We start from the raw sequence: 72089 nt of genomic DNA, 5'->3' as shown, positions 1-72089 counted from the left end.
GCGTCCTCTGCACAGTGTGCATCTAAAGCTACCTGAAGACAATTGCTGTTGTTCTGCTCCTATTAATACCACAGGCAGGCAGTTACAGTATTTACAGTTAGTGTACTGCGTCCTCTGCACAGTGTGCACCTAAAGCTACCTGAAGACAATTGCTGGTGTTCTCATACTAATAATACTACAGGCAGGCAGTTGATCCTGCTAGCTGCAGTATCAGTGTATATACATCCCAGCTTTGTGCAGCTACATCTCACTGCAGGCCATTAGTATGTCTGGAAGGCCAACAAGGAGAGGCAGACAGTCACAAGCCAATAAAAGAGGGCAAGCAGGCTCTGTGTCTAGAGGCAACAGTGCTGGTCATGGAGACAGTGCATCCTCATCAGCACGTGGCCGTGGGACACACTTGTCCTTTTTTTCGGCCGCTGGCCGTGTTGAGCCACAACATGCGGAAGACTTGGTAGAGTGGATGACCAAGCCGTCCTCATCCTCCTCATCCTCTCTCACCCAGGCTCAGGGTACTTTGTCTGGCAAAGCAGCTGCCAACGCGGCCTTTTGCCTCGGCTCAATGGCATCAGTCACTCCTTCCCACCCCCACCATGTCCTCCTGAGGAGTCCCCCTAACTGTTTGACCACAGTGTTGGGTACATGCTCCAGGAGGATGCCCAGCGTTTTGAAGGCTCCGATGATGGTACCCAGCTAGAGGAAGGCAGTAACGTGAGCCCAGAGAGAGGGGGTGCCCAAGAAGGACAGCAATCTGGCAGTCATGTTTACCCAGCTGCAGCATACTGCCAGCTTTGCTCCAGTGATGAGGAGGGAGGGGATGATAAGGTCACTGACTCCATGTGGGTGCCTGATAGGAGAAAGGAGGAGGAGGAGGCACATCACCAACGAGGCAGGATGCCCTCCAGGGGCCAGCTTAAGGGCAGCACACCGACTGCATCACACCGCAGAGCTCCGCACGTGCAGGGCGCTGCTGTCTCTGCGCGTTATTCCAAAAGTTCTTTGGTGTGGGCCTTTTTTGAGACGAGTGCATCAGATCCCACCGCTGTTATTTGCAACATATGTCTCAAGCGTATCTCTCATGGCCAAAACATCTCCCGCTTGGGCACCACATGCTTGACCAGACATATGTTGACCTGCCATGCAGTTTGTTGGCATACCTAAAAGACCCACACCAAAGAACAAAGAGGACCTCTCCTTGCTCCTCATCAGCTGGGATCTTCAACCCCACTATACCTTCAGTCCTCTCTGAGACCTGCACTGAGAGGAATGAAGGTGTAGAATTAGGTGTGTCACAGCCAAGTACTTGGGGGCAATCTGCTATCGGTACACGGACGTCAGATTGTACCTGGCAAATTTCCCTGCCCCAGCTGCTGCACCACCGAAAGAAGTTCGCTCCCAGCCATCCACATGCCCAGCGGTTGAATGCTAGCTTTGCTAAATTGCTAGCACTTCAACTGCTGCCTTTTCAGTTGGTAGACTCTGCCCCCTTCCGTGAGTTTGTGGAATGTGCGGTTCCTCAGTGGCAGGTTCCCAAACGCCACTTTTTCTCTTGGAAGGCAATTCCGGCTCTCTACCGGCATGTGGAATACAATGTCTTGGCCTTGCTGGACAGGACGGTCAGCGGTAAGCTGCAGTATCAGTGTATATACATCCCAGCTTTGTGCAGCTACATCTCACTGCAGGCCATTAGTATGTCTGGAAGGCCAACAAGGAGAGGCAGACAGTCACAAGCCAATATAAGAGGGCAAGCAGGCTCTGTGTCTAGAGGCAACAGTGCTGGTCGTGGAGACAGTGCATCCTCATCAGCACGTGGCCGTGGGACACACTTATCCTTTTTTTCGGCAGCTGGCCGTGTTGAGCCACAACATGCGGAAGACTTGGTAGAGTGGATGACCAAGCCGTCCTCATCCTCCTCATCCTCTCTCACCCAGGCTCAGGGTACTTTAGCAAAGCAGCTGCCAACGCGGCCTTTTGCCTCGGCTCAATGGCATCAGTCACTCCTTCCCTAGCCCCACCATGTCCTCCTGAGGAGTCCCCCTAACTGTTTGACCACAGTGTTGGGTACATGCTCCAGGAGGATGCCCAGCGTTTTGAAGGCTCTGATGATGGTACCCAGCTAGAAGAAGGCAGTAACATGAGCCCAGAGAGAGGGGGTGCCCAAGAAGGACAGCAATCTGGCAGTCATGTTTCCCCAGCTGCAGCATACTGCCAGCTTTGCTCCAGTGATGAGAAGGGAGGGGATGATAAGGTCACTGACTCCACGTGGGTGCCTGATAGGAGAGAGGAGGAGGATCCCACCGCTGCTATTTGCAACATATGTCTCAAGCGTATCTCTCATGGTGAAACATCTCCCGCTTGGGCACCACATGCTTGACCAGACATATGTTGACCTGCCATGCAGTTCGTTGGCAAGCGTACCTAAAAGACCCACACCAAAGAACAAAGAGGACCTCTCCTTACTCCTAATCAGCTGGGATCTTCAACCCCACTATACCTTCAGTCCTCTCTGAGACCTGCACTGAGAGGAATGAAGGTGTAGAATTAGGTGTGTCACAGCCAAGTACTTGGGGGCAATCTGCTATCGGTACACGGACGTCAGATTGTACCAGGCAAATTTCCCTGCCCCAGCTGCTGCACTGCCGAAAGAAGTTCGCTCCCAGCCATCGACATGCCCAGCGGTTGAATGCTAGCTTAGCTAAATTGCTAGCACTTCAACTGCTGCCTTTTCAGTTGGTAGACTCTGCCCACTTACGTGAGTTTGTGGAATGTGCGGTTCCTCAGTGGCAGGTTCCCAAACGCCACTTTTTCTCACGGAAGGCAATTCCGGCTCTCTACCGGCATGTGGAAGGCAATGTCTTGGCCTTGCTGGACAGGACGGTCAGCGGTAAGGTGCATATTACCGCTGACCGTCCTGGTCCAGCAGGCATGGACAGGGACATTACCTATCTTTCACCGCGCACTGGGTGACTCTTCTGGCAGTTAGGAAGGATGCAGGACAAGGTGCAGTAGTGTTGGAGGTTGTTCTGCCACCACGTCTCCAAAATACTACTAGTGGTGATTCTCCCACACCTCTCTCCTCCACCCCCCCTCTTCTTCTTCCTCCATGGCCTCTTCCTGTGATTTGACTTCCGAACCAGCGGTGCTCCATAGGCGTTCAAGGGGCTACGCAAGCATGCAGCCCAAAAGATGCCATGCGGTGCTTGAGCTGGTGTGTTTGGGGGTTCTGTCAGCTCTGCAGGGGCAGGTTCAGAGGTGGTTGATGCCACGCCAGCTTAAGGCAGATATGGTGGTTTGCGACAATGGCACCAACCTCCTCTTCGCCCTCCGACAGGGACAACTGACTCATGTGCCCCATTTGGCTCAGGTCCTTAACTTGGTGGTGCATCGGTTCTTGGGCAGGTACCCGGGCTTACAGGATGTCCTGAGGCAGGCCAGGAAAGTCTGTGTGCATTTCCACCGGTCATATAATGCCAGTGCTCAGCTGGCTGACCTCCAAAAGGAATTTAACCTGCCCAAGAACCGCCTAATCTGTGACATGCTTTCTAGAATACACATATTTCTATTGTGTAGGATCTGGGGCTGCTGTCCCGTCATTCCCCTCTCCCCCTTTCCCCCTCTCCCCCTTTCCTTCTCCCCCTTTCCCTCTCCATCCCTCATTCATCTCAGACTCTAACCACACCCTCTTGAACCACGCCCATTTAAGCCATATGACAAAGCGCTCATGCGCGAAACGCGTCGTCAAGGCAACCATACAGCAGAGGCCCTAGCTAGAGCCTTTCACTGTGAGCCTTGATCCATCCATCCATTCATCCACCTTTTCTGTGAAGTCACCCCTTTAACCAGCAGTGGTTTTTCCTCAGCTTCATCATCTCCATATGACAAAGCGCTCATGCGCGAAACGCGTCGTCAAGGCAACCATACGGCAGAGGCCCTAGCTAGAGCCTTTCACTGTGAGCCTTGATCCATCCATCCATTCATCCACCTTTTCTGTGAAGTCGCCCCTTTAACCAGCAGTGGTTTTTCCTCAGCTTCATCATCTCCACCACCCTATCTGGGTTTGGCGTTTTCTGGACAAGTTTTCCCCTTTTGCTTCAATTTTTATTTTTTATTTTTCTAATTTTTCTATTGCCTATATGATTTTTGGTTGATTCCCAGGCCGGTCAGGCAGATGTGAGCTCCATCAGCCTGCCGCCAGTACCATCTCCCCCTTGTTTGGCTTCCCAGACCCAGTTCTGATCCCAGCGCAGTGTCACCACGTCTCACTGAAGAGGTTTCATCCCTGTGGAGACGCCTTCCGGCAGACCAGCGGCTTGTTTACATCCACCGACGTTCCAGCGGCTCCCCTGTGCTGACGTCATCCTTCACAGACACAAAGCTCTGGCCAGGCTGCTCTCCGTACGGCGGAGCTTTACACCTCCATGCCGCGGCCATCTCACCATCTGTCTGAGCCAGCGAGCCCCCCTGTATGATGCCAGTCTCCCCAACGAACGGGGCAGTTTTGAGCACTTCCATCTTGCTGTGAGTACTTTGGCTTACCCCCATTATCTCGCCTACTGTCACCTGCTTCGAGCCTGTGTTTTGTTTTCATCACTTTACCCAGTGGTTCCTGTGGGACATTTTTGGATGGATCTCCGGTGTTAGTCTCCTGCTGTTCAAGGCTGACTGTCCCCCTATTTAAGCACATGTTGATGTTTAGTGCAATACGTATCCAATTTCTATCATTGTGAGATTTTGGTTTTCAACATTTTAATACCGTGTTATTGTGTGTGCGTTTTTTTCTGCAACAGTGTGTTTTTTTCTACAACAGTGCTTCTTAACTTGGTTTTAATTAGCAGTTATTACTGTTACCTTAGATTATTATTTATTACTGGTCTATTATTGGTTTATTAAAATATTCAAATTTTTATGCCTGTTGCAGTTTGCTTTCAAAATATCCTGAGCGCTGGACTATATGTGTTTTTTCTTGTTATGATCTGTATCTACCAGCTACGGTTGGTCTGGCTGCACGGGTGATTTTTGATGGTTTCCTCTTCTTACTCTTTTGTATGTGCTATGCGATATGTATCCATAATGTCCCAGTAGATGGCATGGTTAATATACATATTATACATGTTATACAGCACGTGTTCTGTTTTAAGCTCTCCAGGTGGACCACCACTGGCGCTGGGTTATTACTCTGTGTTTTTATCTGTCGGAAAATATCCATGGATTTTGTTGTCGGAATGTCCGATCAATGTCCGACCGTGTGTATAGGGCATGAGGGGTTGCAGGGTTGTGGCACCAGTGCCTAAGGCCCAATTTTTCTGCCCCTGTTCAACAGGGACATGTAATTACAATTCTTGATCTAATATTTCACGGCAGAGCCCGTTTCTGCGCCCACCAAGAATAACTGTGAGGACTTACAGTGTTATGGCACCAGCACCACCACCACTACCACCACCAAAGGCCCAATTTTTCTGCCCCTGTTCAACAGGTGCATGTAATTACAATTCTTGATCTAATATTTCACAGCAGGGCCCGTTCCAGCTCCCACCAAGAGTAACTGTGAGGACTTACAGTGTTGTGGCAACACCACCACCAAAGGCCCAATTTTTCTGTCCCTTTTCAACAGGTGCATGTAATTACAATTCTTGATCTAATATTTCACAGCAGGGCCCGTTTCTGCGCCCACCAAGAGTAACTGTGAGGACTTACAGTGATGTTTCACCAGCACCACCACCACCAAAGGCCCAATTTTTCTGACCCTGTTCAACAGGGGCATGTAATTACAATTCTTCATCTAATATTTCACAGCAGAGCCCGTTCCTGCGCCTACCAAGAGTAACTGTGAGGGCTTACAGTGTTGTGGCAACACCAACACCTAAGACCGCAATTTCTGCAGAGTATATAGGGCAGGCCCCTGCTTTCAAACATCCAACTTACAAACGACTCCTACTTGCAAACAGAAGGAGACAACAGGAAGTCATATGAAATCTACCCCTAGGAAGGGAAATTCTCTCCTGTAAGAGTTAATATGGGAAAAACGTGTCTCCTCTCCACTGATGCTTTATCACCAATCCTTGTTTCACTAAAAACCCCAAGTTGTCAAAAAACATTTGTCATTGGGACAGAAAGTGAGGTAAAATCTTCTGAAGAGGTGCACAGACAGCAAAACAAATGTCACAGAGGTGATAACCCTTCCCTATTGTCACGGAACATCCCACACTCCGCTTGAGTGCTTCCGTCATATACCACTTCCTCCCAGTCTGTATACAGATATCAGATATTCCAACCTCTCTGAGCACAAAACAAGGCGACACTTGCTTGTTGCTACCATGAACTGTTTTTTTTAGAATCAAAATTACAAGACTTTATGTGCCATTGGAACCTCCTCTAACAATACAACTGTAACCTAATTAACATAATTAACATGAGCTAATTAACTAAAACATTTACCCAGACCAGATGACAGACTTGTGGGCACCGAGCTTCACACAGTAGTATAAACACAATAGCTGGAGCTAATTACAATTAACAATACAAACAACAATCCCCCCCCCCCTCCTCAGCCTATTCATCAACAGTTCGGCTCCTAGCCAGTCCTGGAAGCTAATGTGATCAGCTCACTCAATTAACAGGTTGAGTTCAGAATCAACCAAACCAATAATAGTCTCTACATACATCCTGGGAGATATTGTGGACAAATATTACTGTCCCATTTTAAGTAGTCCAAGATATATTTTCTCACTCACCCTGTGCCAGGATGGCACAGGGTGACTTAGACATAAGATGTATTCTGAGTTCCACGGGCCCTCCTGTCACATCTCTCCCCTTTCGGCAGAAGACTAACTCAGGAGGAGACCCCAGACGGGTTGACTCCGAAGTTAGTAAGTAGTTCCAGTCCTCTACTGCCTGTACCCACACAGTACCCCAAATAAATTGTTCCAAACAAAGCATTACTCACCCAGCCAACCTCTGCCTTTCTCATAGAACATATCTGCCGCTGGGGAGAGGCCTGGACTGGTCCTTCTCCCTGGAGTCCTTTCTGCCGCTGGAGAGAAGACAGGGTGTCTGGGCTCACTCTGTCATGCTGTTGGGGATCTGGGCCCACTGCCCAGCATCCCTGGGGTATACAGGTGGAGACTGAAGTCCCATCCACCTTCACAGGAAATCCATTCTCTGTTAGTCGAGGGCAGAGTCCAGCAGTCCTCGGCCCTGTTGCCAGCCCTTCTGCTGGAAACCCCACACCATCTGTTCCGGCTAACTGTTGGGGAGGGAGGCCGACTGCCCCGCCTCCCTGGGACTCTGTAGTTGTTGCCGGTGCTGGGCAGAGGTTGGTAACACTCTGCCCTGTTGCCAGCACTTCTGCTGGGGACTCCGCATCCTCCGCTCCGACTAACCGTTGGGGCAGGAGGCTGGCTTCCTTCACTCCCAAACTGTGTAGCTGCCATTGGGGAGGTGAGCCGGCTGCTTCCTTTTCCATTCCCTCATCTGGTTGCTTGGACGACATGTCTATGGTACTGTCTCCCAGGTGCACTGATCTATGCTGGGGAGGGAAGGCCGCTTCCTCCACCCTGACCAACTGTTGGGGAGGGACAACACACACCTCCTCTCCCTTCTCCCCCTGTATCTGCTGCTGGGAAGTGATTGCCACCTTCTCACCCTGGGCCTCTGAAACTGCCACAGGTGTGGGGCAGAGGTCTTGGACCCTCTGTTCAGTTGCCAGATCTTCAGCTGGAGAAGTTTGTTGTAACTCCACAGATACTGCTGTTGGTGCTGGGCAGAGCACAGTGAAGTTTGGCCCCAATCCCAACTCTTCTGCTGGGGGCTCACCCGACGGTTCTTCCTCAGCAGAAAAGTCTATCAAATCCCCTGTCTCTGCAACTGGTGTCTGGGGATGGAGGTTCACCATCTCCTGTCCACGGAATCCAGAAGATGCTATCAGTGCTGGGCAGAAGTTAGCAGAGCTCTGCCCGGTTGTCAGCACTTCAGGTTTGGGGATGGCAATTTCCAGATTTTCCGCTGCAGATTCTCTGGCATGCTGCTGGACAGGCACGTTCCTCAATCCAAGATCATCCCATGCAGAAACAGGATCATCAAGGTCAGTCAGCACTTGCTGCATCCGCCATAAGACCTCCGCCTCCCTAGCTGTGGGGGCAGGTTGGCAAAGCACACTATTGCTCTGCCACATTGCCGACTCTTCAGCCAGGATTTCTGGGTTGTCAGCTGGTATTTCCTGATAGTCCCAGGCAAAGGGAGCCCAGCCCTGGCACTGTGCAATGTCTAGCAGCCGTCTGTAGGCGATCTCTAGCTCCCATTCCTGAAGGGCCAGAAACTCCAAATCTTCCTGTGCCCAGTGCACTTCAGAAATGTTCAGTAGCCCTTCTCTGAAATCCATGATTTCATCCACCCGCCACTCCAAATCACTCCCAAAGTTAGGGTCCCCTGTCAGCGTCACATACAACAGTCGCAAGCCGCCGTAGCTTAAGCCTTCCGTTGGGCTGTCATCCGCTATCCAGGGACATGCTTGGGATACCTGCCACCGGAGGGCTCTGTAGCTCTCATCCAGCTTTATCTCTGCCCAGACCAGCCTGCTTAATTCAGCTGTCTGCTTCTTGTGTGGTTTTTCTCCCAAAAACCGCACCCGCAGTCCGTACTGTGACCAGTACCTTTCCTCGATGGAGGGGAGAACTTTTCCCTGGTGTCGCTGCTCACCGGCTAGCGCTTCCTTCCAGAGTTTTCAGTGAATAGAATCACACCATCCCAGCAGGACCTGTTCCGATACTGGTCCTCTGTGCTGTATCTGCATCTCTCGCAACCTCCTTCTGAATTCCTCATCCATGGCGGCTGGTATCTGTACCTCTCCTCTCCTGCTATCTGGACCTTGGATCCAGATGGAAGTTTGGATGTCCCAGACTGCAGGAAGCTTTCCCGCTGCTTGCCACCAATGTCACGGAACGTCTAACACTCTGCTTGAGTGCTTCCGTCATATACCACTTCCTCCCAGTCTGTATACAGATATCAGATATTCCAACCTCTCTGAGCACAAAACAAGGCGACACTTGCTTGTTGCTACCATGAACTGTTTTTTTTAGAATCAAAATTACAAGACTTTATATGCCGTTGGAACCTGCTCTAACAATACAACTGTAACCTAATTAACATAATTAACATGAGCTAATTAACTAAAAAAATTTACCCAGACCAGATGACAGACTTGTGGGCACCAAGCTTCACACAGTAGTATAAACACAATAGCTGGAGCTAATTACAATTAACAAAACAAACAACAATATCCCCCCCCTCCTCAGCCTATTCATCAATAGGGATGAGCTTCGAGTTCGAGTCGAACTCATGTTCGACTCGAACATTGGCTGTTCGCAAGTTCACCGAACAGCGAACAATTTGGGGTGTTCGCGGCAAATTCGAATGCCGCGGAACACCCTTTAAAAGTCTATGGGAGAAATCAAAAGTGCTAATTTTAAAGGCTAATATGCAAGTTATTGTCATAAAAAGTGTTTGGGGACCTGGGTCCTGCCCCAGGGGACATGGATCAATGCAAAAAAAAGTTTTAAAAACGGCCGTTTTTTCAGGAGCAGTGATTTTAATAATGCTTAAAGTCAATCAATAAAAGTGTGATATCCCTTTAAATTTCGTACCTGGGGGGTGTCTATAGTGTGCCTGTAAAGGGGCGCATGTTTCCTGTGTTTAGAACAGTCTGACAGCAAAATGACATTTTGAAGGAAAAAACTCATTTAAAACTACCCGCGGTTATTGCATTGCCGACAATACACATAGAAGTTCATTGATAAAAACGGCATGGGAATTCCCCAAAGGGGAACCCCGAACCAAAATTAAAAAAAAAAAATGACGTGGGAGTCCCCCTAAATTCCATACCAGGCCCTTCAGGTCTGGTATGGATATTAAGGGGAACCCCGGCCAAAATTAAAAAAAAAAAATGACGTGGGGTTCCCCCTAAATTCCATACCAGACCCTTCAGGTCTGGTATGGATTTTAAGGGGAACCCCGCGCCAAAAAAAAAAAAAAAACGGCGTGGGGTCCCCCCAAAAATCCATACCAGACCCTTATCCGAGCACGCAACCTGGCTGGCCGCAGGAAAAGAGGGGGGGACGAGAGTGCGGCCCCCCCTCCCTCCTGAACCGTACCAGGCCACATGCCCTCAACATTGGGAGGGTGCTTTGGGGTAGCCCCCCAAAACACCTTGTCCCCATGTTGATGAGGACAAGGGCCTCATCCCCACAACCCGGTGGTTGTGGGGGTCTGCGGGCGGGGGGCTTATCGGAATCTGGAAGCCCCCTTTAACAAGGTGACCCCCAGATCCCGGCCCCCCCCTGTGTGAAATGGTAAGGGGGTACATAAGTACCCCTACCATTTCACGAAAAAAGTGTCAAAAATGTTAAAAATGACAAGAGACAGTTTTTGACAATTCCTTTATTTAAATGCTTCTTCTTTCTTCTATCTTCCTTCATCTTCTGGTTCTTCTGGTTCTTCTGGCTCTTCTGGTTCTTCCTCCGGCGTTCTCGTCCAGCATCTCCTCCGCGGCGTCTTCTATCTTCTTCTCCTCGGGCCGCTCCGCACCCATGGCATGGGGGGGAGGCTCCCGCTCTTCTCTTCTTCTTTTCTTCTCTTCTTCTCTTCTTCATTTTCTTCTCCGGGCCGCTCCGCAATCCATGCTGGCATGGAGGGAGGCTCCCGCTGTGTGACGGCGCTCCTCGTCTGACAGTTCTTAAATAACGGGGGGGGGGCGGGGCCACCCGGTGACCCCGCCCCCCTCTGACGCACGGTGACTTGACGGGACTTCCCTGTGACGTCACGGGGAATGCCACAGGGAAGTCCCGTCAAGTCACCGTGCGTTAGAGGGGGGCGGGGTCACCGGGTGGCCCCGCCCCCCCGTTATTTAAGAACTGTCAGACGAGGAGCGCCGTCACACAGCGGGAGCCTCCCTCCATGCCAGCATGGATTGCGGAGCGGCCCGTTGAAGAAAATGAAGAAGAGAAGAAGAGAAGAAAAGAAGAAGAGAAGAGCGGGAGCCTCCCCCCCATGCCATGGGTGCGGAGCGGCCCGAGGAGAAGAAGACAGAAGACGCCGCGGAGGAGATGCTGGACGAGAACGCCGGAGGAAGAACCAGAAGAGCCAGAAGAACCAGAAGATGAAGGAAGATAGAAGAAAGAAGAAGCATTTAAATAAAGGAATTGTCAAAAACTGTCTCTTGTCATTTTTAACATTTTTGACACTTTTTTCGTGAAATGGTAGGGGTACTTATGTACCCCCTTACCATTTCACACAGGGGGGGGCCGGGATCTGGGGGTCACCTTGTTAAAGGGGGCTTCCAGATTCCGATAAGCCCCCCGCCCGCAGACCCCCACAACCACCGGCCAGGGTTGTGGGGATGAGGCCCTTGTCCTCATCAACATGGGGACAAGGTGTTTTGGGGGGCTACCCCAAAGCACCCTCCCAATGTTGAGGGCATGTGGCCTGGTACGGTTCAGGAGGGAGGGGGGGCCGCACTCTCGTCCCCCCCTCTTTTCCTGCGGCCTGCCAGGTTGCGTGCTCGGATAAGGGTCTGGTATGGATTTTTGGGGGGACCCCACGCCGTTTTTTTTTTTTTTTTTGGCGCGGGGTTCCCCTTAAAATCCATACCAGACCTGAAGGGTCTGGTATGGAATTTAGGGGGAACCCCACGTCATTTTTTTTTTTTAATTTTGGCCGGGGTTCCCCTTAATATCCATACCAGACCTGAAGGGCCTGGTATGGAATTTAGGAGGACTCCCACGTCATTTTTTTTTTTTAAATTTTGGTTCGGGGTTCCCCTTTGGGGAATTCCCATGCCGTTTTTATCAATGAACTTCTATGTGTATTGTCGGCAATGCAATAGCCGCGAGTAGTTTTAAATGAGTTTTTTCCTTCAAAATGTCATTTTGCTGTCAGACTGTTCTAAACACAGGAAACATGCGCCCCTTTACAGGCATACTATAGACACCCCCCAGGTACGAAATTTAAAGGGATATTACACTTTTATTGTTTGACTTTAAGCATTATTAAAATCACTGCTCCTGAAAAAACGGCCGTTTTTAAAACTTTTTTTGCATTGATCCATGTCCCCTGGGGCAGGACCCAGGTCCCCAAACACTTTTTATGACAATAACTTGCATATAAGCCTTTAAAATTAGCACTTTTGATTATTCATGTTCGTGTCCCATAGACTTTAACGGTGTTCGCGTGTTCGAACGAACATTTTTCCTGTTCGCATGTTCTGGTGCGAACCGAACAGGGGGGTGTTCGGCTCATCCCTATTCATCCACAGTTCGGCTCCTAGCCAGTCCTGGAGGCTAATGTGATCAGCTCACTCAATTAACAGGTTGAGTTCAGAATCAACCAAACCAATAATAGTCTCTACATACATCCTGGGAGATATTGTGGACAAATATTACTGTCCCATTTTAAGTAGTCCAAGATATATTTTCTCACTCCTGGCACAGGGTGACTTAGACATAAGATGTATTCTGAGTTCCACGGGCCCTCCCGTCACATCCCTCCCGTCACACCTATGTTTTCCAAAAAGCTTAAAAATAGATTTTTTGGCTGGAGCTACACTTTAAAAATGTACCAGTTCAAAATTACAAACAGATTCTACTTAACAACAAACCTACAGTCCCTGTCTTGTTTGCACCGCCTGTATACTGCTGTTCAGAGGGCCTGGGGCCCCACGCCTTTCCTTTTATTAATTTGGGCGCGGAGTTCCCCTTAATATCCATACAAGACCCAAAGGGCCTGGTAATGGACTGGGGGGGGTACCCATGCCGTTTGTCTCACTGATTTTCATTCATATTGCCGTACTGGACATTACATTAAAGCCGTAAGCAGTTTTAAATGACTTTTATTACTTTAAAAATGTAATCTTGTGCAGGGACTGTTCTAAGCACGGGAAACACGCGCCACTTTACAGGCATACTATAGACACCCCCCAGGTACGATATTTAAAGGAATATTTCACTTTTTTTCACTTTAAGCATCATTAAAATCATTGCTCCCGAAAAAAACGGCCGTTTTTAAAAACTTTTTTTTTTGCATTGATACATGTCCCCTGGGGCAGGACCCGGGTCCCCAAACCCTTTTTAGGACAATACCATGCAAATTAGCCTTTAAAATTAGCACTTTTGATTTTGAACGTTCGAGTCCCATAGACTTCAATGGGGTTCTAACGTTCGTGTGAATTTTTGGTCCGTTTGCAGGTTCTGGTGCGAACTGAACCGGGGGGTGTTCAGCTCATCCCTACTCTTTGGCATATGCTCCCATGTGTACCTCGACAAATCTTGCTCTTACACCTGGAAATATATATATACAGTCCATATAAGTCCATAAAAAGAAAAACACGAATTGACTAGGGATGAGCTTCAAGTTCGAGTCGACCCCATGTTCGACTCGAACATCGCCTGTTGGGCTGTTCGTGCCAAATTCGAGTGGCGCGTCACGGCCCATAATTCACTGTGGCATCGCAGTGCATTGCTGGCTGATGATTGGCCAAGCATGCACTATGACCCGCATACTTGGCCAATCACAGCGCCGTGTGTACAGAGAGCCGTAATTGGCCAAAGCCAGGGTGGCTTTGTCTAATTATGGCTCAGGGGGTTTAGTACATGCCCCACACTATATACGGCCGCCTGCGTGGAAGCCTTGTGTAGTGTGTTGCGGCGGCGGAGAGAGATAGATAGACAGAGAGACAGTGTCATTTGATTTAAGTTAGAGTAAGCAGGTCTAGTCAGTTAGCTGCACTTTAGTGTATTGTGTATATATATGCATCCCAGATGTTGTGTATATATATTTATATACACTGTATTCAGTTTAGCTAGATCTGTTCCTGTTATTCTCTTCCTAATATACTGACAGGCAGGTAGGTGTTTTTACAGTATTTACAGTTAGTGTACTGCACAGTTGCACCTACAGTATAGCTACCTGAAGACAAGTGCTTGTGTTCTTCTGACCCTACTAATAGCACAGGCAGGCTCTTGAAGTATTTACAGTTAGTGTACTGTGTACCCTGCACAGTTGCACCTACAGTATAGCTACCTGATGACAAGTGCTTGTGTTCTTCTTCTGATCCTACTAATAGCACAGGCAGGCTCTTGAAGTATTTACAGTTACTGTACTGTGTACCCTGCACAGTTGCACCTATAGCTACCTGAAGACAAGTGCTTGCGTGCTTCTTCTGTTCCTATTAATAGCACAGGCAGGCTCTTGAAGTATTTACAGTTAGTGTACTGTGTACCCTGCACAGTTGCACCTACAGTATAGCTACCTGAAGACAGGTACTTGTGTTCTTCTTCTGATCCTATTAATAGCACAGGCAGGCTCTTGAAGTATTTACAGTTAGTGTACTGTGTACCCTGCACAGTTGCACCTAAATGTATTCAGCCACATATCTTTAAAAAAAATGTCAATAAGCGTATATTTATTGGTTATAGCGTCTACAAACTAGGGTACATTTTCTGGAATTTACACAGCTTTTAGTTTATGACGGCCTATCTCATTTCTTGAGGTGCTAAAATGGCAGGGCAGTACAAACCCCCCCCAAATGACCCCATTTTGGAAAGTAGACACCCCAAGGAAATTGCTGAGAGGCATGTTGAGCCCATTGAATATTATTTTTTTTGTCCCAAGTGATTGAATAATGACAAAAAAAAAAATTACAAAAAGTTGTCACTAAATGATATATTGCTCACACAGGCCATAGGCATATGTAGAATTGCACCCCTAAATACATTCTGCTGATCCTCCTGAGTACGAGGATACCACATGTGTGGGACTTTTTGGGAGCCTAGCTGCGTACGGGGCCCCGAAAACCAAGCACCGCCTTCAGGATTTCTAAGGGCGTAAATTTTTGATTTCACTCCTCACTACCTATCACAGTTTTGAAGGCCATAAAATGCCATAAAATGGAAAGTAGACACCCCAAGCTATTTGCTGAGAGGCATGTTGAGTCCATGGAATATTTTATATTTTGCCACAAGTTGCGGGAAAAAAGACAAACTTTTTTTTTTTTTTGCACAAAGTTGTCACTAAATGATATATTGCTCAAACATTCCATGGGCATATGTGAAATTACATCACAAAATACATTCTGCTGCTTCTCCTGAGTATGGGGATACCACATGTGTGGGACTTTTCGGGAGCCTTGCTGTGTACGGGGCCCCGAAATCCAATCACTGCCTTCAGGATTTCTAAGGGCGTACATTTTTGATTTCACTCCTCACTACCTATCACAGTTTCGAAGGCCATAAAATGCCAAGATGGCACAACCCCCCCCCCCCAAATTACCCCATTTTGGAAAGTAGACACCCCAAGCTATTTGGTAAGAGGCATGGTGAGTATTTTGCAGCTCTCATTTGTTTTTGGAAATGAAGAAAGAAAAGAAAATTTTTTTTTTTTTCAAATTTCAAATTTCAAAAACTTTGTGACAAAAAGTAAGGTCTGCAAAATACTACTCACCATATCTCTTAGCAAATAGCTTGGGGTGTCTACTTTCTAAAATGGGGTCATTTGTGGGGGGTTTGTGCCATCTGGGCATTCTATGGCCACCGAAACTGTGATAGGCAGTGAGGAGTGAAATCAAAAATTTACACCCTTAGAAAGCCTGAAGGCGGTGCTTGGTTTTCGGGGTCCCATACGTGGCTAGGCTCCCAAAAAGTCTCACACATGTGGTATCCCCATACTCAGGAGAAGCAACAGAATATATTTTGGAGTGAAATTCCACATATGCCTATGTCATGTTTGAGCAATATATCATTTAGTGACAACTTTGTGCAAAAAAAAAAAAAAAATTGTCTTTTTCCCTCAACTTGTGTCACAATATAAAATATTCCATGGACTCGACATGCCTCTCAGCAAATAGCTTGGGATGTCTACTTTCCAAAATGGGGTCATTTGGGGGGGTTTTGAACTGTCCTGGCATTTTATGCACAACATTTAGAAGCTTATGTCACACATCACCCACTCTTCTAACCACTTGAAGACAAAGCCCTTTCTGACACTATTTGTATACATGAAAAAATTACTTTGAACCCCCAAACATTATATATTTTTTAAAGCAAAGGCCCTACAGATTAAAATGGTGGGTATTTCTTTTTTTTTTTCATACAGTATTTGCACAGCGATTTTTCAAACGCTTTTTTTGGGGAAAAAACACACTTTTTAAAATTTTAATGCACTAAAACACACTATATTGCTCAAATGTTTGATGAAATAAAAAAGATGATCTTAGGCCTAGTACATGGATAGCAAACACGACATGCTTTAAAATTGCGCACAAATGTGCAGTGGCGACAAACTACATACATTTTTAAAAGCCTTTAAAAGCCTTTACAGGTTACCACTATAGATTTACAGAGGAGGTCTACTGCTAAAATTAATGCCCTCGATCTGACCTTTGCGGTGATACCTCACATGCATGGTGCAATTGCTGTTTACATTTGATGCTAGAGTAACGCTTGTGTTCGCCTTTATTATTTTTTTTGCTTTTTTATCTTATTTTTAAACTCTTCCTTTCATTTTTTTTTTTTTAATAATTTTTATTGTTATGTCAGAGAATGTAAATATCCCCTATGATAGCAATAGGTAGTGACAGGTACTCTTTTTTGAAAAAAAAATGGGGTCTATTAAACCCTAGATCTCTCCTCTGCCTTCAAAGCATCTGACCACTCTAAGATCAGTGTGATAAAATGCTTTACCAATTTCCCAATGGCGCTGTTTACATATGGCGAAATCTAAGTCATGAAACACTCGTAGCTTCCGGTTTCTTAGGCCATAGAGATGATTGGAGCCATTCTGGTCTCTGATCAGCTCTATGGTCAGCTGGCTGAATCACTGGCTGCATTCTCAGGTTCCCTGCTGGGACAGGAGAGCCAGAGAAAAACATGGAAGATGGTGGGGGGGGGGGTCATTCCCTCCCACTGCTTGTAAAAGCAGTCTAGAGGCTAATTAGCTGCTAGGATTGCTTTTACATGAAAGCCGACTGCTGCCTGAAAAGAATGATACCAAGATGATACCTAAACCTGCAGGCATCATTCTGGTATAACCACTCAAAGTTCAGCAACATAACAGTATATTGCTGGTCCTTGTTGGGCATATATTGTAATATTTTTTTTATGCAGCCTGTGGGCTGAACGAAAAAAAGAGATTGATCGGTGGGTATGCCCACCATTAGTATACCTCCCTAGATCCACCCATTTCTAATGATGGGCATACATGCACCATTTATATATGCCGAAACATGGGGGCATCCGCCCCAAAAGTTAGGTGCAAATCGCTCCTCCGCCCCTTCTGCCCCCATGCTTCGGCATATATCATCTCCGACAGCGCTGGAGTCACAGCTTTATGTATCGTGGGAGCAAATGCTTTTACTGTCAAGATAAATAAATCGCTGCAGCTGAATGGCATACCTGAAAACAAAAAAATGGTTTACAATAAAACACAGTAAACAGTAAAGTATAAAAAATACATACCTGAAAAGCAAACAGGATAAAACATGATAACAATAAAACATTGCAGAATAGAATACAGTAAAAAAGAGCAGAACAATAGAGAGAGAATATAGAGAGAGAGAACAATAAAACAACAACTATTTTTGTTTTTTTATTTTATATTTTTTTTTAGTTTTTTTCCTTTTTTTTTTTTACACTTTTTTTGTAACTGTGACTTTTATAACTGTAACCGGTTCCAGGTTTGGGTCTCTCAAAATGCGATGGCATCTTGCGAGACCCTGTGAAAGTGTGCCTAGTCTGTGCAATGCTGTACCCTACGCTAATACTCAACTAGTGTATGGTAGCGTTCAAAACATTCACCAATGCAAAGACCAGGATTGTCAGGACAGGAGGGACAATAATAGCGGGTGTCACGCCTATATCCGCGCTTGCTGCAGACACGACATCTTTTTTGGGGGGTTCTTTGGGTAGGGGTACTCGGGAGGACATAAAGAAAATGCCTCACATGCAGCCTACTGCATTTGATTGGGGATGTGAATGGGGGAAGTACGGGTGCTGCAGAAGTGGTGGGTTCCCAATTAGGATTGGCGAATGCAGCAGGAAGGGCACTTTGGGCACGTCGGGCCTGTGTTTTTCTTCTTCTTGGTAGCAGCGGGACACTACTTGTGCTTGCCACCTCACCAGCTTGAACTGCACTTATGGGACTCGCCACATCACCAAGTGTTACTGCAGTGCTGGTTTGACTACGACCAGGGTGTACTAGGCTGCTGGTGCTTGCCAGTTCACCAGAAGGAATAGCGGCGCTAGTACTGCTCTGCTCCATACGAGGGACCTGCGGCTGTACCTCAACAACATACCTCAACAACAACAGAATAACATGGGGGAAGTACGGGTGCTGCAGAAGTGGTGGGTTCCCAATTAGGATTGGCGAATGCAGCAGGAAGGGCACTATGGGCACGACGGGCCTGTGTTTGTCTTCTTGGTGGCAGCGGGACACTACTTGTGCTTGCCACCTCACCAGCTTGAACTGCACTTATAGGACTCGCCACGTCACCAAGTATTACTGCAGTGCTGGCTTGACTACGACCGGGGTGTACTAGGCCGCTGTTGCTTGCCAGTTCACCAGAAGGAATAGCGGCACTAGTACTGCTCTGCTCCATACGAGGGACCTGCGGCTGCACCTCAACAACAGCAGAACAAGATTGGGTTCGGGTACGCCTGACCTTGGCAAGGACCACAACTCCGTCATCAGAGCTATCTGTCATGGAGCTGCTGTCGTCTACAGGATCGTATTCTGAGCCTAAATCTGACAGATGTGTGACTTCCTCTTCAATATCTGTCATTCTCAGAAACGCGTAGGCCTCTTCACTACTGTACCTTCGATTTGCCATTTTGGGCTCTAAATTTAGTGGTAGAGTAGTGAGACTCACAGGTAAAAAAGCTCCTGACCGTTAGCGACTGATTCAAATGCTACCAAAAAAACTGTTAGCAATTGCAGGGATCAGGCCTGACTCTGCGAATGCTGCGGTTATGTCTTTAGTGTTTTGTAAGTGACAGTGATCGATCGATACTGCACTTGGGTGGGCTGGGCTGGGCCGGGTGGAGGAGCAAAATGCAGGTGCACACAGGTAAAAAAGCTCCTGACTGTTAGTGACTGATTCAAACGCTACCAAAAAAACTGTTAGCAATTGCAGGGATCAGGCCTGACTCTGCGAATGCTGCGGTTATGTGTTTAGTGTTTTGTAAGTGACAGTGATCAATCGATACTGCACTTGGGTGGGCTGGGCCGGGCGGAGGGGCAAAACGCAGGTGCTAGTAGGTATCTGGGCTGATCCCACTAACACTGCGTTTTTGGGAACCCTAAACTGCTGGAGACGCTAGTATAGATCTGATCGGATCAGATATTGATCCGTTCAGATACTATACCACTTATGCAGGTGTATGCTGCGTGCGTGGGTGTTAGCGCTACTGGCACTAACATGACGCTGCCTGGGGCGACGCAGACCCTATCTGACCCTAAAACCTAACTTATATCACTGCCGGGCGATCAGGGGGTTAAACCTTTATTAGCTAATAAACGGCGGGTGCCCTGACACTATAAAAATAAACTAACTAACCAGCGTCACCCGTAACACTTATACAGTGATCACTGGTGAAAGGGTTAACTAGGGGGCAATCAAGGGTTTAAAACCTCTACTAGGTAGTATATAGGGGTCCCTGACGCTATAAAACGCTGATGGTGAACCTAAATACTTATCTCCCTAACTAGCGTCACCAGTGACACTAATACAGCGATCAGAAAAACGATCGCTTAGTGACACTGGCGACGGGGTTAAAACTTTATTAGGGGGGGTTAGTGGGGTACCCTAGACCTAAAGGGGGCCTAACACTAACTGCTCTACCACTTATAACTGCCACAAACTGACACCAATGCAATAATCTATTGGTGTCACTGTGACAGGGGGTACAGGGGGGTGATTGGGGGGTGATCGGGGGTGAAAAGTGTGCCTAGTGTGTTTTACTGTTAGTGTAGTGTTGGTGCACTTACTTGGATGTCTTCTCTCCTCGGCACCGGAGCGAAAAGGACCGACGCAAAGAGAGGTGACATCACCTCTGCCGCTGTTTACATTACAGCAGCAGAGGAAGATTTTCATTCGTTGGGAGCGATTGCGAGGGGGTGACCACGAATGAGTGGCCTGCCCCTCAGCATTGATCGCTCCCCTAACGATGCCGACTGCCTCGGGCACCCGCGGGAAGCAGATCACGTACCAGGTACGTGATTTTGCCTGCCCGTGCCATTCTGCCACAGTATATCTGCGTTAGGCGGTCAGCAAGTGGTTAATAGCACAGGTAGGCTCTTGAAGTATTTACAGTTAGTGTACTGTGTACCCTGCACAGTTGCACCTATAGCTACCTGAAGACAAGTGCTTGTGTGCTTCTTCTAATCCTATTAATAGCACAGGCAGGCTCTTGAAGTATTTACAGTTAGTGTACTGTGTACCCTGCACAGTTGCACCTACAGTATAGCTATATGAAGACAAGTGCTGGTGTGCTTCTTCTGATCCTATTAATACGACAGGCAGGCATTCTGCTAGCTGCTGTATAATCAGTATATATATATATATATACATCCCAGTTTTGTGCAGCTACATCTCACTGCAGTGCAGGCCATTAGTATGTCTGGAAGGCCAACAAGGAGAGGAAGACAGTCACAGGCCAATAAAAAAGGGCAAGCAGGCTCTGTGTCTAGAGGCAACAGTTCTGGTCATGGACCCGGTGCATCCTCATCAGCACGTGGCCGTGGGACACACTTGTCCTTTTTTTCGGCTGTGTTGAGCCGCAACATGCGGAAGACTTGGTAGAGTGGATGACCAAGCCGTCCTCATCCTCCTCATCCTCTCTCACCCAGGCTCAGGGTATGTTGCTGGCAAAGCAGCTGCCAACGCGGCCTCTTCCCTCGGCTCAATGGCATCAGTCACTCCTTCCCTAGCCCCACCATGTCCTCCTGAGGAGTCCCCCGAACTGTTTGACCACAGTGTTGGGTACATGCTCTAGGAGGATGCCCAGTGTATTGAAGGCTCTGATGATGGTACTCAGCTAGAGGAAGGCAGTAACGTGAGCCCAGACAGAGGGAGTGCCCAAGAAGGACAGCAATCTGGCAGTCATGTTCCCCCAGCTGCAGCATACTGCCAGCTTTGCTCCAGTGATGAGGAGGGAGGGGATGATGAGGTCACTGACTCCACGTGGGTGCCTGATAGGAGAGAAGAGGAGGAGGCACATCACCAACGAGGCAGGCCCTCCAGGGGTCAGCTTAAGAGCAGCACACCGACTGCATCACACCGCAGAGCTTCGCATGTGCAGGGCGCAGCTGTCTCTGCACGTTATTCCAAAAGTTCTTTGGTGTGGGCCTTTTTTGAGACAAGTGCATCAGATCCCACCGCTGCTATTTGCAAAATATGTCTCAAGCGTATCTCGCGTGGCCAAAACATCACCCGCTTGGGCACCACATGCTTGACCACACATATGTTGACCTGCCATGCAGTTCGTTGGCAAGCGTACCTAAAAGACCCACACCAAAGAACAAAGAGGACCTCTCCTTGCTCCTCATCAGCTGGGATCTCCAACCCCACTATACCTTCAGTCCTCTCTGAGACCTGCACTGAGAGGAATGAAGGTGTAGAATTAGGTGTGTCACAGCCAAGTACTTGCGGGCATTCTGCTATCGGTACACCGACTTCAGATTGTACCAGGCAAATTTCCCTGCCCCAGCTGCTGCACCGCCGAAAGAAGTTCGCTCCCAGCCATCCACATGCCCAGCGGTTGAATGCTAGCTTGGCTAAATTGCTAGCACTTCAACTGCTGCCTTTTCAGTTGGTAGACTCTGCCCCCTTCCTTGAGTTTGTGGAATGTGCGGTTCCTCAGTGGCAGGTTCCCAAATGCCACTTTTTCTCACGGAAGGCGGTTACGGCTCTCTATCGGCATGTGGAAGGCAATGTCTTGGCCTCGTTGGACAGGGCGGTCAGCGGTAAGGTGCATATTAACGCTGACTCATGGTCCAGCAGGCATGGACAGGGACATTACCTATCTTTCACGGCGCATTGGGTGACTCTGCTGGCAGCTGGGAAGGATGCAGGACAAGGTGCAGTAGTGTTGGAAGTTGTTCCGCCACCACGCCTCCAAAATGCTACTACTGGTGATTCTGACACACCTCTCTCCTCCACCCCCTCCTCTTCTTCTTCCTCCATGGCCTCTTTTAGTGCTTTGTCCTCGGAACCAGCGGTGCTCCGTAGGCGTTCAAGGGGCTACGCAAGTACGCAGGCCAAAAGATGCCATGCGGTGCTTGAGCTGGTGTGCTTAGGGGACAGAAGCCACACTGGGGCAGAGATTCTGTCAGTTCTGCAGGGGCAGGCTCAGAGGTGGTTGACACCTCGCCAGCTTCAGCCAGGAATGGTGGTTTGCGACAATGGCACCAACCTCCTCTCTGCCCTCCGACAGGGACAACTGACCCATGTGCCCTGTTTGGCTCATGTCCTTAACTTGGTGGTGCAGCGATTCTTGGGCAGGTACCCGGGCTTACAGGATGTCCTATATCATATAATGCCAGTGCTCAGCTGGCTGACCTCCAAAAGGAATTTAACCTGCCCAAGAACCACCTAATCTGTGACATGCCCACCAGGTGGAACTCAACATTGGCCATGCTGCAGTGGCTGCACACACAGCAGAGGGCCATCAATGAGTACCTGTGCGACTATGGCACCAGGACAGGGTCAGGGGAGCTTTTTTTTCCCCACGCCAGTGGGCCATGATCAGGGATGCATGCACTGTCCTGTCACCATTTGAGGAGGCTACGAGGATGGTGAGCAGTGACAGTGCATGCATCAGTGACACTGTCCCCCTTGTCCACCTGTTGGAGCACACACTGCATGGAATAATGGACAGGGCAATTGAGGCAGAACAGAGGCAGGAAGAGGAGGACTTCCTTAGCTCTCAAGGCCCCCTTTATCCAGACAGTATTCCTGCATGCCTGCCGATCACACAGGAAGAGGACAAGGAGGAGGAGGATTGTGTCAGCATGGAGGTGGAGCCTGGCACTCAGCATCAGCAGCAGTCTTTAAGGGATCATTTACAGTCCCAAGAAACCCATGGACTTGTACGTGGTTGGGAGGAGGTGGCTGCAGATCATGTCGTCTTTAGTGACCCAGAGGACTCCGGACCGAATGCCTCAGCAAACCTGCGCTGCATGGCCTCCCTGATCCTGCAAAGCCTGCGGAAGGATCCTCATAGGGTTACTGGGTCTTGAGGATGGATCAGTGGCCAGAGCTTGCACAGTATGCAATTGAGCTACTGGCCTGTCCTGCATCCAGCGTTCTTTCAGAACGCACATTCAGTGCTGCTGGATGCTTTGTAACCGATCACAGGGTGTGCCTGTCCACCGACTCGGTCGATCGACTGACCTTCATAAAAATGAATCAGTCTTGGATCACCACCAGCTACCAAGCACCTGATGCTGATGTAACCAAATAATTTTTTTTGAAATGTCAGATCCCTTCAAGACTGCCTATGCTGATGCTGAGTGACTATCCTGTTATGCTGAGTGACTATCGTCTTCCTCCTCAATGATCATGCTGATAGCTTGTAAGAATATTTTTGGTTCTGGGCGCCGCCACCAGTGGCTAAGGCCCAATTTTTCAGCCCCTGTTTAACAGGGGCGTGTAATTACAATTTTTGATGCAATACTTTGCAGCAGGGCTCGTTTCTGCGCTCCAACTAGAGTATCTGTGAGGGGTTGCAGTGTTGTGGCACCAGCACCAGTGCCTAAGGCCCAGTTTTTCAGCCCCTGTTTAACAGGGGCGTGTAATTACAATTTTTGATGCAATACTTTGCAGCAGGGCTTGTTCCTGCGCTCCAACTAGAGTATCTGTGAAGGGTTGCAGTGTTGTGGCACCAGCACCAGTGCCTAAGGCCCAATTTTTCTGCCCCTGTTCAACAGGGAAATGTAATTACAATTCTTGATCTAATATTTCATAGCAGGACCCGTTTCTGCGCCCACCAAGAGTAACTGTAAGGACTTACAGTGTTGTGGCACCAGCACCACCACCACCACCAAAGGCCCAATTTTTCTGCCCCTGTTCAACAGGTGCATGTAATTACAATTCTTGATCTAATATTTCACAGCAGGGCCCGTTTCTGCGCCCACCAAGAGTAACTGTGAGGATTTACAGTGTTGTGGCACCAGCACCACCACCACCAAAGGCCCTATTTTTCTGACCCTGTTCAACAGGGGCATGTAATTACAATTCTTGATCTGATATTTCACAGCAGGGCCCGTTCCTGCGCCCACCAAGAGTAACTGTGAGGGCTTACAGTGTTGTGGCAACACCAACACCTAAGACCCCAACTTCAGCAGAGTATATAGGGCAGGCCCCTACTTTCAAACATCCAACTTACAAACGATTCCTACTTGCAAACGGAAGGAGACAACAGGAAGTGAGATGAAATCTACCCCTAGGAAGGGAAATTCTCTTCTGTAAGAGTTAATATGGGAAAAACGTGTCTCCTCTCCACTGATGCTTTATCAACAATCCTTGTTTCACTAAAAACCCCAAATTGTCAAAAAACATTTGTCATTGGGGCAGAAAGTGAGGTGAAATCTTCTGAAGAGGTGCACAGACAGCAAAACAAATGTCACAGGGGTGATAACCCTTCCCTATGTTTTCCAAAAAGCTTAAAATAGATTTTTTGGCTGGAGCTACACTTTAAAAATGTACCAGTTCAAAATTACAAACACATTCTACTTAACAACAAACCTACAGTCCCTGTCTTGTTTGCACTGCCTGTATACTGCTGTTCAGAGTATATAGGGCCTGGGGGCCCCACGCCTTTCCTTTTTTAAATTTGGGTGCGGGGTTCCCCTTAATATCCATACAAGACCCAAAGGGCCTGGTAATGGACTGGGGGGTAGGGGGTACCCATGCCGTTTGTCTCACTGATTTTTCCATATTGCCGGGACCCAACATTACATTAAAGCCGCAAGCAGTTTTAAATGACTTTTATTCCTTTAAAAATTTCATTTTGTGCAGGGAGTGTTCTAAGCATGGGAAACATGCACCACTTTACAGGCATACTATAGACACCCCCCCAGGTATGGTATTTAAAGGAATATTTCATTTTTTTTTTTCACTTTAAGCATCATTAAAATCACTGCTCCCATTTTTAAAACTTTTTTTTGCATTGATACATGTCCTCTGGGGCAGGACCTGAGTGCCTAAACCCTTTTTAGGACAATACCATGCAAATTAGCCTTTAAAATTAGCACTTTTGATTTTGAACGTTCAAGTCCCATAGACTTCAATGGGGTTCTGAAGTTCACGTGAATTTTCAGTCTGTTCGCAGGTTCTGGTGCGAACCAAACCGGGGGGTGTTCGGCTCATCCCTAGACTTCACTCGTAGACTCTGTTTCAGGAGGGATAACTCAAAAGGAGGACATGAAATGGGGAGCTGTAGTGATTGCCGGTCGGTCTGGGATCCTCTGCGTCTGGTATGTGGGTTGGAATTTGGGCGTCTCATCTCAGCGAGGAAGATGTGGTCATCTGCTCGGGCTCTGTTGACTCGACCGATCAGGCAACAGGAGCACCTCTTTACGGCATATAGAAGGAATAGAAACACAAACAACATGAGTATATATACCTCTACTTCCTTCAACCATGATCCGATGGAAAATAAAAAATCCCCAAAGTTTTCCAGACCCTTAAAAGGATTCCAACTTTCACTAACTATAGCTCTGGCTTTGCCTCGCAGAGATCTAACCTTATCCATATGGGCCTGAACTTTGTCACTAGTATCCTTGATTCAGGTACAACTGTCTTCTCCTATGAATTCACAGAAACCCCCCTCGGATGCCACAGATAATCAAGGGCCATCTTTTTCTGTAATAGAAGGGTCTTCATCTGTTGTTCTTGTGCGATCTCCCTTACAGCTTCAACAGTTTCATTGAACAACCCATCCACAAAGGATGAGAAATTGTTCAATCGTTTCAAATTCCCCCACCCTGTCCAACCAGGAAACCATGCCCAGACCTGCTTGGCGTTAAATAAGTTGGGATTAGAAATGGTTCTTATACTAAAATGGCTGGATAGCAAAATAGATAACGTGAGTTCCTACCTAAACTATACTTCTGAGGTTACACCGTTATGAATTGTATATCCTGTTATATGTGCTCCTGTATGTGCTATACATCTTGCATTTTCAAGTGTAATGTACAGTTCATTCAATAAACATTACCTGTGTTAAAAAAAAAAAAAAAAAGAAGTTAAAACACTTGTGGGCTACCTAGTTGTCCCGATACCCATACTGGTTTTGTGAGGGAGTGGCAAGAACCAGACCTAATGTTAAAACTATAACTAATTTTACCCTCTGTAAATGTGTTGTTAAGTTCTATTGACAAGTGTCTGTATGGAGTCTTTACTAGTTTTTCAAATCTCCTCATACCAATACAAACGTCATATATAGCATGTACTGCTGGCATTACCAGGGTACTAAGATTCGGTAGGGGTTTAGAGCATACCCAGCAGTTAGTCCTGTTTGCCATTTTAGCCAGTTGGAGATGCATTTTAAACAATAAGTTGGGATGCTTTTCATTGTCACCCTTGCTAAAATACGCTAAGCCAAAGATATAAATAAAAAAGATACTCCACGTTCTTTATTGTAGATGAGAAGCTTCTTGCAGTGGCTGGCATGGATCCAGTTGTCCTGTTCCTCGGTGTGGTCAGCTGACCCTGGAATGGCCCGAGGTTTCTGGACTCTAGTCCCGTATTCTGGTGTTTCTTTACAACGACCCAGTCACCTGGTTGGATAGAATGTAAACCGGTTATTGAGTCAGGGTCTGGAAGGGACTCATGAACCCTGTGGTGGATTTTTTGGAGCTTACGTTGCGGGGACTGCATATACCCCCTCAGGTGGGAATGTAAAGACGAAGGCTGCTGACGAAAGCACAACCCTGTTTTTGGTTGACTTCCGAACAAAACCTCATATGGAGATAACCTGTGAGGTCATCTAGGGGCATTTCTGATGGAGTGGAAAGCTATGGGGAGACAATTGGGCCAGGGTTTTCCTGTATTGGCTATTATTTTTAAAATTTCGTTTTTTAAGAAGTTCATTCAACCTTACCACTACTTTGGGGATGATAAGGGGGGTGTAATCCCTGATTGATATGGAGGGCTTTACACACTTCTGCAAATATCTGACCAGTGAAGTGGGAGCCTCGATTTGACTTGATAGTTTCAGGTAGGACCCAGCAATACACCATTTCAAACAGGATCTTCTTGGCTGTGGAGTTGGTGTTGGCTTTCTGAATGGGCCATGCCTCTGGCCAACCTGAAAACATATCTACACAGACCACGACATGTTTGTACAGCCCACTCCTTGTCAACATAATGTACCAGTACCCAAACAACATTCTTCCTGACCAGAATATAAGATAAGTCTATATTTAATATAGACTTATCTGGATGCGCTGAAATGGATATTCTGGTCGGGAAGAATGTCGTTTGGGTACTGGTACTGTACTACCTGGGTTGTGCAATGTGCAAACCAGACAGGCTGCTGCAAAATTAGCAGTTGCGGTAGTGAATCCAGGGGCGATCCCATGCTCATCCACCTGCGTACATATAACCACCTTTGAGTGATGCCCTGGACAATGAACCGAATGCGCCATCTTGGTAGACACCATTTATTACCAAGACCCCACATGTCATCTGGACCTCTAGTGGCCCCTAGTGCTGTCCATCTACTCTTTTTCTGTAGTTCCACTTGTGACTGTAGTCTCTTAAACTCTTCCAGAGACACATCAAAGGGAATGGCTAGCATCAGGGTTTCCCCTGGAGGATTCAGAGCACCTTCCTTAGCAGCTCTATCTGCCAAGGCATTCCCATCGGCCTCCAGAGTCCTATCACTCGTATGGGCTTTAACCTTTAGGATGGCTCTCTCACGCAGCAGGTTGAAAGCAATGAATAACCTGTTGATTAACTCCGCATGTTTCACTGGCTTCCCCGAACTAGCCAGAAACCCTCTTGCCTTCCAGATGGGACCGAAGTCATGAGCTATCCCAAAAGCTTACCTGGAATCTGTATAGATATTGATCCTTTGACCCCCTTGGGTCTCACAAGCTCTTGCCAGAGCCCACAGCTCAGCTTCCTGTAGAGACACATGGGAACTCAATGAACCCTTTTCCACAATTTCATCGACTGTAGTCACTGCAACGTGTGTGTGGCTTACCATCTGGGGTGTAATACCTGGAACCATTGACAAAAAGGTTCTTAGCGTCTGCATAGTTGCCAACATTGTAAAAAAAATTTCCGGGACACTTTTTTTGGCTTTAGGCGTAGTCGTATTATAGTTAGGGGGCGGGATATCCGTTTGCAGGCGTGACATGGGGAAAACAGAAAATGGCAAAAAAAGTGGGCGTGGTTTACGTGAAATAGTGGGCGTGGCTTAAATGGGCGTGGCTCAAAGGGGTGTGATTGGAGTCTGAGATGAATGAGGGTTGGAGAGGGAAAGGGGGAAAGAAGGAGAGGGGGATGGAGGGACAGCAGCCCCAGATCCTACACAACAATAGAAATATGTGTATTCTAGAAAGATTAACAATCAGAAAATAAAGATACTCCAAACCCCTGGTGTTAGCGCTTTAATCATCCCCGCACCATGGTTGTTATGGTGTCAGAATGATTGAAGTGCGTTATTTCTATTATTACATTGTAATATAAAATGAAATCATTCAACTCACCATAATGCAGAATCAGTGGGATCCCTGAGCGTGTCACCTGCCACGTCGCCTGCCACCAGCAGAGTCAGTCCTTACACCAGTGTTCCCAGCCTCAGTCCTTACATCAGTGTCCCAGGCAGAGCCATAGTTACCCCCTCCCCCTGTACATAGTTACCCCTCTTCCCCTAGTAACCCCTCTGTACATAGTTACCCCCCTGTGCATAGTTACCCCCCCTGTACATAGTAACCCCCCGTGCATTGTTACCCCCCGTAGATAGTTCCCCCCTGTACATAGTAACCCCTCCTGTACATAGTTAACCCCCCCGTACATAGTTAACCCCCTCCTGTACATAGTTAACCCCCTCCTGTATATAGTTAAACCCCCTCCTGTACATAGTTAACTCCCCCTCCTGTACATAGTTAACCCCCCCTCCTGTATATAGTTAACCCCCCTCCTGTATATAGTTAACCCCCCTCCTATACATAGTTAACCCCCCCTCCTGTATATAGTTAATCCCCCTCCTGTACATAGTTAACCCTCCCCCTCCTGTACTTAGTTAACCCCCTTCCTGTACATATTTAACCCCCCTCCTGTAAATAGTTAACCCCCTCCTGTAAATAGTTAAACCCCCCTCCTGTATATAGTTAACCCCCCTCCTGTATATAGTTAACTCCTCCCTCCTGTAAATAGTTAACCCCCTCCTGTATATAGTTAACCCCCTCCTGTATATAGTTAACCCCCCTCCTGTTTATAGTTAACTCCCCCCTCCTGTAAATAGTTAACCCCCCCTCCTGTATATAGTTAACTCCCCTCCTGTATATAGTTAACCCCCTCTCCTGTATATAGTTAACCCCCTCCTGTAAATAGTTAACCCCCTCCTGTATATAGATAACCCCCCTCCTGTATATAGTTAACCCCCCTCCTGTAAATAGTTAACCCCCTCCTATATATAGTTAACCCCCTCCTATATATAGTTAACCCCTCTCCTGTAAATAGTTAACCACCCCTCCTGTATATTGTTAAACCCCCCTCCTGTATATTGTTAAACCCCCCTCCTGTATATTGTTAAACCCCCCTCCTGTATATAGTTAACCCCCCTCCTGTATATAGTTAAGCCCCCTCCTGTATATAGTTAACCCCCCTCCTCTATATAGTTAACCCTCCTCCTGTACATTAAAGTTAAATTGCTGCCTGGGCTTTACACTGAGAGACAGGGACAAGAGCAGAAGGAACTCCACGAGCGGCCGGCGCCGTGTGTTCAGTGGAGAGGGGAGGGGCCGATCCGTGCAGCTAACTCCGGCTTCAGTGTGAAGAGAGAAGTCGATTCATTGGCTGCATGGATCTAGCCCCCTTCCTCTCTCCACTGAACACAAGGGGAACGGTCTAGCGGGGGCACCGGTGGCCATTTTGTTGAAGCCAGCTGCTGCAAAAGTGCAAAAGCAAATATTCCCGATTTCACTGGCAAAAAAGGCAAAATTCTGAATCGGGACGGCCTCCGATCGGGACGAGGGTCCCAAAATCGTGATTGTCCCAGGAAAATCGGGACTGTCGGCAACTATGCGTTTGGGATGGGATCCTCCTTCACCGGACTGATGGTTGTTGACTCAAGTTCCATCAAAGAAAGGCAGTGGTGGTGATCCTCAACATGTCATACTACTAGGTCATAAACTTGGTTTGAATTAGAGAGGTTAGTATTGTTAGTTTGAAAATTGTCATTATCACCATTATCTCCCTCCTTTTCTTCCTTATTACAAACAAGAAGAGATGCAGAGTTTAGAATGGTGCATTGTTTTATGGTTACATTAGTAGGGGTTACAGGAGAGGGTCGAGAGAGAGACAGAGAGGGGGGCGAAGAGTTATGAGTGAGGTTAGGTTTTGAGCTCCTGGATAACAAGGTTGTAGGAAGAGGAGATGCAGAGGTAGCAACGGTAGGAGGTTTGGAAGAAATAATAGTTGAAGAACCAGCAGCCCCAGAAAAACATAACTATAATTAAAAAAAAAAAAACACCAAGGAAAAACGTTAAAACTTCAACTGGAACCCGAGTACTTTGCGGTTTCTGGCTCCATGACTTGCAACAAAATGTTACAAAAACACTTATTTATTTAAGTGAAGATCCATCTAAAATGTTGTGTTACTTAAAAAAAACAAAAAACAAAACAAAACAAAAACCAAACGGAATGCTACTTTCACTCTTTTACTCGTCTACCTTAATCAGGAAGAGACAGAAGCATGCAGTCTGTAAAAACCCAATAAAATATGTTTCCACTGACTGCAGTCCTTTCCTGGTGTACTGCTTCTAATATACTTCAGGCAGGCAGGTGATTCAGTTAGCTGCAGTGTATATACAGTTTAGCTATATCTCACTTCAGGCCGTTCCTGGCGTGCTGTTTCTAATATACTTCTGGCAGGCAGGTTATTCAGTTAGCTGCAGTGTCCTTAATATATATATATATACAACTCTTTATCTATCTATCTATCTATCTATCTATCTATCTATCTATCTATCTATCTATCTATCTATCTATCTATCTATCTATCTATCTATCTATCTATCTATCTATCTATCTATCTATCTATCTATCTATCTATATATGTATCCACTGTATCCAGTTTAGCTATATTTGACTGCAGGCCGTTCCTGGTGTACTGTTTCTAATATACTTCAGGCGGTGTACACAGTATAGTACAGTTGCTCATACTTTTCTGGTAGTCAATACAGTACACCCATAGTTGTTATTACACTTCTGTTGGTGTACACAGTACCGTGCACCCCTAGTGCAGTTGCTACTACTTTCCTGGTGGTGTACACAATACATACAGTGCACCCATAGTTGTTAAACTTCTGTTGGTGTACACAGTACCGTGCAGCCCTAGTGCAGTTGCTACTACTTTCCTGGTGGTGTACACAGTACACAGTACAGTGTAGTGCTTTTTTTGCTAAACAAAATTTACAGCATGTCCGGAAGGCCACCAAGGAGAGGCAGACGCTCACAGGCCATTAAAAGAGGGCAAGCAGACTGTGTCTACAGTCGACTGTGCTGGTTGTAGACACAGTGCATCCACAGCACATGGCTGTGGGGCACACTTGTCCTTTTTTCCTGCAACTGGCCGTGTTATAGAGCCACAACATGCAGAAGAGTTGGTGGAATGGATAACAAAGCCGTCCTCATCCTCCTCATCCTCTCTCACCCAGGCTCAGTGTAGTTTGCCTGCCAATGCATCTGCCAAAGCGGCCTACTACATCGGCTCCATGTCAACAGTCACTCCTTCCCTAGCCCAATCATCATGCACGGAGGAGTCCCCCAAACTATTCGACCACAGTGTCAGATACATGCTGCAGGAGGATGCGCAGCGATTTGAAGGCTCCGATGATGGTACCCAGCTTGAGGAAGGGAGCAACGTCAGCCTAGAGAGAGGGGTGCCCAAGAAGGTCAAGAAACTGGCAGTCATGTTCCCCCAGCTGCAGCATACTGCCAAGTTTGCTCCAGTGATGAAGAGGGAGGGAATGATGAGGTCACTCACTCAACTTTGGTGCTTGATAGAAGAGAGGAAGAGGGGGCACATCTCCAAAGAGGTAGGATGCCCTCCAGGGGGCAGCTTAAGGGCAGCCACCTTATTGCATCACACTGCAGAGCTAAGCAGGTGCAGGGCGCTGCTGACCCCCCACAGATTTTAAAAAGTTCTTTGGTGTGGGCCTTTTTTGACACATATGCAGCAGATTGCACCGTTGTTGTTTGCAACATATATCTGAAGCGTATCAAGCGTGGCCAAAACAGCAGCCGATTATGCACCACATGCTTGACCAGACATATGACAACCTTCCATGCAGTCCATTAGCAACAGCACTTAAAAGACCCACATCAAAGAACAAGGTGGACCTCTCCTTGCTCCTCATCAGCTGGGTTCTGCAACCCCACTATACCTCCAGTCCTCTCAGAAACCTGCACTGAGAGGAATGAAGGTATAGCAATAGGTGTCCCAAGTACTTGCAGCCAATTTGCTATCAGTACACCTCCATCTGATTTTAGCAGGCAAATTTCCCTACCCCAGTTGCTAAACCGTCGAAAGAAAATCGGTCCTAGCCATCCACATGCTCAGCGTCTGAATGCTAGCTTGGCCAAATTGCTAGCACTGCAACTGCTGCCTTTTCAGCTAGTAGACTCTGCCCCCTTTCGTGAATTTGTGGAATATGTGGTACCTCGGTGGCAGGTTCCAAACGCCATTTTGTTTTTGCGGAATGCCATTCTGTCTCTCTACCAGCATGTGGAAGGCAATGTCTTGGCCTCGTTGGAAAGGGTGGTCAGCAGTAAGCTGCATATTACTGCTGACTCATGGTCCAGCAGGCATGGACAGGGATGTTACCTTTCATTCACAGTGCGCCAGGTAACTCTGCTGGCAGCTGGGAAGGATGCAGGACAGGGTTTAGTATTGTTGGAGCTTGTTTCGCCACCACGCTGTTCTGCCACCATGCTGCAGCTGGGGCAACGGTCATGTTCCCCCAGCTGCAGCATACTGCCAAGTTTGCTCCAGTGATGAAGAGGGAGGGGATGATGAGGTCACTGACTCAACTTTGGTGCTTGATAGAAGAGAAGAGGAGGAGGCACATCTCCAAAGAGGTAGGATGCCCTCCAGGGGGCAGCTTAAGGGCAGCCACCTTATTGCATCACTCTGCAGAGCTAAGCAGGTGCAGGGCGCTGCTGACTCCCCACAGATTTTGAAAAGTTCTTTGGTGTGGGCCTTTTTTGACACATGTGCAGCAGATTGCACCGTTGTTGTTTGCAACATATATCTGAAGCGTATCAAGCATGGCCAAAACAGCAGCCGCTTGGGCACCACATGCTTGACCAGACATATGATGACCTTCCATGCAGTCCATTAGCAACAGCACTTAAAAGACCCACATCAAAGAAAACAAGGCGGACCTCTCCTTGCTCCTCATCAGCTGGGTTCTGCAACCCCACTATACCTCCAGTCCTCTCAGAAACCTGCACTGAGAGGAATGAAGGTATAGCAATAGGTGTCCCAAGTACTTGCAGCCAATTTGCTATCAGTACACCTCCATCTGATTTTAGAAGGCAAATTTCCCTACCCCAGTTGCTAAACCATCAAAAAAAAATCGGTCCCAGCCATCCACATGCTCAGCGTCTGAATGCTAGCTTGGCCAAATTGCTAGCACTGCAACTGCTGCCTTTTCAGCTAGTAGACTCTGCCCCCTTTCGTGAATTTGTGGAATATGTGGTACCTCAGTGGCAGGTTCCAAACGCCATTTTGTTTTCAAGGAACGCCATTCCGTCTCTCTACCAGCATGTGTAAGGCGATGTCTTGGCCTCGTTGAAAAGGGCGGTCAGCAGTAAGCTGCATATTACTGCTGACTCATGGTCCAGCAGGCATGGACAGGGACGTTACCTTTCTTTCACAGCGCACCGGGTAACTCTTCTGGCAGCTGGGAAGGATGCACGACAGGGTTCAGTATTGTTGGAGCTTGTTTCGCCACCACGCCTCCAAAATTCCAGTGGTGATACTGCCACAGCTCTCTCCGCCACCCCCTCCTCTTCTTCTTGCCCTATGGCCTCTTCCTCTGCAGATTTCTCCTCTGAACCAGTGGTGCTCTGTAGGCTTTCAAGGGGCTGCGCAAGCACTCAGGCAAAAAGATGCCATGCGGTGCTTGAGTTGGTCTGCTTAGGGGACAGGAACCACACTGGGGCAGAGATTCTGTCAGCTTTACAGGGGCAGGCTCAGAGGTGGTTGACGCCACGCCAGCTTCAGCCAGGAATGGTAGTATGCGACAATGGCACCAACCTTCTCTCTGCCCTCCGACAGGGACACTTGACCCATGTTTCCTGTTTGGCTCACGTCCTGAATTTGGTGGTACAGCAGTTCTTGAGCAGGTACCTGGGCTTACAGGATCTCCTGAGGCAGGCCAGGAAAGTCTGTGGTCATTTCCACCGGTCATATAATGCCAGTGCTCAGCTGGCTGACATTCAAAAAGAATGCAACCTGCCCAAGAACTGCCTCATTTGTGACATGCCCACCAGGTGGAACTCAATGTTGGCAATGCTGCAGTGGCTGCACACGCAGCAGAGGGCCATCAATGAGAACCTGTGTGAGTATGGCACCAGGACAGTGTCAGGGGAGCTTGGCTTTTTTTCGCCACACCAGTGGCTACTGATCAAGGATGCATGCACTGTCCTGTCGCCATTTGAGGAGGCCACGAGAATGGTGAGCAGTGACAGTGCATGCATCAGTGATACTGTCCCTCTTGTCTTCCTGTTGGAGCACACGCTTCATGGAATAATGGACAGGGCACTTGAGGCAGAACAGCGGGAGGAAGAGGAGGACTTCCTTACCTCTCAAGGCCCCCTTTATCCAGATAATGGTATTCCTGCAGGCCCGCCGATCACACAGGAAGAAGAAGAGGAGGAGGAGGAGGATTGTGTCAGCATGTAGGTGGAGGATAACACTCAGCATCAGCAGCAGTCTTCAAGGGATAGTTTTCAGTCCCCAGAAACCCCAGAAATGGAGTTGTACGTGGCTGGGAGGAGGTGGATGATCCTTAGTGACCCAGAGGACTCAGGATCAATTGCCTCCGCAAACCTGCGCTGCATGACCTCCCTGATCCTGCAAAGCCTGCGAAAGGACCCTAGGATTAATGGTATCAAGGAGAGGGATCATTACTGGCTGGCAACCCTTCTTGATCCACGTTACAGGGGTAAGGTTGCAGAACTTATCCAGCCTTCGCAGAGGGAGCAGAGGATGAAACATCTTCGGGAGGCCTTGCAGAAAGGTTTGTGCAATGCGTTTCCAGAGCCTGGGAGGTTACAATTTCCTGGTGCTGGACAATGTGTTGCTGAGGCTTCGTTCAGTCACAGAAAGAGCTGTGGAGAAGGTGGCTGGCTGCCCGATGCCGTCAGACAATTCTTCAGTCTTCAGCGACCCAGGTCTCATCGGTTCCAGCTACCATCGCCAGCGTCTGAATTCCATGGTGTAGGTATATCTAGGGGCAAGATCAGACTTGAAGACCTTCCCACCAGAATATCCACTGGGTTACTGCGTCTTGAGGATGGACCAGTGGCTAGAGCTTGCTCAATATGCAATTGAGCTACTGGCCTGTCCTGCATCCAGCGTTCTTTCTGAATGCACATTCAGTGCTGCTGGAGGCTTTGTAACCAATCACAGAGTGCGCCTGTACACAGACTCTGTTGATCATCTCACATTCATAAAAATGAATCAGTCTTGGATTACCAGCTACCAAGCACCTGATGCTGATGTAACTGATTGATTTTTCTATGGATGTGGGATCCCTTGAAGACTGCATATGCTGAGTGACTATCCTATTATGCTGAGTGACTATCCTATTCCTCCTCAATTTTCATGATGATAGCTTCTAAGAATATTTTTGGTTCAGGGCACCACCACCACTACCTAAGGCCCAATTTTTCTGCCCCTGTTCAACAGGGGCACGTAATTACAATTTTTGATCAAATATTTAACAGCAGGGCTCGTTCCTGCGCTCAATAAGAGTATCTGTGAGGGGTTGCAGTGTTGTGGCACCACCACCACTGCCTAAGGCCCAATTTTTCTGCCCCTGTTTAACAGGGGCGTGTAATTACAATTTTTGATCAAATATTTAACAGCAGGGCTTATTCCTGCGCTCAACAAGAGCATCTGTGAGGCTTTACAGTGTTGTGCCACCACCACCACAGCCTAAGGCACAATTTTTTTGCCTCTGTTTAACAGGGGCATGTAATTACAACTTTTGATCTAATATTTCACAGCAGGGCCTGTTCCTGCGCTCAACAAAAGTATCTGTGAGGCTTTACAGTGTTGTGCCACCACCACCACCGCCTGAGGCCCAATTTTTCTGCCCCTGTTTAACAGGGGCATATTAAATAAAATAATGTAGCGCTATGTATAAAATTATAAATATAAAGTGCAAATCTCTAAAATAAATAAATCCTACATATAAATGAATAGTCCATAAAATTAAAAAATGAAGAAATAAAACATGAAAAACTCTTCTTGTGATCAGTGTATCCACACAATTCCACCACAATGATTATTCGTTTTCAAAAGGAGTGCACACCACCACCAGTAAAAATGCGTGCTCACCTCCCAGATGAGTCAAAACTCATATGCGGATCTCCCCATGAGCTCTTTGCTCCCACTTCCTCTTCCCAATCAGTGGTGGGTAATCCAGATGGCTCTTTTCGTAATGGTAAATCAGCTCATTAATATCCAAAGAAGCGAATCATCTCCCAGCTTGGCTCAAGATTCCATGAGTTTAGGACATGTAAATAACAAGTATAGAGACCATAGTGTTCTCCGTATACAAATTTATTCAAAGCCCCCAAACAGAAAAGTTGCACTTACAAGATAAAAACTTTTAAAATCACATAAAAACCTCCAGAGTAGCACCACCGTGTCCACATACACAGTGCCTAGCTGGACGTGACTATCAGCTCCTCCCTTCACAGGCCTTCCTCAGTAGATCTACTACTTGTTTTGCTGCTCATATTCACACAGAGTTCTCACAAACTTCTTTCTTTATTAGTTATTGTGATTTCATCAAGATAATATTTTTATTTGTCACATCTGCTGAAAAAAAATATTTTTGTGATGTTTTTAGATTAACTATTTTTTTATGTATTTTTTAAAATCCTGATCTTGTGTTTAATTCTGATTTTTTTTTTTTTTTTTTTTTTACTTTTATATTTTTTTGTGTGTTAAGTTACCACAACACCATTATTATCTTGTATTATTTAATCTCATGGAGGTTGCTTGGTGTCTCTTGTTAATTTCACATTGTATTTTTGAAATGTACCTGCCTCCTCACAAACAAACTGTCCTTTTTGAAGGAAAACACACATAGGCAAGTATAATAAAACAAACCAAAAATGTATTAAGGGCTCATAACCAAAGAAAGAGGGAGGCAATGCTGGAGAAACAGCAGAAATTGACGAAGCCTTTGGCCTCCGGGGCACACATCAATTATTTCCAGGCAAAATTGGTGGCCTGAGGAGTCCTTATCTAAGGGAGTTCAATCTGGTCCAGAGGTCCAAGAGATCATGAACAGCAGCAGATGACATGTATGTCCCCAGGCTGTAGTCATACAAGAGCCTGCATCTTTTGTCAGACCAGACTGAACCCAGGACATCACTCTCTGGTCTTCATTCCACGCTTCCTTCCACGCTGTGTCTGTGTTGGTGGAGTTGTGGCAGGAGCAGGAGGAGGAGGAGGAGGATGCTGCAACTCACTCAGGTGGGTATTGGGTGTGATTTTGCCCCTCAACCCCTTATTTAATGTTTGATAAATTAGTTCCTCAAACATTGGCGTTGGCTCTCCTGCATGCCCTGCAGTTTTGTGGCAGCCATGCAGGCAAAGGCCTCTTCACAAGTGGGGAAGGCTCTGAGGGACGCAGAAGCCTCCTGAATCAGCCTGAGCACTGAATCACGCACGTTACTCCCCTTCCTGGGTCTTTTTTTGGAAAGCGGAGGGGAGGGACCTGCAATTCTGTCAGGCTCCTACTGGGCCCCACCTCCTCCTGGCTGCCACTAACCCCCACCTCCTCCTGGCTGCCACTAACCCACGCCTCCTCCTGGCTGCCACATTCCATAGCCTCCTCCTGCCTGAGGTCTTCCTGTGTATGAAAAAGGGACATAGTTTTAGTTTTTTCTTCATCAATCACACACAATTTTCATCTCATGACTGTTGCAAATTGAATGTTAACAAATATAAAAGATTATCATTCTGAGCCCAGCATTTTTCATTCTTGTCCCAATTATTTTTGCCCACTACTGTCTATTGATATGTAAAACACTTTATTAAATCGGCAATTAGTGATCAATAATAATATCTAGTAAACATCATTTATTTATTAACCAGAAATCTGTAGAACAATGCTATACCTGGCTCCAGCTGGGCTCCTCCACTTCTTCCTGTCTGGAAGTCCCAGGTTGGACATCGGAAGCCTCAGCTGGGGTGGAAGATAGGGTGGAAGGAAGAGTGAAAGGAAGAATGGAGAGGGATTCCCTGACTTCAGTCTGGTCTGACAGAAATCGCAGTCTCTCATAGTACCACAGCCTGGGGACATAAACGTCATCTGCTGCAACTCTTGATCTCTGGGAATCCTGGACCTTCTTGCGCTCCCTAAGATAAGTGCTCCTCAGGCCACCAATTTTGGATTTTAAATAGGGGATGTTTGCCGTGGGGGACCACCGGCTTCACCAACTCCAGCAGTTTCTCCAGCACTAAAAAATAAAAAATAAATAAAGTGCGCTAATTATATGAAAATACACACATAGATGTGAATACATGTGGGTGGTAGTAAAAACCCCAATCTACTGAGAGCAAGTAAATGACTCCATGAGTGGTAGAAATATATAAGTGCAAAACATAAAAACTCAAAGAAGAAACAAAAAATGTGTACATGTGAAGTACAATGATATTAATAGCGTGAAAATCTGAAAATCAAACAAACTCAGTCCATGGGTTCAAACATAAAAAGTTCATCAGTGAAAAAAAGCTTCCATCCACTATACAGCTCAGCAGCAACTAATCCCCCTATGAGTGGATTGACAAAGGAGAGAGATGTGCAGGATGGTGCAAATCCACTGACGGTGACTCCAATAAGTGAGAAAGTGATAAAGGTGGACTCTTACCCTCCGTGTTGGACCCCTCCTTGGCAGGGTCTATCAGGCATGCAGATTTTTGCCCTCTGCAGGGACCGTGTAATGAGAAGATCTCCCCAGCAGCTGTCAGGAATGTTGTCTCCGATCCGGGCTGTTCCAAGTGAAACGCCTGGAGAGGGGGGAAGGAAAGCTCTCTTGCTCCCAGCGTGGCAAAGGAAAAAGCAAAAGAGCGGAGCTCCAATAGTGTAAAAAGTTTCGGAATTTATTCAATAAAAGTACAGACCGCAACGGAGAGTGCACGCTCCGTGAGGTAAAAATACAATTAAAAATAAGCCGGCATATAAGAATCGTAATAACCCGTGCATAACATGGGGCAATCATGACGGCTTACAACGTAGCCACGCCCTACATGTTTCGTCATTAGTAGACGTCTTCAAAGGGGCCCCTTTGAAGACGTCTACTAATGACGAAACATGTAGGGCGTGGCTACGTTGTAAGCCGTCACGATTGCCCCATGTTATGCACGGGTTATTACGATTCTTATATGCCGGCTTGTTTTTAATTGTATTTTTACCTCACGGAGCGTGCACTCTCCGTTGCGGTCTGTACTTTTATTGAATAAATTCCGAAACTTTTTACACTATTGGAGCTCCGCTCTTTTGCTTTTTCCTTTGCCACACTGGGAGCAAGAGAGCTTTCCTTCCCCCCTCTCCAGGCGTTTCACTTGGAACAGCCCGGATCGGAGACAACATTCCTGACAGCTGCTGGGGAGATCTTCTCATTACACGGTCCCTGCAGAGGGCAAAAATCTGCATGCCTGATAGACCCTGCCAAGGAGGGGTCCAACTCGGAGGGTAAGAGTCCACCTTTATCACTTTCTCACTTATTGGAGTCACCGTCAGTGGATTTGCACCATCCTGCACATCTCTCTCCTTTGTCAATCCACTCATAGGGGGATTAGTTGCTGCTGAGCTGTATAGTGGATGGAAGCTTTTTTTCACTGATGAACTTTTTATGTTTGAACCCATGGACTGAGTTTGTTTGATTTTCAGATTTTCACGCTATTAATATCATTGTACTTCACATGTACACATTTTTTGTTTCTTCTTTGAGTTTTTATGTTTTGCACTTATATATTTCTACCACTCATGGAGTCATTTACTTGCTCTCAGTAGATTGGGGTTTTTACTACCACCCACATGTATTCACATCTATGTGTGTATTTTCATATAATTAGCGCACTTTATTTATTTTTTATTTTTCATGGTATACACAGATATTGGTGTATTTTGTGTGCAGCTTTTACCTTTGACCTTTTTTGCTCTGCAGCGCAGTTTTTCTTTTTTAGTTTCTCCAGCACTGCCTGCCTCTTTTGTTTATGATTATAATGTGGATGTTTCACCTCCCATAGACAGGGCAGCTCCCTGTACTTGTCTATGAACAGGGGGAGGAAGTTGTAGTCATTGAAGCCATCTATTTTATCTGCAATACACAAGACAAACCCTAATGTCAGGCTAAAGTCTCCTAATCTTGTCCCAATATAGGCCTCAATCTATAAGCAGTATAGGCTCAAGTTTAAATGTTACCTTCATTATCACGATCGTCGCTTCCGATGCTCCTTTCTCCGCACACAGATCGTACGTACTACGCACGCGTGTTACGCTTTATATACACTGCGCATGCGTGAAACTCCGCCCGGCCCTGACGTTCTTTCTAGTCTATTCCCTGCCCCTTCTCGTTCGCCGCAGTGGGGAAGAACACATGGTGGAGACACAACAGGTGCGTGCTAATTACAGCAATGAGGAGGAGGAGGAGGAAAGCCCAGAGCCAGAAACATCCGGATCCCGGAGGAGACGATTTAAGGCATCAAATATGTCCTTTGTTGAGATGGTGGAGATGGTCGACATACTGAAGAGGGCCGACTATGACGGGAAGTATGGACCTTACCCCAATCCAAATGTCAGAAAGGCCAAGATCATGACTAAAGTTGTGAAGAGTCTGCACAGAAATTTTGGGGTACGGCGATCCAAGGATCAACTGAGGAAGCGGTGGTCGGACCTCAAAATCAGGGAGCATGATCAGTATAGAAGGATCAGGAGAGTGCTGCAAAAAAGTAAGTAGTTGTCCTGTGTTCCTATTCTTTATTTTTATTATGTTCGTGCTGCTCCATGTGCTTTTCTTTACTCATGTACAGTTTAAAATGGCAACTTTCATGCTCATGGACACATTATTTGTTCGTAGAAGACATTGTTCGTTCGGCCAAAAAAAACCCCAATGTTTTGCCAGATGCAGTTCTATACATTTTTTCTGGCCTACTTCTACTTAAAATAATTTTGGTGTCTAGATGGGTTAGTAACTAGAATGAAATGCAAACTAGATTCTGTGTAAGGAGAGGACACTCAGCAGCTATTTACACATCTGGACACAGGAGCACTAGTGTGGGACACCAGAACACCCTTTTTATTAGGGGGCCCACACAGTGTATACTATAGGGGTGTCTCCATCTGTTAAGCTTGTGCAAAACAGGTAAATATTCAAGCTTGACAAAGGAAAACAATATTTCTTCATCTTGGAACTCTGCCAAAATAGACAATTGTACCCCACTTCCAAACAACGTTTCATATTCCTATTTCTGCCATCTAATATCTGTGTGCTATGTATACCTTTTTTTTTTTTTTACATAGGGGAGAAAAGACTCGGAGGACACCACTCATCAGAGGAGACCAGGGACCCCCCACCTCATGAAGAAGGGGAAATCCCCCAAAGCCAACAGGAGGAGGAGGGAGACGTTATCGAAATAGTCACCACAACAGGTGAGTGTCTGTGACGACAGGCTCAGGTAAGAGATGGATGACGGCATATTTATAATACATGGTGTGGGTTTTTTTCTATATTTTTAGGTGATCGTGATGTTGTGGATGAAGGTCATTTCACCAGTGAAAGTGCTCAGATCCTGATTGGGGAGATCATGGGGTGTAATAGGGACTTGGAAAACATCAAGCACAACATCAGTGATGTTCAAAACAAAATAAAGAACATCATTGATATTTTAGGGAGAGTTTAAAACCCCTAGAAATCCCAAATTATTTATGTTTTTTGCTCCGGAGAATTTTTTGTACTTTTTTTAGCATATTCTCGAAAAGCCAAATTTTGAAGATGCACACAGTGTGTCAACATGTGCTATCTGCCATCACGGGAGATCAATGTATGCGTTTTGGGGGTACAACCCCTTCCTCAATAATAAAGTAGCTGAGAGGAAGGGGTTGCACCCACAAAACACGTCCATTGATCCCCCATGATGGCAGCTAGCACATGTTGATATTCGGCAATTTGTGTGCATCTTCAAAATTTTGCTTTTCCAGGGGTGACTTCACCCCATCTGCTGAATGCAATATCAAACACAGTTTATAAATACTCATGTCTGATATTGCCTTCAATTTCTACAAAAGTTGAACTTTGTAAGTTCCAGATTTGTGTATTTCTTTGTTGGTTTTAAACCTGCCTGTTTTACCTTAAAAGGGCATTTCTATTTTTATTAACCTAAAAATTTTTGATACAACAAACATGTTGGTTTGGTTTAAAAACCTTTTATAAATTCACATGTGATTGTGCTTGTATTAAAAAGATTGCTAATCAACAATGTGTGGCTTCTTCTTTCAATGCTCAAAAACTTTTTTTTGTGGTAAAATTGGTGTTTTCTGTGACAATGGGGGGTATTTCCTAAGAGCAAATCCACTTTGCACTACAAGTGCAGTTTCTGTGCAGTCTCAAGTGCACTTGTAGTGCAAGGTTGCAAGGTGTCTTTGCCTTTAGTAAATAACACCCAACAGTGCTTTCTAATTTGGCACAATCACACCATTTTCAGGACTCCCCAAATTTCAATCATGGTCAGCTAAAAGAAACACAAGCAGTAAATGTAAGCAAATATTTGTTCAGTTTAAAATTTTTTTTATTGAAAAAATGTCTCAGACATTGTCTGGCATATTGATGGCCCCCCTACCCACAAAGTATTCCATGTATCTTAGACGGACCCAAGGGGGGCAAGCCAGGACGGCCAGCTTCAAGCGCCGTCAGGGTTGGTTCATTGAGATTAATAACTCCGGCTTCAGGCCCAACTGAGCCAGCATAGTTCACAGAATTTCTCCTTAAAAAGTTATGGAGAACACAGCAAGCCAGGATGATGTGATTGAGTTTATACTCCGCCATGTGTATCGTTGTAAGAAATAGGCGGCTGGCCATTATTCCAAACGTGTTCTCCACCACTCTTTTGGCTCTGGCCAGCCAGTAATTAAAAACCCTCTGGTCCGGGGTGAGGGTCCTCATAGGGAATGGCCGCATAAGATGGTCCCCCAGCGCAAAAGTTTCATCCGCAACGAAGACGAATGGGAGTCCTTCCGCATTGTCTTCTGGAGGTGGCAAGTCCAAGCTGCCATTCTGGAGACGCCTGTAGAACTCTGTGTGGGCGATGACTCCACCATCTGACATCCGGCCTTTCTTCCCCATGTCCACATACAGGAACTCGTAAGTAGCCGACACCACTGCCAACATCACAATACTATTGAACCCCTTGTAGTTGTAATAGTATGACCCCGAGTTGGGTGGTGGGATGATGTGGACGTGTTTCCCATCAATTGCTCCTCCGCAGTTAGGAAAGTCCCACTGCTGGGCAAAGTGGGAGGCCACAGTCTGCCATTCCTGTGGGTTGGAAGGAAACTGTGGAGTCAAACAAGAAAAATAAATTAATCATTTTGCACATAAACATGGGAAGCAGATTAGACACAAACATTCTTGGCCAACCTCAGTATAACATTTATTTTAGGGAGTATTTAAAGACAAAGGTATAAGGTCCACCTATCAGATTCCTCCCCCCCCCTCTCATGGGCCATTTAAGACATTTTATGGGGGGGAGATGTTTTGGACAGGTAAACCTCTCCACTTCATTGAGAGATGAATTCATAAATAATGTGTGTTACTTTGGCCAGCCCCTCCTTACTTACACTATTGGCAGCCCAATGGACAGGTAAGAAGTGTCATAATACAAAGAGATAAATACACACTGTACACATTTTAGCACATTTTGACATTCTGCTATTACCTATCAAGATAATAATATGCTTTGGGGAATTCATCCATAAATCTGACCACAAAAGAGCTGGGTATAGTGTGTATGGGTTTGGCAAAGTCAGCAGATAGAGGATTGGTATCAGCTGAGTTAGCAGTTGGGGAGAGGAAGGGTTCCAAATGATTTTTGGGCCCAAAAAAAAAAAAAAACCTCTGGCACTCTGCCTGAATTTCAAGCACACATCACAATTTTCAACATTTTAGGGGGTATTTAGGGTAAAGCACTACTATGGAGCTGACAAAATACATTGTTAATTGAGTAGACGAGGTGGATATAGGGCCAGGAGAGCATGCTGGGGAGGTAAGTGAAGGCAAATATGTATGAAGGACAAAAAAAATTACATAAAAATCCAGCATGCATGAGGACAAAGGGGACATTCACAGTATATTACAATCATGGTAATTAGGAAATGCGGAAAGAAATACAATATATTAACAAACATTAAATACAATAAAATGTGATGTTAAAGGATAAAAATCTTCCCTTAATATACTCCTTCTGCAGGACCTGGATCATAGCAGAACAGGTCTCTGGGAAAATGATCCCCAGAGCCTGGGGGGAGATGCCTGTCGAGAACTTAAGGTCCTGCAGGCTTCTCCCCATCGCCAAGTACCGCAGGGTGGCAACTAGCCTCTGCTCCGGAGTGATGGCTTGCCTCATGCAGGTATCCTGCCTGCGGATATAGGGGGTCAGCAAAGCCAACAAGCGGTAAAATACGAGGTCTGTCATCCGGAGAAAGTTCCTTAAATCGTCAGGATTATTCTCACGGATCTCACGGAGCAAAGGCATGTGACAGAATTGGTCACGCTGGGGCAACCAATTCTTGGTCCGTGAACTCCTCCTCACCCTGTTCATGGACTGGGCTTGTGTCAAAGTAAGGATCCCAACACCAAGCCACAGCACGAACTCTACAATGAATACCTATACGCAACATGGCTAGAAAACGGTCAGCTGCTCAGAACGAAGTAACAGAACGCACTGAAGAACAGCAATGTCTGTGAAGAGCGACCTGAAAATCAGTCACGAACGAACAAGAACAAAATGACAAGTCATTGGTAACTCGCTGCACGCACTGAAGACCAGATACAAACCCACAAGCACAAACCAAACAGCAGAAATACAATCTGAAAACCACGATTCTGAAAAAGCGTGAATCGTCTCTCAACAAACTTTTACTAACACGAGATTAGCAAAAGGAGCCCAAAGGGTGCCGCGCTTAGTACTGAACTGCCCTTTTATAGACTCGTCGTACATGGTGTACGTGACCGCATTCTTGGCGTTCGGAAAGTCCGACAACTTTGTGCGACCGTGTGTATGCAAAACAAGTTTGAGCCAACATCCGTCGGAAAAAATCCATGGATTTTGTTGTCGGAATGTCCGATCAATGTCCGATCGTGTGTACAGGGCATAAGAGTTAATGTGGGAAAAAGGTGTCTCCACTGATGCTTTATCACCAATCCTTGTTTCCCTAACAACCCAAAATTTTCAAAATCCAATTGTCATTGGGACAGAAAGTGAGGCGAAATCTTCTGAACAGGGGCACAGACAGCAAAAAAAATGTTACAAGGGTAATAACCCTGCCCTATATTATCCAAAAAGCTTAAAAATAGATTTTTGGGCTGGAGCTACACTTAAAAAATGTACTTGTTCCAAATTACAAACAGATTTAACTTAACAACAAACCTACAATCCCTATCTTGTTTGTAACCCGGGGACCGCCTTTATGCTGCTGTTCAGAATATATAGGGCCTGGGGGCCCCACGCCTTTTTTTTAATTTGGGTGCGGGGTTCCCCTTAATATCCATACCAGACCCAAAGGGCCCGGTAATGGGCTGGGGGGGCAACATTACATTACAGCCGCAAGCAGTTTTAAATGACTGTTTTTCCTTTAGAAATGTCATTTTGTGCAGGGACTGTTCTAAACACGGGAAGAATGCGCCACTTTACAGGCATACTATAGACACCCCCCAGGCATGATATTACAGGAATATTACACTTTTATTGTTTCACTTTAAGCATTATTAAAATCACTGCTCCCAAAAAAACAGCCATTTTTAGAACTTTTTTTTGCATTGATACATGTCCCCTGGGGCAGGACCCGGGTCCCCAAACACTTTTTATGACAATAACTTGCATATTAGTCTTTAAAATTAGCACTTTTGATTTTTCACGTTCGGGTCCCATAGACTTTAACGGGGTTCGCGTGTTCGCACACATTTTTGGTCTGTTCGCATGTTCTGCCAAGAACCGAACTGGGGGGTGTTCGGCTCATCCCTACCAAGTATACATTATGCGATTTTTCTGAACTGAACTTGCCTTCTGTATACCCTGCCCACTCACCATTATAGATTGCTGAGCTACTTCCAAAGTCTTTTTAGTCTGGAGTTTCGTTTTGAATTCAGTGATGAGTTTTTCCCACCTCCCAGCAGTTGTTTTGTAAATCAGGTATCTTTCTTCTTGGCTAGTATAAATGAGAGTCTTTTGGTGTTAAAGCATGATGAGAGGCTTCTGGTCTTACAGACTGTCCTTGGTTCTAATGCATGATGAAGTCCCTCGTGTTTAAGGCATCATAAGTCCTTTTATATGTCAGGTTATTTACCATAACGATCGACTAACAGACATAGCTTTAGCTTTAAGTTTGAGAGACACTCTCTTACCTGTTTACTGTAGCTATAGAGACAATAGACCGTTCAAACAATTAATTGATTACAGCAATGGTATCTACGTTCCCATTGTATCCAACAGCATTTGTTTGAGAAGTTCTGTGTCTGTGAAAGTAGAATGCTGTTCCAGATTAATAATAAAAAATCATATTTTATATCAAATTCAATACATTCTGCCCTTGATTTTTTTTTCAGACTCCATACAGAAAATCACTTAATTATTAACAACTCATTCTAAACATTAATTTTCCTTGAATGCAACCCCCTCACATATTTCTGTCATTGAGAAGGTGTTTCAGTCTTTGGCTAAATGTTCATTAGAAAGTCCATTCTAAAGTTCTTTAGAAACAAGTCCAGGCTTGTAATACATCAAAGGCCTTGCTCTCCACTGCTATTGCGGTCTTCCATCATTCTGTCCATCATGAAACCACTTTTCTCTAGGCTTCCAATGGATCAGTGAAGTGGAAAACAAAGTGGATTATCTGTTCCTTCTAATGCCCTGTACACACGATAGGATTTTTCTATGGAAAATGTGTGATAGGACCTTGTTGTCGGAAATTCCGACCGTGTGTAGGCCCCATCACACATTTCCCATAGGAATTTCCGACACACAAAGTTTGAGAGCTTGCTATAAAATCCGAATAAATTAAGAGACAAAAGCTATTGGCTACTGCCCCGTTTATAGTTCTGACGTACGTGTTTTACGTCACCGCGTTCAGAACGATCAGATTTTCCGAAAACTTTGTGTGACCGTGTGTATGCAAGACAAGTTTGAGCCAACATCCGTCGGAAAAAATCCATGGATTTTGTTGTCGGAATGTCCGATCAATGTCCGATCGTGTGTACGGGGCATAATAATACATAAGCAGTAGATCCCGGCCCTTCAGCTACAATCTCTCCTCTAACTGGCTTCTTGCCTGGATATCTGACCAACACTTTACCACCTGTCTGTATCTACTTCTGACCCTCCCAAAGAACATCAATAGGAAGGAGAGGAAATATACTGATATTTACCAGAAGATCATTGCTGTTTATTTTGGAAGGTTTGATGTTACCTCACTTTCCACAAGCAAGACACTCGCCAAACCCTAAGCAAATAATTATGCTGCACTAATAAGCACAATTACAGCTCTTTCGTATAATCCGGGAAAGTGCCCAAAGTCTGGTATCACAATGGGAGGTCAGTATATAGTCCTAGTGACCTAGGACAGTCCCGTTTATTTATAAGGCTGAACAGGGATAACAAAGAGAGGTGGTGGCTTTACAATCAGCCAATATGACAGATGTATACCTTCAAAAAGGACCAATCAGACACTTGTATACATTCAAATAGATATCAGGAAGTGACGTATGCGATCGTTCATGTGCAGAGCAACTTGTGCAGTTTCCTGCTGAATTGCGCACATAGGCATCCAAGACAATGCAATTATTATAAAAATACTGCGCTATACACATAATTAAACAATAGCAGCCACCACTACAATCTTAACAAAAATTGTGTGAATGAATAAAGTGAAAACAGTGCAGCGCTAAGAATCAAATGTTGCTTATTGACATATCAACATACTGTGATATACAAAATAAATTGTGATTAGCATATACAAAAAACTCTAACACCATCATCTGATTGATAGTGTCTCTAAATAAAGTACACTATGTGGGGGGGGCGTGTCCGGATGTGAGCTGAAGAAGACGTGCAGGTGCCGAGCTCCGCTCATCCTGGTCAAATCCGTTGCCATCCTGCCTGTAAAACGATCCAGTGAGACCTGCAAACTTCCCTACCTGTTCCTGGGCACCCCCAGGCCTTAATTCCAGCATACATTTTAAAATCCGGCTTCCCGGCTGCGGAGCTACATGGCCCGCGGCCCTCTCCACTCATCCGAGGCCCGCCTCCATCTTGTGGCCTACTCGGCCCTCCACGCCCGGGTGCCGCGATCCGCGGGATGGGCAGCCTCCCCGCCTTCACCCACTTGCATCAGCACCTCTGGAGGGGGAAGATTGTGTGCTCAGCGTGGGGGATCCCCGGGAGGTCTCAGGCGGCTGGCTCCTCTCACCCGCGGCCCACCGCCATCTCGAGGCCTACACGGCTTGCTGCATCCTCCTCAGCTGGGTGCCGCGATTCGTGGGAGAGCAGCTGTCCCATGCTCCTACCTCAGCGGCAGCATCTCTGAGGGGGACAGGCGGTGGGTCTAGTGCCTGGAGGCTGTCAGCCATCTCTGATTAGGCCCCATTGTGGGACTCCAGGACTACCCCAGCTAGAGCCATCTGCTGTCCCTGCATGAAAGACTTCCTCTCTGCAAAGCATCAAATCTTAAAGGGGATACAACCGTCCTTTTCATGACAGGCAAACGCAGATTCTCCAAGAAAGCAGCTGTCCAGACATCCCGGCGCTCACCGACGACCACACGGGCAGTGGCCATCTTGCCACATACCTCTGTGCCTCCAGCATCTATTGCAGTACAGACGGACCCAGCGATGGTGGCTCTCAGCTCACCGACTCGAGAAGGGGCCTCTACAGCACCACAGGAGGAACCAGAGCCACTTGGGGAGCAGTCCACCGCAATGATCCTGGCGGCCATAGCAAAAACTCCTCTGTGGAGGGAAAAATTGACACTCTGACTATTGAATGCGGGCCAATAAGACAATATATGGACAAATTTAGAGGCCACCTCACTGAAGCGGAGCACCGTATATCGGAGGTGGAGTATACAGCTGCCTCTACTGTGCAATCAGTGACTGAATTGCAACAACAGGTTAAAATTCTTATGGTCCGTTCAGAGGACGCCGAGAACTGCCTCAGGTGTGGAGCGCACACACAGGGTCGGAGGCCTGCTGGTGGGTGGCCACGTGCCTTTCTGGTTCGCCTGCTCAACTTCAGGGATAGGGATCTCATCCTCGCAGAGACTCATAAACACCCTGAACTGAAACATGATAATGCTGTCATACATTTATATCCTGACTTTTCTCCGGAGCTGCAAAAGAAGAGGCGCTCTTTCACGGATGTCCACAGGCGTCTGAAGGAGAAAAATCTGGTATACAGTATGCTATATCCCAGTCGCCTGAAAGTTATTCATCGAGGGGGCAGAAAATTCTTTGAGTCCCCTGTGGAAGCGGCAGACTGGCTCAACACCATTGCATAGAAAGGTGAGAGTGTTGGATATGTGATGTGACTAATGCCTGAGATGTAGTATCACTGGACTGTTTACATAACTGCTGGATGTTTTACTGGAAGTAATATTACCTGATGTCAAGGCCAATACCTTCCCCTTCTGCAGTGACTGCCTTACTGGATGTGGGGAATGTGCCATGCCACCCAAGTACACCAATCCATTAGATGCGGAAGCTCTGGTTCTGTCTCGTATGCACTGAACTGCACGTCTATCTTTAAGACCCCCCAATTGAGTGGAAGAACTCTTGGAACTATCCACTAATGTTTTTTTGTTTCTGGGACAAAGTTTCTCCAGCAGTTTTTCGGTTCAGTTGCCCTGGAGCAAACAGGGCGTTGGGTTCTTGAACGGTTACTTCTTTGGACTGTTTTGGTTTTTTTTCCTTTTTCTCTTTTTTTCCTTTTTTATTTTCAACTTTTGTTCTGGGTTTTTTTTTTTTAAGCTCCGTCTGCGCCCTGCTGACAAGGTCGGTGCAGATGGATGTTTTACTTGCCCAGTATGGTACGTGGAATTTAACTATAGTTACTTGATGACTGGCTCTCTGTATTCAGTTTCCTCCCCACCAGGTCTTCCTCCTTCTGAGTCCCATACCTGTCCTCATGTTATACACAACCTTACTTAATGAGTAATCTCAAACTTCTTTCATGGAACGTCCGTGGGTTAAACTCCAGATTTAAAAGATCATTGGTCCCGCAATACCTTAAATCTTTGAACCCCCACATTATTATTTTACAGGAGACGCACCTAGTGAGTAACAGGATATTGTCCCTCAACCGAAACTGGATACAGAGAGCCGTACACTCACCCATTCCTCTTATGCCAGAGGGGTGGTTATTTTAATTCACAAAAATCTGACATGTGCCATCATGTGGTAACTGATCCTTTGGGACGTTATGCTATTGTAATTATGACTGTTGAATCTTAACTAATAGCTATTGCTAATGTATATGTCCCTCCTCCTTTTAAAAATGAGGTGCTATACCAGGTGTTGGAAAAAGTTGCCACCTTTGGCCCTTCAAAGCTGCTTGTGGCGGGTGATTTTAACAATATCCTGTATTACTCCTTGGACACCTCGAACCCTACCAGGGTGCAAAATCTGGAACTCGGGCATTAGGCGGAGTCTGCGGCTCTGGAGGAGGTCTGGTGATGGAAACATCCTGGTGAGAGAGGTTACTCCTATCTTTCCCACGTCAGTACCTCCTCCTCCCGCATAGATTAGGCATTTGCGAATCCTATGTTGTTGCCCCATATCTCTGAGGTCGGTTACCTGGCTGGGGGTCTGTCTGACCACACCCCCTTGCAGGTGACATTGACTGTTGCCACGTGTGGCTGCAACGGGTCCTGGAGACTGCACCCTGGATGGGTAAGTGAGCTCTTGGTCAAGGCCCTGGTTTCACCTCATTTACAGGAATATTGGGAACACAATGAGGGCTCAACAGGGGGACCTGTAGTATGGGACGCGTTCAAAGCATCCACTAGAGGGGCATATGTATCGGCCATTAAAGCTACAAGTCCGATGAACTCTAGGCTCGTGAAACTCAGTGTGCTAAGGCACATGCTGAGACACCCTCCACATCCGCCCTAACCGAATTACAGATGGCTAGAAGGGCCCTATTAGTACACTTCCAAAACCTTACTGAATGTAATTGCAGAAACAGGGCTGAGGAACTATTTGAGAAAGGGGACAAAAATGGGAAGCTGTTGGTGTACCTGACTGCAGAAACACAGACACATGCGGCTATACCTTGTGTTTATTCCTTGGAGGGTAACTTGGTGAGTGATAGGAAGGGCATCATGCAGACTTTTGTAGCATACTACTTGGACCTTTATTCTGCTATCCCACTGTATGATCAACAGGTACTGACTGACTTGCTGGGCCCCCTCCAGATCCCGGTGTTGCACGATGAGGTGGTGGCCAGTCTTGAGGCCCCCTTCACGGACAAAGAATTGGCGATAGCTATTGCATCCTTCTCTAATGGGAAATCGCTGGGACCGGACGGGCTCCCAGCGGAGTGGTACAAGCAATATTTAGATGTCTTGTTGCCCAGACTTCTTCGACTTTACATGGACTGTTTTGAACAAGGGGGTTTACCAACTTCCTTCTATGAGGCACATGTAGTGTTATTACCCAAACCTGACAAAAACATGCTCTGCTGTTCTTCATACAGACCCATAGCCCTGCTGAACATGGACTTAAAAATACTCTCCAAAATGCTTGCCTGATGAAGATTATACACCACTTAGTATCACCTGATCAGACAGGATTTATGCCCAAAAAAGCCATAGATATCAACTTACGGAGAGTATATACTCATACACAGTAGGGGGCGGAGTCGTCCTATGGGGGGCACTGGTGTTTTTTGACCTGGTAAAGGCCTTTGATTCTATTGACTGGGGATATATGACTCAAATACTGCAACGCATGGGGTTTGGCTCTAAATTCCTCAAATGGATTTCGCTGCTGTTTGAGCGCCCAGTAGCGGCCCTCCGTGTTAATGGAGGGGTGTCTGAGACTTTTCCAGTGTCCAGGGGCACCAGGCAGGGGTGCCCCCTTTCCCCTGGTCTTTTTGCATTGGTAATGGAGCCCTTGGCAATTGCATTACGCTCCTCCCCCCCAAATCCAGGGCATTAACGTAGGCACCCTAACAGCACTTTATGCGGACGACTTGGTTCTGTTTGTCAGTGACACCGGACCTTCTTTACAGGCTGCGTTGGCACTCTTATGCTCCGTACACACGGTCGGACTTTGTTCGGACATTCCGACAACAAAATCCTAGGATTTTTTCCGACGGATGTTGGCTCAAACTTGTTTTGCCTACACACGGTCGCACAAAGTTGTCGGAATTTCCGATCGACAACCACGCGGTCACGTACACCACGTACGACGAGACTAGAAAAGGCCGGTTCAGAACCGAGCGCGGCACCCTTTGGGCTCCTTTTGCTAATCTCGTGTTAGTAAAAGTTTGGTGAGAGACGATTCGCGCTTTTTCAGACTCGTGGCTTTCAGATCGTTTTCTGCCGTTCAGTTTGTGCGTTGTGGGTTTGTGGGTTTGTATCTGCTCTTCAGTGCGTGCAGTCAGTTCGTATCAGAGTTTTCTGTGTGATCTTGCCTGCTCGTTGCTGTTTTTCAGGTCCCTCTTCACAGGCCTTGCTGTTCTTCAGTGCGTTCTGTTACTTAGTTCTGAGCAGCCGACCATTTTCTAGCCATGTTTCGTATATGTACTCCTCGTACAGTTCGTGCTGTGCGGGGGCTTGGTGTTGGGGTCCTGACCTTGACACAAGTCCAGTCAATGAACAGGGTGGGGAGGAGTTCATGGACCAAGAATTGGTTGCTTCAGCGTGACCAGTTCTGTCATATGCCTTTGCTCCGTGAGATCCGTGAGAATAATCCTGATGATTTCAGGAACTTTCTCAGGATGACGGACCCCGTGTTCCACCGTTTGTTGGCTTCGCTGACCCCCTATATCAGCAGGCAGGATACCTGCATGAGGCAAGCCATCACTCCGGAGCAGAGGTTGGTCGCTACCTTGCAGTATTTGGCCACAGGGAGAAGTCTGCAGGACCTCAAATTCTCGACAGGCATCTCCCCCCAGGCTCTTCTTTGTGGACATTTACTGCTTGTGTTTGTTTTAGCTGACCCTGACAGAAATGTGTGGAGTGTAGAAAATGTTGTGATTGTGTAACCTTATACAAAGCACTGTTGGCTGTTATTTACTAAATGCAAAGACACTTTTCACTACAAGTGCACTTGCAACTGCACTGAAACTGCACTTGTAGTGCAAAGTGGATTTGCCCTTAGGAAATTACCCCCATTTTCTCATAAAACAACAATTACATCACCCCAAAAGTGTTGTAGTGTTGAGACAATAATCCACACATTCTTGATGAGCAATCTTTTTAATACCTGCACAATCACATGTGCATTTACCAAAGGCTTTTCTGACAAACCAACATGTTTGTTGTATAACAATTTTTGTGGTGTCATTATCCAAAATCAAAATTTCCATTTTATAGAAAACAGGCATGTGTAAAACCCACAAGAAAGACACAAATCTTGATCTTACAAAGTTCACATTTGGTAGAACTCGAAGGCAATATCAGACATGAGTATTTAGGAACTGTGTTTGATATTGCGTTCAGATGGGGGGAAATCACCCCTGGAAAAGCCAAATTTGGAAGATGCACACAAATTTCACAACGTCAACATGTGCGACCTGCCATCACGGGGGATCAAGGGACGTGTTTTGGGGGAGAAAGCCCTTCCTCAACGCGACTTTATAATTGAGGAAGGGGTTGCACCCCCAAAACGCGTCCATTGATCTCCCGTGATGGCAGATAGCACATGTTGACACATTGTGTGCATCCTCCAAATTTGGCTTTGGGAAAAATCACAAAAACATTTCGCACATTGTAGCACACTAAAGAAGAAAGTGATTTGGAGGGGCTTTAAACTCGACCCAAAACATCAATGATGTTTTTATATTTTGGAATAACATCATGATCAATGATGTTTTGCTTGATGTTTTCCAATTGTAAATTACACCCCATGATCTCCCCGATCACGATCTGGGCACTTTCTGATGTGAAAGGATCTTCATCCACAACCTCACGATCACCTAAAAAGAGAGGAAACCCAAAATAAATTAGGTCGAAAAAAAATGCCGCCATCCATCTCTTATCGGAGTCTGTGGTCGCAGACACTCACCTGTTGTGGTGACTACTTCCACCACGTCTTCTTCCTCCTGCTCATCTTGTGTTGGGTGGATTTCCCCTTCTTCCAGAGGGGGGGGGTCTCTGGTCTCCTCAGATGAGGGGTGTCCTCCGAGTCTTTTCTCCCCTATGTAAAACAAAAATGGTATAATTAGCACACAGATATTTGATGGCAGAACTAGAAAGATGAAACATTGCTTGGAAGTGGGGTACAATGATCTATTTTAGCAGAGTTCCAAGATGTAGCTTTTTTAGTGTCCTTTGTCAAGCTGCAATACTTTACCTGTTTGGTACAAGCTTCACAGATGTAGCCCCCCCTATAGTATACACTGGAGCACCTGTGTGGCCCCCCTAATAAAAAGGGTGTTCTGGGGTCCCACACTAGTGCTCCAGTGTCCAGATGTGAAAACAGCTACTGAGTGTCCTCTCCTTACACAGAATCTAGTTTGCATTTCATTCTAGTAACCAAGCCATCTACACAACCCAATTCTTTGAAGACAAGTATAGGGCCTCAAAATGGTGGCCAAATGCATATGGCCTAAACAATGGTATTTTATAGTCCGAAATAAAAATGTGTGATCCGAACGAATAATGTGCCCATGAACATGAAAGTTGCCATTTTAAACTGTACAACAGTTCCTAAAAGCACATGGAGCAGCACGAACGTAATAAACACAAGAACAATAGGAACACAGCACAACTACTTACTTTTTTGCAGCACTCTCCAGATCTTTCTGTACTGCTTATGTTCTCGTAATTTCAGGTCCGACCACCGCTTCCTGAGCTGATCTTTCGATCGTCGTACCCCGAATTTCCGGTGCAGACTCCTGACCACTTTCGCCATGATCTTGGCCTTTCGGACATTGTGGTTGGGGTAAGGCCCATACTTTCCATCATAGTCGGCCTTCTTCAGGATGTCCACCATTTCCAACATCTCCCCAAAGGACATATTTGAGTCCTTTAATCTCCTTCTGGATTGGGACGTTTCAGGCTCCGGCCTTACCTCCTCCTCCTCCTCCTCCTCGTTGCTCCAATTATCAGGATCCTGCTGTCTCTCCGCCATGTGCTCTTCCTCCACTGCGCCGAACAAAAAGGGGTGGGGAATAGAATAGAAAGAACGTCAGGAGCGGGCGGAGTTATACGCATGCGCAGTGTGTATAAATCGTAACGCGCGCGTCTTACGTACGATCTGTGAGCGGAGGAAGGAGCATCGGAGACGCCGATCGTGCTAACGAAGGTAGGATCTAAACATGGGCCTATACTGCTTCGAAATGGAAGCCTATATTGTAACAAGATTAGGGGAGTTTGGCCTGACATTAGGGTTTGTCTTGTGCTGTGTCTTGCAGAGAAAATGGATGGGTTCAACGACCACAATTTCCTGCCCCTGTTCATAGACAAGTACAGGGAGCTGCCCTGTCTGTGGCAGGTGAGACACCCCCACTATAATCACAAACAGAAGAGGCAGGCAGCACTGGAGAAACTGCTGGAGTTGGTGAAGCCGGTGGTCCCCACGGCAACCATCCCTTATTTAAAAGCCAAAATTGGTGGCCTGAGGAGCACTTATCTTAGGGAGCGCAAGAAGGTCACAGATTCCCAGAGGTCCGGAGCTGCAGCAGATGACATTTATGTCCCCAGGCTGTGGTACTACGAGAGACTGCGATTTCTGTCAGACCACACTGAAGTCAGGGAATCCCTCTCTACTCTTCCTTCCACTCTTCCTTCCATCCCAGCTGAGGCTTCCGATGTCCAACCTGGGCCTTCCAGCCAGGAAGAAGTGGAGGAGCCCAGCTGGAGTCAGGTATAGCATTCTTCTACAGATTTCTGGGCAATAAATAAATGATGTTTACTAGATGTTATTATTGATCATTAATTGCTGATTAAAAAAAGTGTTTTACATATCAATAGACAGTAGTGGGCACCAAAAATGGGGACAAGAATGCAAAATGCTGGGCTCAGAAGGATAGTCTGTTATATTTGTTAACATTGAATTTGCAGCAGTCAGGAGGTGAAAATTGTGTGTGATTGATGTAAAAAAAACTAAAACTATGTCCCTTTTTCATACACAGGAAGACCTCAGCCAGGAGGAGGCTGTGGAATGTGGCAGTCAGGAGGAGGCGGGGATTATTAGTGTCAGCCAGGAGGAGGCGGGGATTAGTGGCAGCCAGGAGGAGGCGGGGCTAAGTGTCAGCCAAGAGAAGCCTGGGACAAGTCGCAGCCTGACTGAGTCTCAGGTTCCTCCCCTCCGCCTTCCATACAAAAAGGCCAGGAAGGCCACTCCCAGTCCTGTGCAGGATTCAGCATACAGGCTGATCCAGGAGGCTTCTGCGTCCCTCAGAGCCTTCCCCAGTCCTGAAGAGGCCTTTGCCTGCATGGCTGCCACCAAATTGCTGGGCATGCAGGAGGGCCAACGCAAGATCTCTGAGGACCTGATTTATAAAGTCCTACGTAAGGGGGAGAGTGGGGAACTGACACACAAGACGGATGTCATTGAGATCGACGATCCTCCTCCTCCTCCTCCTCCTGCTGCCACAACTCCACCACCACAGCCAAAGGCTGGAAGGAAGCGTGGAAGGAAGACCTGAGAGTGATTGCCCTGGGTTCAGTCTGGTCTGACAGAAGATGCAGTCTCTCGTATGACCACAGCCTGGAGACACAGATGTCATCTGCTGCTTTCCGGATCTCTGGGACTTCTGGACCAGACTGCCCTCCCTTAGATAAGGACTCCTCAGGCCACCAATTTTGCTTTTAAATAATTGATGGCTGCCCTGGGGGTCCAAGGCTTCACCCACTTCTGCAGTTTCTCCAGCGTTGTCTCCCTCTTTGTTTATAGTTGTGAGCCCTTAATAAAATTTTTTAGGTAAATTCTACTCTCCTGTGTGTGTTTTCATCCAAAAAGGACAGTTTGTTGGTGACGATTCAGGTACATTTCTAAAGTACAATGTTAAATTAACAAGGGACAACAACACCAAACAATCTCCTACAGATTAAATAGAACAACATATCAATGGTGTTGTGGGAACTTGTCACAAAAAACACACAAACATTTTCGGGAGTACAAATCAAAATCACCAAAAAAAAAAATTAAAAAAGAGAAACACAAAAAAAGATTCTACATTAAAGTAACAATAAAAAAATAAAATTATGTTGTCAGATGTGAGAAATCAAAATATATTGAGGGAATCCCGATAAATAGTAACGAAAGAAGTTTGTGAGAAGTGTGTGTGAATATGAGCATCAAAACGACTTAATTCTTGTCACATTATAAAGAAGAAGAGAGTGCGCTGTATTAAACCATTTTGAACATTGCAGCGTGACGAAAGTGCTGTATCCATTGCGAACGCTAAGTTTACCAGAACGAGCTGTCCCGTGTCGGAATTTCTTCTGAGCATGCGTGGCACTTTGTGCGTCGGAACAGGCCACACACGGTCGGAATTGACGCGATCGGATTTTGTTGTCGGAAAATTTTATCTCCTGCTGTCCAACTTTGTATGTCGGAAAATCCGATGGAAAATGTCCGATGGAGCCCACACACGGTCGGAATTTCCGACAACACGCTCCGATCAGACAATGTCCATCGGAAAATTCGACCGTGTGTACGGGGCATTAGACAGATTCACACTGGTCTAAATCTAAAATACTCCCCTTGCGCTGCCTTCCTATCCCCAAACAAGCTGACCCCACCATCCCCCTCCAATGGGTGTCCCAAATTAAATACTTAGGGCTACAGATTACTAACTCAGTGTCTGACTTCATCAATCTCAATATTTCCCCGCTGCTTATTATAATAACCAAGAAGTTTCAGGCCTGGAAAAACCTCCCTCTGTCTCTCATTGGTAAGATACACTTGATAAAAATGAGTATTCTACCCCTTCTATTGTACAACCTTAGAAATTCCCCGGTTTGGATTCCCAAAACCATCTTTAAATCAATAGATGCCATGATCTCCTCCTTTTTGTGGGAGGGAGGAATCCCCTGTCTCAAATTAGCAATACTACAACAGCCTTGGGGAGAGGGGGTCCTCGCAGTTCCTAATTTCAACAAATACTTCCTGGCTGGACACTTGGCGGTGACCCACCGCTGGCTGACTACTCCTCCTGATGATGCCTCTGTATCCCTGGAAGCGGCCTGTGTGGGCTCCTTTGAGGCGCAGTCTCATTTGGTATACAGGGGTCTAAAAGCCCCATACCCACTGACATCCTCCATGCGCTCAGTAATGAAGGCATGGGGCATGGCCCAGGGAGTTGGAATGCCTAGAAACCAGACCAGACTTTCTCCTAATACCCAGCTGTGGAGGAACCCCAATTTAACCCACTTCTTCTGTTACCTGGATCCAGTGGTATGGACCAAATATGGCATTAAAATCTTGCTCCACATTGTATCAAACGGTACTTTATTGTCATTCAATAAATTAAAAATACAATATGATTTGCCAAACTCACATTTCTTTAGGTACATCCAATTGTGGCATGCTTTTTGCTCACAATTTGGTAGGGAGCCCCTTGACCTTGAGCCCAGCGACCTAGAGCCACTGACCCGCAGTGTCACTGCAAAAACCAGTTTCCTGCTTATATAAAGATTTATTCCATGAAACAACCCTCCTGTTGGGGCCTTGCAGGAAAGCTTGGGAGGCCATGGCTCCGGGACTGGACAGAGACGATTGGGACGATATGTGGGGGACCGCATTCCAGTATTTAGTATCTATCAGAGATAGATTGATCCACTACAAATTTCTTCACAGAATCTATCTAACCCCGGCTAGACTGGCAAATATGTTTGGGAACCAGCACTCCCTGTGCTGGAGATGCACTGCACCCTTAGCTAAATTTATGCATATTTTCTGGGAATGCATATCAATTAAAGCTTATTGGCAAGCTATTGCCTCCTGTATAAGGTTGGTCACTTCAATCCCTATCCCTGTGTCCATCGAGGTGTGTCTTCTACACTTAGTGGAGCCTCTGGCCACTACCAGGGCCATTCGGACCCTTCTTACCCTGTTACTGTTCTATGCTAAAAAGCGCATTATCCTTTAATGGAAGAGCTCTGTATCACCGACTTTGGAGTCTTGGAAAACATTGGTCAACAAGGCAGTATCCTTTTGCAAGGCTACATACTTGAGCAGAGGGGCTCTGAAGAAATTTGAGAAGGTTTGGGGGGGTGAATGGCTTACATGGACACGGTATCAGATTAATCACACTAGAACACAGTCCAGGATCCTTGGTAGGCATAGTAATTCGGAAAGGAGATTGTCTTGAAGGGCTAGAAATTAGTGAGTTGTCAAAGAACTGGCACACTGCATATTTGGGGATGGGCAACTCTCCTTAATTGAACCATGTCACTAGGAGGCGGGGGGGGGGAGAACGTAACCATTCCACAGAGGATAGCTGCTAGATCATATGGGGAGTCGCGGAACTGCATCCTTGTGTTATGGTAGACTGCTGGAGGTAGGAATGTTCGTGTACCTATCTGGCAAAGTTAGGGGGGTATACATCACAAGTTTATGTGATACCTTTTTATGTTGTATTGTTTTCTGTAACAGTAAGTTTGTGGCCGGTTGTTGCCCACAATGTGTGGCTTGTTATAACATGTATTGTATAAAACGAAATAAAAAAAATAATTTTCAAAAAAGTGCACTATGCAAATTGTAAATCAACATTGGTAGTATAGTCCCATTGGTGATTAACCACTTAAGATCCGCGCTATAGCCGAATGACGGCTACAGCGCGGACCTGCTTTGCCGGGACTACGTCTATTAACATTGTCCCGTGCACGAGCCCCCTGCAGGGCGTACGCGGCGCACTCTGTGATCAGCGAGTCTATGAGACTCGCCTGATCACAGATCGGAGTAAGGGGTCGATCGCGACCCCTTAACACGTGATCAGCTGTCAGCCAATGACAGCTGATCATGTGATGTCAACAGAGCCGGTAATCGTCTATTTTTTTCTCCTCGTGCTGACAGCGTGAGGAGGAAAAAAAAGCCGATCACCGGCGGCCGTGAGAGGGACATCAGTCCCAATCACGGAGATCTGCCGCCAGATCACCAGTGCCCAGCTGTGCCCCCTGCCAGTGCCACCTAGCAATGGGCAGCAGTGCCGCCTACCAGTGCCCACCAGCGCCACCCATCAGCCCACAGTGCCACCCATCAGTGCCCACAGTACCACCCATCAGTGCCCACAATCAGTGCCTCAACAACAGTGCTGCACATCAGTGCCACCTATCAGTGCCCATCAGTGTCACCTACCAGTGCCCATAAGTGCCCATCAGTGCCGCCCATCAGTGCCCATCAGTGCCACCTATCAGTGGTACCTATCAGTGCCCATCCGTGCCACCCATCCATGCCACCCATCAGTGCCATCCATTAGGGCCCATCAGTGGCCATCAGTGTCGCCTTATCTGTGCCCATCAGTACCGCCTTATTTGTCCCCATCAGTGTCGCCTTATCTGTGCCTATCAGTGCCACCTTAACTGTGCCTATCAGTGCCGCCTTAACTGTGCCTATCCGTGCCCATCAGTGCAGCCTATCAGTGTCCACCAGTGCCGCCTCATCAGCGCATATCAACGAAGGAGAAAAATTACCTGTTTGCAAAATCTTATAACAAACTATGAAACATGATTTTTTTTATTTCAAAATTTTCCATCTTTTTTTGTTTGTTTAGCAAAAAATAAAAATCCCAGCTGTGATTAAATACCACCAAAAGCAAACTCTATTTATGGGAAAAAAAATGATAAAAATTTCATTTGGGTAGTGTTGTATGACCGCGCAATTGCCATTCAAAGTACGTCAGCACTGAAAACTGAAAATTGGTCTGGGCAGGAGGGGGGTTTAAGTGCCCAGTAAGCAAGTGGTTAAAACGTGAATCCATTAGTATATATTGATGGGACAGAATCCAGGAGTGTAGGACTAAAAGGAGTCACTGCCGTGTGTGCATCCACCACCCAGGGGAGAAGATTAAGTACGCTTACCAGAAGGTAGCATCAATCAGGCATGTGATATCAAAGCTTTGCATAGAGAGTGGTGCAATTCCTCAACCTCAGCTGAGCCACCTCAGGCAACCTCAACCCGACATGTGAGAATATGAATCAGGATCGCAATGTCCCAGATGGTAAAACACCTCCTTAACATCACAGAACTGTTTGGTGGGTTTATGGTTAACCGCATCCATAGAAAACAACAGAACGCCTCCATTTAGTGAAAAACCATATGGTTACGGGTTTATTTGGAATACAATGGCATTACATGGATTCCAAGATGCATTGCATCAAGTAAAAAATCTCCTCTGTGATCACAAAAGCATAACATTCAAAAGGCGCAATGGCATGGAAAGGACTCATCAAACCCTCACGTTGTGCCAAAACAGTGCAAACACTGCGAACATTACTCTCCACTAGGGGGTGTTGTGCCTTTCACAGCCTCACTGCTGTATTACTGAAACAGACCTCTAATGTTAATACCTCTTTGCAGCCCCTTCTCCTCGTTTTTGTTCAGTATATGTGAGAAGAAATTAAAACTCCATAGTGCAGTAACGTTTAATCTGTTTTATTTCCCATGTATAATAAAGATATGCACTTACAAAGTAATAAACTCAGTTGCGCAGTTTAAAATAGGAAGTACCGCTTCCTCTGTGATCCACACTCGAAAACCGGAAGCGATGCAATGACTCATTGCATCACTTCTGGGTTCTCAAGTGTGGAACACAGAGGAGTGTGATCGGCAAGCAGTTAATAGCACGTGCCACTTCACATGTTGGATTATTTAATTTTTGCAATACCGCAGAGCAGCGCCATTACCACAATACCCATAACATTTATTTATATCTAGACCCTACTCAGGTAGGTGTCACAGTGAAGGCAGCAACCAATATCATTGAAAACGTTTTTTACCATCAGCGTGGGATACTCCCCCATTAATTACTCTGATCAGGACTGTGTGCATATTCCCATCGTTTACTATTGGCATGAGTTGTACTCCACGAGGCTCAGCGAGCCATGTTTTGTACTATTATACTATTGTTCCCATGTGCGTGGATCTGTTTGCTGGGAGTGTAGATGCAGTCATCATGAGGTGGCCAGTCTCTTGGTGAGGCATATACGAACATCCCTAAATCGACGAACAGATCTCCGCATCCACGGGAAGGTTTCTACAACCAATACGCATGAGCGTATTTCAGCAAAACTAACACTGGGAGACATCTAACAATATACATTAATACAAATTTCCACAACAACCTGCCTCTCATCCAACCAGAAAGGAACACAGCGGCCGCGCATACACAAGCAGGCCATAGGTTGGCCGGGCCACCGACTCCATGGAAACCTGTGATGTCAGGACACCCAGTCCGAGCCAGATGGGGGGGGCAAAGCAGTGCTTTCTGTGTCTTATGGATGCAGAGAGTGCCCCCACAGCAAGTGGCTTGCTATGGGGGCACTTGGCAAGAGAGAGGGGCCCAAAGCGCAGGCAGGGGACCTGAGAAGAGGAGGATTGGGGTTGCTCTGTGCAAAACCACTGCACAGGGCAGGTAAGTATGACATGTTTGTTATTTTTTTAATAACAATTTTTCCTTTACAATCACTTTAAAATGCAGGGAAAATGGATGTACATTTCCATCCATTTTATGAGCACTTTAATGTGCATTTCAACACGCATTGACTTGCATTCATCTGCATTTTAGCACACCTGTAAAATGCTGCTCAACAAATAAATACATTTATGAGTCCTGTTCACTCTACAGTGCTGCCTTGACCTGCGTTGCATTAAAATGCAGCATGTATGCATTGTAATGCAATGCCAGTCAGTGCATCGTTGTCATTTTTATGTGTCTATGGGTTGAAATGCATTTTACAAGTGCAAGACCACAGCAAGCCAATACATCATTTTCTCTGCATTTTACTGCAAGTCAGTGTAAATTCAGCCTTAGCCCAGGTTCACATTGACATCGGGAATGAATTCTCGCATGTCAGTCCCTACTTCGGGGGCGATTTCAGAGACATCTGTGGGGGATGCTGCACAGATGTCTATGGAAATTGCACTCCGAAGTCGCCAAAAGTAGTACAATTTGGCATGCGATTTGACAAGTCGCTCCAATGTGAACCTATGCTGAATGTGAGGACCAATTCACACTGCAATGCAGAGCGGAAGGAGCTCCTGTCACTCTGCGCTGCCGGCTGTGCTAGGGGGTAGTGTGGTGCCCAATTTATTATCACACTGGTCCCTTTTTTTTGTTTTGAACGACCTTTATATAAAGTGTACAAATTCATTTACTGCAATGTCAAGCTGCGTTGCAGTGTAAATGGGACACATAGGAAACAATTGTTTCCTGTGTCTCCCTGTGGTGACAGATGTTTTACCATGTAAAGTACCAGTAAAACCTCTGTCACTCTGCCTTGAGGGGTATTTTTTTCTTTCTCTAGGAAACAAGTGGCACTAGATCAGGTATGTAATAATTATAGGACATGTCTGATCTTAATCAAAACCTGTTAGAAGTGTCCTACATTTGTAAATGTTTAAAGGTTTTACCCTTATATTTTGCATGCATCACTTCTGCCGAATAGTTTTTTTTCTGCTTATATTCTCTGCATCTTATCTTTAGGAATCTGTGTACTCAGTGAAAGTAAATCAGAATATCTTAGACATAAACTAATTCAAAACAATTGTCTTATTTAGCAACTAAACATAAAAGAAGCAGTTTACATCCTGACATTTTCATGTAAGGCAGGACAGATGTATTAAAGTGGAACTAAACTGTATCTTAGCACCACAAACCAATAATTGCTAACCAAAAAACAAACCCATCCATCTATGTATATCGCGTTTCCATAGTTGCCAAAACATTTTTTTGTCTTTAGGCGGATTCTTATTTTAATCAGGGGGCAAGGCATTCATTTGTAAGTGTGGCTTAGGGGGTGGAGAAAAATATGGTGCACGCAATGTGGGCGTGGTTTAAACTGCATATTGGGAGTGGCTTAAAGGGGTTGTGGTTAGAGACTGATATAAACGAGGGATGGAGGGAAAAAGAAAGGAGGAAAGAAAAAAAAATATGGAGGGACAGCAGGCCCCCAACAATAGAAATATGTGTATTCCAAAAAGTTAACAATCAGCAGATATAGATAAAGATACTCCAAACACCTAGTGTTAGCGCTGCAATCATCGTGGCACCATGGTTATTATGGTGTCAGGGTGATTGAAGCGCATTATTTATATTATTACATTGTAATATAAAATGAAATAGTTCAACTCTCCATAATTCAGAATCACTGAGAGCCTTGAGCATGTCACTTGCCACGTCGCCTGCCATCAGATGCGGATTGTCACTTGCCACGTCGCCTGCCACCAGATGCGGATTGTAACTTTTCACGTCACCTGCCATCAGATTGCAGCTTGTCACCAGAATTCAGCTTGTCACCAGGGGCTGGCACTGGTGATTTAATCTTCGCCACCAATTTACAGAAAAGACCACTCTCGCGGAGGGCGAGGGGAAGAAACAAGAGGCAGAGCCCAGGTGGCTAGAACAAACCAATATGGGAGAAAAGTGCTGGACCACAGCAATAAAGTTAAATCAGGCCACTGGTAAAAGAAGTCAAATGTTTATTCTATAAGTATTGGGGATATGAGTACCGTGGTATGCAGCAAGCTGGTTATAGTCATGCAGAAATCATGATGCAGGACAAAAGCTCTCAGTACCTGGAGGATGGGGCTGCGTGGATGACAGGGAGGCTCCGATAGACACAGCTGAACTGCAGGGCGAGTTGTCACAGAGATGCCACTGACAGGGGATCCCAATCGAGGTACAGGAGCATGGGCCCGGAGACCTGTGAGCTGGAATCCCAGGTGAATAGAGCTGTAGCGGTAGCCCAAACCGACAGGAACCGGTGGCCATACAAGCCATGCCTGTCACCTGAAGATGACATCACGGCCTGGCGGAAGTAGCAGTCTGAAAGCTGAGGGCAAGCCCGAAAACAAGCCAAAGAGGCACTAATGCCAGGGAGGCCAGAGGGATAAAATAGCCAATGAGGACTAGATGTTTTGGGGTCAAACCCATTTTTCACGTCAACTCAACCCAGGTGGCTGCTATTATGAATAGAGCTGCCGCTAACCCCCCACCCCGCTGCCTTTCCCACAACAAGACACAGATTGGCAGTGGGGCGGGGGGTTGGCGGCAACTCCATTTCTATTGGCAATCACCTGGGCTCCACCTCTTGGTTATTCCCCTCGGCCTCCACAAGAGCGGGTCTTCTGTAAAATGGCAGCCGGCGCAGTCAAATCACCAGTGCCAGCCCCAGAGCTTTATCTAGTGGCTGCTCTGGCGACACCGGGAGTTGGGACAAAACCAATTTCCCATGATTTTTCCTGGGACACGGTAAGACCGGGACAAGGGTCAGAATACCAGGAATGTCCCAGGAAAATCTGGACTGTTGGCATGTATGCATTTCTAGCCTTGACCATCTTGAGTAATGGCAGATGATTCATGTAGCATTTACGTCCTGGAATCCATCTGCTCAGACATGCAGGTAGGAGGGTGAGCTTAGCTGAGAAAACCCCTCCTCCAGATGAAAGAAAAAAGATGCCAGGAAGAATCCTGGGATTTATGACATAATTTTGACCTAGGCCAGAAACAGCTAAAGAAATGTTAAAATAAATAAGTTGAAATAAATCGTAAGTAATACGTAAATATAATATACCATCTATCTATTTACTAATGCTAGTAGCATAAGGATTAAAAAACGTTTCACTTTAAACACGTCCCCCTTTCTTTCCCCATAGCTGAGCTCCTCCATGCCTTTTATCAGTTTGGTTGCCCTTCTCTGCACTTTCTCCAGTTCCCCGATATCCTTTTTGAGAACTGGTGCCCAAAACTGAACTGCATATTCCAGATGAGGTATTTGATCACCTCTTCCTTTTTTATTTTTTTATTTTTTTTGCACTATAAACAAAAAACAACCGGCAATTTTGAAAAAAAAAACATAGTTACATAGTTAGTCAGGTTGAAAAAAGACACAAGTCCATCTAGTTCAACCATAAAAATAAACAAATAAATAAAAAATAACATCAAACAATCCCATATACCCAATCCTATATCCACAGTTGATCAAGAGAAAGGTGAAAAACCCCAGCAAAGCATGATCCAATTTGCTACAGCAGGGGAAAAAATTCCTTCCTGACCCCCAAGAGGCAATCGGATCTTCCCTGGGTCAACTTTACCTATAAATATTAGTACCCAGTTGTGTGCATTTAGGAAAAACTCCAGGTCTTTCTTAAAGCAATCTACTGAGCTGGTCAGAACCACCTCTGGAGGGAGTCTATTCCCCACTTTCTCATAAAATCACTTTTCCTCTAGGCGTAAAGAGTGCCCCCTTGTCCTCTGTGTTAACCGTAAAGTGAATAACTCAACACCAAGTTCACTATATGGACCCCTTATATATTTGTACATCTTGATCATATCCCCCTTAATCTCCTCTTCTCCAGAGAATAAAAATTCAGTTCCTCTAATCTTTCCTCATCGCTGAGCTCCTCCATGCCTCTTATCAGTTTGGTTGCCCTTCTCTGCACTTTCTCCAGTTCCCCGATATCCTTTTTGAGAACCAGTGCCCATAACTGAACTGCATATTCCAGATGAGGTCTTACTAATGATTTGTACAGGTGCAAAATTATATCTCTCTCTCTGGAGTACCTACCTCCCAGACCCTATATCATTTATAAAGATATTAAAAAGTAAGGGTCTTAACACTGAACCTTGGGGTACACCACTGATAACCTTAGACCATTCAGAGTAAGAATCATTAACCACTACTCTCTGAATTCTGTCTTTTAGCCAGTTTTCTATCCATTTACAAACAGATATTTCCAAGCCTGTAGACTTTACCTTACACATTAGCCATGTGTGGGGAACTGTGTCAAGCGCTTTTGCAAAATCCAAGTATACCTCGTCCACAGCCACCCCCCTGTCCAAGGTTTTACTTACCTCTTTATAAAAATAAATCAGATTTGTTTGACAACTTCTGTCTTTTGTGAACCTGTCTGTTGCTTAAAATATTTTTTTCCAACAAGAACTCATCTATGTGGTCTTTTATTAAACTCCAGTATCTTCCCGACTATAGAAGTTAAACTAGCATGTCTTTAACCACTTGACGACCGCCTCACGCCGATGTACGTCGGCAAGGTGGCACGGACAGGCAAAATCACGTACATATACGTGATTTGCCTTCCGCGGGTGGGGGGTCCGATCGGACCCCCCCCCCCCGGTGCCCGAGGCGGTCGCCATTTCTTCCCGGGCGATGAGAGGTCAGGGGGAGGCCATCCATTGTTGGCCACCCCCTCCCGATCGCTCCCGGCGAATGAAAATGCTTCCTTTCCCTCTGTAATGTAAACAGAGGGAAAGGAAGTGATGTCATCCCTCCTCGAGCCAGTCTTTTCATCCCGGCGCAGAGGAGAGAAGACATCAAGTAAGTCTGTACAACACTACACTAACAGTAGAACATGCCAGGCACACTTGTCACCCCCCGATCACCCCCCCCGATCACCCCCCTGTACCCCCTGTCACTCTGACACCAATAGAATTTTTTTTTTTTTTTGCATTGGTGTCAGTTTGTGTCAGTTACAAGTGTTAGGGCAGTTAGGTTAGCCCCCTTTAGGTCCAGGGTACCCCCCTAACCCCCCCTAATAAAAGTTAACCCCTTGATTACCCCCCGTCACCAGTGTCGCTAAGCAATCGTTTTTCTGATCGCTGTATTAGTGACACAGGTGACGCTAGTTAGGGAGGTAAGTATATAGGTTCGCTGTCAGTGTTTTATAGCGACAGGGACCCCCATATACTACCTGCTAAAGGTTTTAACCCCCTGATTGCCCCCTAGTTAACCCTTTCACCAGCGATCACCGTTTAAGTGTTACGGGTGACGCTGGTTAGCTAGTTTGTTTTTTGTAGTTTATTATAGTTTATTATAGTTTATTATAGTTTTAGGGCACCCGCCGTTTATTACCTTATAAAGGTTTAACCCCCTAATTGCCCGGTGGTGATATAAATTACGTTTTTAGGGTCAGCTAAAGTCTGCGTCGCCCCAGGCAGCGTCAGGTTAGCGCCAGTACCGCTAAAACCCACGCACGCAGCATACACCTCCCTTAGTGCTATAGTATCTGAGCGGATCGATATCTGATCCGATCAGATCTATACTCCCCAGCAGTTTAGGGTTCCCATAAACACAGTGTTAGCGGGATCAGCCCAGATACCTGCTAGCACCTGCGTTTTGCCCCTTGGCCCAGCCCTGCCCAGCCCACCCAAGTGCAGTATCGATCGATAACTGACACTTACAAAACACTAAGCACACATAACTGCAGCGTTCGCAGAGTCAGGCCTGATCCCTGCGATCGCTAACAGTTTTTTGGTAGCGTTTTGATACAGTCGCTGACAGTCAGGAGCTTTTTTGCCTGTGAGTCTCACTAGTGTACCCCTAAATTTAGAGCCCAAAATGGCAAATCGAAGGTACACTAGTGAAGAGGCCTACACGTTTCTGAGCATGACAGATAGTGAAGAGGAAGTCACTCATCTGTCAAGTTCAGGCTCAGAATATGATCCTGTAGAGGACAGCGGCTCCATGACAGATAGCTCTGACGACAGAGTTGTGGTCCCTGCTAGGGTCAGGCGTACCAGACCCCAATCTTCTTCTGTCCTTGAAGTGCAAGAACCGCAGGGCTCTCGTATGGAGCAGAGAAGTACTATCGCCGCTATTCCTTCTGGTAAACTGGCAAGCACCAGCGGCCTAGTACACCCTGGTCGTACATCCAGCACTGCAGTATCACGTGGTGACGTGGCGAGTCCCATAAGTGCAGTTCAAGCTGGTGAGGTGGCAAGCACTAGTAGTGTCCCGCTGCCACCAAGAAGACAAAGACAGGCCCGTCGTGCCCATAGTGCCCTTCCTGCTGCATTCGCCAATCCGAATTGGGAACCCACCACTTCTGCAGCACCCGTACTTCCCCCTTTCACTGGCCAACCCGGAATTCAGGTGGAAACAGTTGACTTTACGCCACTGGATTTTTATTCACTGTTTTTCACCGAAGATCTCTATAGATCTATTGTGGACCAAAGCAATTTATACGCTGGTCAACACATCGCCGCTAATCCCCAGTCCTCCCTTGCCAGAGATTGGAGACCAATTACGGTCTCCGAATTTAAGATCTTTCTGGGCCTTTCCCTCCTCATGGGGTTGAATAAAAAGAGTAAGTTGCGGTCATATTGGTCCACTGACCCAATTTACCATTCGCCCTTGTTCTCTGCTTCCATGGCCAGGGCACGATACGAGCAGATTTTGCGGTTCATGCACTTCAACGACAATGAACTCTGTCGCCCTCGTGGAGAGCCTGCATACGATCGGCTCTACAAAATTCGGCCCCTCGTAAACCACTTCAACCAACGTTTTGCAGACTTGTTTACCCCCCATCAAGTTGTCTGCATTGATGAGTCCCTGATTAAATTTTCTGTCCGCTTGTCATTCAAACAGTACCTTCCCAGCAAGCGTGCCAGATACGGGGTCAAGATGTATAAGCTCTGTGACAGGGCCACAGGCTATACATATAGTTTTATGGTTTACGAGGGCAAAGATAGTCACGTAGAGCCGACAAACTGCCCTGACTACATAGGAAGCGCTGGCAAGATAGTGTGGGACTTGGTGTCATCCTTATTCGGAAAGGGGTACCACTTGTACGTGGACAATTATTATACGAGCGTGCCACTTTTTAGTCACTTGTTTGATCATCAGATTGGAGCATGTGGCACCGTGCGACCTAATCGCCGGGGCTTTCCCCAGCGGCTTGTAGATTCCCGTCTTAGGCTGGGGGAGAGAGCCTGCTTGAAGTATAATAATTTGCTCGCTATGAAGTGGAGGGATAAGAAGAATGTTTTCGTTCTCACCATCCTTCATGCAGACACGATGACCCAAATTCCTACGGCGACTGGTGTTATGGAGAAACCTCTCTGTGTCCACAAATACAACCTTAATATGGGAGGGGTGGACCTCAACGACCAGTTGTTGGCGCCGTACCTAGTTGCCCGTAAGGCCAGATGCTGGTACAAAAAAGTGTCTGTTTATTTATTTCAATTGGCTTTGCTGAACGCTCATGTGCTATACAGAGCTTCAGGACGGACTGGATCCTTCCTTAAATTCCAGGAAGAGATCGTCAGAGCCCTTCTGTTTCCAGACGGTGCTCTACCTCACCTTCCCCAACCAAATGCAGTAAGCCTGCTGCATGAGAGGCATTTTCTTTATGCCATCCCGAGTACCCCTACCCAACGAACCCCCAAAAAAGATGTCGTGTCTGCAGCAAGCGCGGATTTAGGCGTGACACCCGGTCTTATTGTCCCTCCTGTCCTGGCAATCCTGGTCTTTGCATGGGTGAATGCTTTGAACGCTACCATACACTAGTTGAGTATTAGAGTAGGGTTCAGCACTGCACAGACTAGGCACACTAACACAGGGTCTCCCAAGATGCCATTGCATTTTGAGAGACCCAAACCTGGAACCAGTTACAAAAGTTAAAAGTTACTAAAAAAAAAGTGTAAAAAAAAAAATAAATAAAAATAAAAAAAAATAAAAACACAAAAAAAATATAAAATAAAAAACCAAAAATAGTTGTTGTTTTATTGTTCTCTCTCTCTCTATTCTCTCTCTATTGTTCTGCTCTTTTTTACTCTATTCTATTCTGCAATGTTTTATTGTTATTATGTTTTACCATGTTTGCTTTTCAGATTTTTTATACTTTACTGTTTACTGTGTTTTGTTGGTAACCATTTTATTGTTTTCAGGTACGCCATTCAGTTGCAGCGTGGATTTATTTATCTTGACAGCAACAGCGTTTGCTCCCACGATATATAAAGCCGTGACTCCAGTGCTGTCGGAGGTGATTTCACCACCACAGTTACATACTTCAGCATATATGCCTAAGCGTGGGGGCAGCAGTGGGTGGAGGAGCAATTTGCTCCTGCGTTTTGCGGGAGGATGCCCCCATGCTTCGGCATATATATATTTTAGGCACAGGTTGCGTTAAATGTTTTATTTTTTACTATGTTTTTTTTTTGTAT

Source organism: Aquarana catesbeiana, linkage group LG12 (genome assembly GCF_042186555.1).
Source record: "Aquarana catesbeiana isolate 2022-GZ linkage group LG12, ASM4218655v1, whole genome shotgun sequence".
Taxonomy (NCBI): domain Eukaryota; kingdom Metazoa; phylum Chordata; class Amphibia; order Anura; family Ranidae; genus Aquarana; species Aquarana catesbeiana.
The sequence above is the reverse complement of the archived record's forward strand: the minus strand, read 5'-3'. Positions refer to the sequence as shown.